The sequence below is a fragment of the Engraulis encrasicolus genome, unplaced genomic scaffold (genome assembly GCF_034702125.1).
Source record: "Engraulis encrasicolus isolate BLACKSEA-1 unplaced genomic scaffold, IST_EnEncr_1.0 scaffold_32_np1212, whole genome shotgun sequence".
Taxonomy (NCBI): Eukaryota; Metazoa; Chordata; class Actinopteri; order Clupeiformes; family Engraulidae; genus Engraulis; species Engraulis encrasicolus.
Window position 1 is genome coordinate 87,830 of NW_026945621.1, and position 72,089 is coordinate 159,918.

The window sequence follows — 72,089 nt, forward strand, 5'->3', positions numbered from 1 at the left end:
GAAATTAGCCAAATAACAGAGGAAACTGTAGTATACACGGTTGTAAAATTATTTTCTACTAACTAGTAAAGTTACAATACCATCTGACCTGTTGAACACTGTCATGAATTTACTATGTAATGAAATTCTTAAAATATGATGTCCTTGACTGTTTTGGGAATTGCGTAGACCACTTTGCATATGATGACTTACACAATGAAATAATGCTGACGTGTTTTGGAGAGGGCAACCATTAGACTGAGAATTGTCTAATTCGTTTAGATAAGCAAGGTCAATTTATTTGGAAAATGTGCTAAATGCTGAATGTGTCAACTGAAGGGTATTTGTACATATCCATCTGCAGAGATGTACTAAACATTTGAGACATGTACAAAGCATTTGATATCTGATGAAAGCAATGAAAAATGCCATTCTGTTTTGGGAAATTGCAAGTTGGTTTGGGGATTTGTCCGTGTTGTTTTGAGAAATTAGCCAAACCAATCGAGAAAAACTGTAACGTGTGAATCTCCCATGCCATGTGATCATAACGACTCATGTGAATGCAACCTGGCAATTGTTAGATGGATATATCAATATAAATACCAGTGCATGTGGACTACTGCTTCACTTCCCTCAAGAATTTTGTGGTGAAAGAAGCTCCTCTCCAAGGAACGAAGATGCAGAGATACAGCACTCAACAGGCATTGGAAATGATCCACACACGCACACACACACACACACACACACACACACACACACACACACACACTCTGTTTCTCAAGTGACAGCTGTGAGCTGCTAACAGCCACATTTCCACAACAAAAGGAGTGTCCGCAGGGGGTCCAAAGGGTCAAATGACCCTCTTGTGGGGCTTTTAGGTAAAAAGGTCAATTGACCCCTCCGTGGTAGTTCTAGTGTTAAGATCTAGACACCAGGCATGCCTTTTATCATCTGAGGACTCTAATGATTTTGCAATGATATTGTGATAGAATCTAGAAATGAGTCCAGCTCTGCCACAAAAGTTCACAGCTATCATTTCAATAGTGTTCAGGGAGGGCATGTTTAAGGAGTTTTGAGTTTGTTTTATAAAATGTCTAATCTGCAAGTATTTGAAAAAATGCTTGCCATCAATGTTAAATCTTTGCTTGACATCAGTGAAACTTAAAAGGACGTTGTTGATAGAAAGATCTGATATTTTATTGATACCCTTATTAGCCCATATCTTAAAGCCAAGATCATTTGTACCTGGTGTGAAGTTTTTATTTCCCCAAATGGGAGAAAATTGAGATAAAGCAGCATTTTCTTTTAAGTATTTCAAAACCTCATACCAGACAATCACCGTGTTCTTAACAAAAGGATTTAAGGTATGTTTTTTCAAAAAAGAAAGTTTAGCTGAATGGAGATATAATTTAAGAGGAATTTTGGAGGTTGTCTTCTCCTCAATCCTCACCCAGTCAGGTAATGATGTAGTGTCAAACCAGTATGAGGCCGCTCTCAATTGTGCTGCCCAATAGTATCCTTGGAGAAAAGGGACCTTTAACCCACCCCTATCATATGGTAAATATAACAGAGTCATGCGTAACCTGGGGCGTCTATCATTCCAAATAAAATGACAAAAGATCTGCTTCATTTTGGCAAAAAAGTTAGTAGGAGGAGGAAGTGGTATGGTTTGAAAGAGGTAAAGGAGCTTAGGAAGAATATTCATTTTCAGAACGTTAATACGTCCAATCATGGACAGCGGCAGGGATTTCCATCTATTTATAGAGCCTGTTACAGATTCAACAATGGGGTCATAATTAGTGGGTACCAATGATTCCATTGTTGGTGTAATTTTAACACCTAGATATGTGAAACTATCCTGGACATTTTTAAAGGGAGTATGTAGCGGTGGGGTTTCTCTTTCTGAGCTTTTCAGGAACATAACTGTAGATTTTGTTGTATTAACTCTATAGCCAGAAAAGCTCCCAAATATTTCTATAGACTTCAGTAGGGCAGGTACAGATTTCTTCATGTTGGTCAGGAAAACAACAACATCATCAGCAAAGAGTGCTATTTTATTTTCAATACCTTCTATGTTGATACCGGTTATCTCAGGGTTGTTTCTGATTGTAATAGCCAGGGGCTCTATAGCTAGCACAAAGAGAAGTGGTGACAAGGGACATCCTTGTCTTGTGCCTCTGGAGAGCGGAAAATGAGCAGAACTGACGCCCTGGAGTCATAGTACAGAATTTTAACCCAGTTCAGGAAATAACTGCCTATACCAAAACGTTGAAGAACTTCAAATAAGTATGTGTGTTCCACCATATCAAAGGCCTTTAATGCATCCAAACCTATCATGGCCATGTCAGGTGTTTCTTTTTTAGAGTGTATAATATTTAACACCCTGCGGATATTGTGGAAACCTTGTCTGCCCACAATAAAACCATTTTGGTCCGGCTCAATAATAGATGGCAAATGCTTCTCCAGTCGGCGTGCAAGAACCTTGGCAATAATCTTTGCATCATTATTGATCAAAGATATTGGGCGGTATGACTCACATTTTGTAGAAAGTTTGCCGGGTTTTAATATCAAAGTTATAAGAGCAGTCCTCAGCGTTGAGGGTAATTCACCTTTCTCTAGTGATTCCTCACACATCTCTAATAAGGGAGCAAGCAGCATACCTTTAAACGTTTTATATATGTCAATAGGAATGCCATCAGGCCCTGGTGTTTTCCCTCCTTTCATACTGTCAATGGCTTCTGATAGCTCAGACATAGATATTGGGAGGTTAAGTTCTTTTTGAGCATTATCATCCAACTTAGGTATGTCTATTTGGTTTAAAAACTCGTCAAGTGAGTGAGGAGTTGCTTTAGTTTCCGATGTATATAGTTTTGAATAGAATGTCTGAAAGTTTTTATTAATGTCTTGTAAATTAGTAATTGGTTTCCCTGCTTCAGACTCAAGTTCAAAGACTGCTCTCTCATTCTGTAATGATTTTATACGCCACGCCAGGAGTTTCCCTGCTTTTTCCCCTTGGTCATAGAATGTTTGTTTTAGTTTCATTAGACTAGACGCTGCCTTATTTGCTGATAACTCGTTATACTGAGCTCTGAGAATATCCAGTTTTTGTTTGGTCTCATTCGTATTGAGAATAGTGATTTCTTCTTCTAATTCTTTAATGTCTCTTTCCAACTCTATCAATTTTAAATGTTGTTTATTTGAGATACTGCTTGTATAGCTGATCATTTGTCCCCTGATAAAGGTCTTGAACGCCTCCCATCTAATTGACGCTGAAGTCTGGTTGGTGTTTATTTTAAAGTAGACATCAATATTTGCCTTAAGAAATGTCAAAAACTTACTATCAAGGATCCATCGTGGGCTCAATCGCCACACTGAAGGTCCTTTGCAAGCTCCAGTGACAGTATAGGAGAGCAACAATGGCGCGTGATCTGAAATGACAATACTTTTGTACCCACAGTCATTAATATTTTCTATAAGGGATTTAGAAACAAGAAAATAATCAATACGAGAGTATGAGTTATGAGTAGCTGAGTAGCAAGAGTATTCACGTTTAGAAATGTTCTTATGTCTCCAAATGTCACATAGACCACATTTATTCATATGGTATTGAATTGCTTTCCTACTTTGAGTGTGTGTGACATCTATACCTGAGGATTTGTCAAGTGCTGGAACCAACGTGCAATTGAAGTCACCTGCTACGCAGAAGGCACCATATAGTGATGATAAGGTCAAAAATAAATTGTCATAGAAAGAGGCATCATCATTATTCGGCCCATATACACAAACCAAATTAATATCTTGACCCAATAATGAGCCTTGTACAACACAATATCTGCCCGCTGAGTCTAATATGGTATTGTGAATTTTTAATGGAACAGAGGAGTGAACTAGTATCGCTACCCCTTTTGCATGAGAAGAATGTGAGGCTGCTATGATCTGCCCTGGCCATCTCCTTTTTAAGGGTGTAAGTTCAGATGAGAGTAAATGAGTTTCCTGAAGGAAAGCAATTTGTGTTTTTAGTTGTTTCAATCTGGAAGTTACTTGTTTCAGCTTCACCAACTTCCTAAGACCCCTTACATTCCATGAAATCATATTTACCCTTACCTCTCTGCTCATGATACCATAAATTGTAAATTAACCATTATTACTGTCATCTATAATCATAACATGTAATATTACCAACAATGTGCCTTCAAAATTAACATAAAACACACCAAACACAGGCCTATCCCAAACATGGCCAAACACCACCCCCATGCGTACAAAAACGCATATTCCCCCTCCCCCCCCTTGACCAGCGTCCCGGTCAGGCTCCAACCTGATCCTATAAAGGGAGCAGTGAGCAACCAATCGTCACAATGGAGAAAATTAAGCAGTAAACAACAAAATAATACCTTGGGTGTAAACTCCGCCCAGATATTTTTTTCTTTTTTTTTTTAAAAAGTGAAAAATAATATTCTTTGTGACCAAAAAAATGTTTCACAGTCCACAGTAGGTTTAGTTTGGATCAATGTCTCTTACAAATGTTATAGTGCCACTGTAGTTACACACAAGTAGGTTACTGTTGACAATCTAGACCGTCAATCAGATCTATGGTATTATTGTAGTTTATTTTTACCCTTGTTCCTTGGAAGAGCCACCTCGGGCATCTCGTGTAGGTCTGTTGGAGCGTTCCAGCTTATCGACAAATTTCTCAGCCTTGGCAGGAGAGTTAAAGAAGTGCCAGGCGTCTTCGTGCCAAACTCGCAGTCGCGCAGGAAATATGAATCCATAGTCCATGTTCAAGTCTCTCAGCCGTGATTTGACGCCATCAAAAGGTTTCCGTTGCTTCTGGACTTTTGGTGACAGGTCCGGGTGGTGACCCGGCTGTTATCGCATGTAACCTCCTTCAGACGTGCCGCATCCATCACTTTGTCCCTGTCACGAGCAGACAAGAATTTCACAAGCACAACGCGCGGTTTTGGCTCACTTTGTTGTTGTTGGGTTTGTGCTGTCGGCGTCGTAGGTAGGCTACCCAGCCGAAATGCTTGCTCGATGTTCAGATGATCCTCTATACCCAGTACTTGTGGAAGCCATGCCATCAGAAACGCACGGCAGTCTCGCTTTTCAGAGCCCTCGGGAATTCCGACCAGTTTAATATTGCAACGTCGGCGTTGATTCTCGATGTCTTCCATCTGCATAGCAAGCTTTTGAACTTTATCCCGTGTGGTGTCAGCCACTGCTGTGAGAGAGGTTATCTGGTCCTCCGCCGCACTAATGCGGTTCTCGGCTTCATTGAGTCTTTCGGAGACGGTCCCTATTGCATCTTTTATCTCGCGGTTAGAGGAGACCACTTCTTGTAGTTGTGTGGAAAAGTCGCTCCTAACTTCATGTAGTTGCGTGTTAAAGTCATCTCTGAGCGATTGAATAGCTGACAGGATTTGACTCACATCGCTAGGTTCTTGATTTAGCATAGTGCTCTCCTCCTCAGCTTCGGACTCGTCCTCGCGTGGCACTTCAACGTCTTGTTTTTTAACTTTACTTGTCTGTTTTCTCCCTCTACCTCGTCCTTTCCCTCCCATAATACGACATTCAGACCTTAAGATTGATTTTGGTCACAATTCGCTCGATATTAACTGTTAAAACTTAAATGTTATTTGAATTCGGGCGGAGCCCTCAATCCAAGCGACCTTTCAGTTACGCGCCATAACCGGAAACCCAGTTCTAGATAGGTTGAATTATGTTTGTAGTTCAGGTCCCAGATTCATTCAAACCCAATATTTTTTTTCCCCAAGTATATGAAGAGGAGATAAAAAGTCTTTGGAACTTATTTCATCGAGCGCGTCGAGCATATAAACTCCCCTCAGTCAGCTGCTCCGGCGGCTGAAACTTTGGTTTGACAGTCGCCCAAACAGTGTGTGTGTGTGTGTGTGTGTGTTTGTGTGTGTGTGTGTGTGTGTGTGTGTGTGTGTGTGTGTGTGTGTGTGTGTGTGTGTGTGTGTGTGTGTGTGTGTGTGTGTGTGTGTGAGAATGTGTGAGTGAGTATGTGTTTGTGTGTGTGTGTGGAAAGGAAAGCAGCACTGGGCTTGAGTGTTTTAATGCTCCTCTCATCTGGTCAGCAGTAACTGTAAGCAAATGTGGGAGTGTCCGCAAGTTGGAGTGAAGAGTATAGGCAGCATTTGAAAATCTATCTCATTACAGATGGCAAAATACATGCCCCAAAATGCAACATAACACAATTAATTAATTTAGTTATTTAATATGAGTAATGTAATCTGATTACTTTGTTTAACTGATATGTTGTCATACCTAGTTTACACAATGCAATGCAATGAACTGTGAGAACTCATCAGTCTGTTCTCAAACATGCGTAAACGCACACAACAGAAAAACACACATTTCCAAGACGCACAGGTACACAGCCACTGCCCCAGCAACACGCATGCACCATCAGGCATAATGCCTTCCACTGGTCTAATCCAGAACTACGTAGCAATGACATTTCTTTTTTTTACCACTTAAATGTTTGGGTAGTTAATTCATCAAAACTAATTGTGTTCAATTGTGCCCAAGCCCTTGAAAATGTATTACCACCCACTGAAGTGTCAGATAATACAGTTGAGCTCTTCATAAAATGTTGTATTCTGCATAATACAATCCGGAAACATGTAATCTGTGACTCCCCAACTATAAAGGTATTAAAATTTGAACCCTATAAATCCAATAGGCCTACGCCTACATGTCTAGAGGCATATTTGAGGTGGAGCATATTGGCAAGCCTAATCACAAGCACTGTTATAAATTACATTATATTGCTTTCATACTGAATCTGACTCTAAATGATTTGTTCAGGTATTGAGGTGAGGTGGTGTCGCATGAGGAGGAAAGGGTCAGGATGAGTTTCCCTGTCAACCAGGAGTCCCAGCTGGGACATGAATCACAAACAGAGGAATCGCACAGGTAACTTACATTACTGTTTAAACTTCAACTTAGCAGCAAGGATACTTCCTTCACGTGATGGCGACTTTGTGCAAAGAACTTCTTCATAGGTCATAAAACGTAATGTATGCTAATTTTGTTAAGAAAGACTACAATAACATATATAAAATGCTTTAACATTCTAGCAGGTACTCCAGAAAGAAAGAAGTTATTATTGGGAAATGCCCTCTTGTTTCCAGTCTGTATCAAATACCTTTAACTAGAAATTCACTGTCCTCTATTTATTTTAGCAGGGTGTCCAGGAAGGAACCAGGGTCTGGTGTGTCCAGAGCTCCATCCATGATGAGTGACTGGTCTAAAGAAGAGGGCCCTTTCATGGCAAAAGAGAAAAGGTAGGCACAGCAGATATTTAGGCAGTATGACCCTCATGGTTGGGAGGATGTGAACTGATATCCTCCCTGGTGGGGTCGGCCATAGGCACGAAGCCGAAGGGCAAGGCTGTTTATTAGTTACCTTCATCATTAGTTGTTTACCTGCTCCGCTAAGCAAAGTAGTTCCCCATTGACAGATTGTATGGTTGCTATGCAGTGACAAGCTGACAGTGCCAGAGAACATCAGGACTGAGGCCTTCGGTGTTCATTTTAACTGGATGGGAGTTTATTCCATACTATGAATGTGATTGAGCCTAGCCACATACACACAATTCTCTATGCAGTCACAACATTGTTCAGAGAATAATGTCAATCATGCTTTATTATGTATTTACCAATGATTGTCTTTTATTCATTATGACCAGGGAACAAGAGATAGGACATGAACCAGACACCATCAGCAGTCAGGATAAGCAACCAGATCTATCTCGTATCTTTGAGGTAAGTTCATGGATTCCATCTGACTTTTATAACAGAGTCTCTGTTCAGTAAATGCATATGTAAAGGCTAAATGTCTGTTCTTAAATGATTGACCATTTTTTAAATTTAAGATTCATGCAAATAACCACTCAGTCAGACAGACAGAACAAGTCTACTCGTGTAAAAGTTTGAACGATGGTAGAAAACAGTGTTTTCTATACTGAAGATCTCACACATGACACAGCAGGTTTTACATTCAATTGATGTGTGAGCTCCAGGATTAAATGTCATTACTCGGCAACAGTTCCTATTGGCTATTCATAGAAAATTAATAATCTTAGCGTCAATTTGAATGCATATTAAACTAAATTCAAATTATAATAGTAAGGCATTTGGTCCGTGTACTTTTTTGTTCATTCATTATTCTATTTTGGAAGTCACACATGAAATGAAAAATGACTCATTTGTGAAACACTGAATCGTGGAAAATGATTGCCAAGTAAACAGCAGATCCCATGGTTCGCAACTCCCATGTCAATTTGTATTGATGTAAAAATGTAAATTGTTAAATTCATGTAAAATGTATAATGTTCAAAATCACATGGCGTGTAAACAAGCATGACAAAATCAGATGAAAAGAAAATATCCACTTACTGGTAAATAAGATCATAGTGGAAATTGAAAGATTTGAAGTAAAAAAAAGATTCGAACTGACTTTTTATATAAATTGGAAATTGTACAAATTGCTGCATGGGCATTCATATCTGAACTAGATTGCATTCTCACAGAAAATGCTGGAAGCGGGCTTGCCTTTTGGGGCAGAGATGAAACAAAGTACTATTGAGAAAACAAAGCTAAAAGAAATGTTGGGAAAAATCCATCCACCCAGTCAGAAGTTATGGGCCAAACAATTCAGCCATCTTGGATTCAGCCATCTTGAAAGTGTTGTAGCTCTGCGTTTTAGGGATATACTAAATGACATACATGGTATTTTAAGTTGGCTAAGGAACACTGCATATGATATAATTTTGAAAATCAACATGGCTTCGAGCGGGATTCGAACTCACAACCTCCATATCTGTAATCCAGCCCCTTTGCCATTGATATTAACTGACATACAATACATGACATTTGCAGTTGGCAAAGGAACACCGCATATGATATCATTTTGAAAATCAACATGGTTTTGACTGGGGTTCAAACCCCCAACCTCCATATCTGTAATTCAGCACATTTGCCATTGATGCTAAATGACATACATGGCATTTTAAGTTGGCTAAGGAACACTGCATGTGATATAATTTTGAAAATCAACATGGCTTCGACTGGGGTTCGAACCCCCAACCTCCATATCTGTAATTCAGCACATTTGCCATTCATACTAAATGACATACATGGCATTTTAAGTTGGCCAAGGAACACTGCATATGATATAATTTTGAAAATCAACATGGCTTCGACTGGGGTTCGAACCCTCAACCTCCATATCTGTAATTCAGCACATTTGCCATTGATGCTAAATGACATATAGCATTTTAAGTTGTCCAAGGAACACTGCATATGATATAATTTTGAAAATCAACATGGCTTCGACTGGGGTTCGAACCCCCAACCTCCATATCTGTAATTCAGCACATTTGCCATTGATGCTAAATGACATACATGGTATTTTAACTTGGCTAAGGCACACTGCATATGATATAATTTTGAAAATCAGCATCGCTTCAAGTGGGATTCGAACTCTCAACCTCCATATCTCTAATCCAGCACATTTGCCATTGATAATAAATGACATACATAGCATTTTAAGTTGGCCAAGGAACACTGCATATGATATAATTTTGAAAATCAACATGGCTTCGGGTGGGGTTCGAACCCTCAACCTCCATATCTCTAATCCAGCAGCATGCATTCCCATTAAGCCAAGCAGCTGGCTGTCATGCACAGTCCAGCAAGACTATATCACATTGCATTGAAGAGCTGAACAATAGACTTCTAGAATGGTTGCACACCTGCTCGTTAACAATAGAATGTTAAGAGACAGTGACAGTTGAGATGGAACCCTTCATTGACTGCACCTGTTCTGATTGACTGAATGACAGTTAGTATTGTGCTGTAAACAGGGGACAGAATCAGACCCAGTATTTTGTCTTTACAAGATCGTTGTAAAAAAACTAAAAGCACGTGTCCTTTTCACAGATCGGAGTCATGCATGTGATCTCTCTAACAGTCAAGTTTATAGGTTAAACGGTTCAGGCACAAATGGACCTCTTGTGGGACATGCGCTGATCTCTTGAAAAAGGCACTTTTGGGAAGACTGAAAACCTCCATAGACCCAGGCCTGTTTTTTTTACAAACCTGCCATTTAAAAAGTTTTGGGAGTTGGGAGATGAAACTTTGACAATTTGGAGACATCCCATAGAGCTCGCTAACAACGCGTCAACTAAACTTCTAGGTGAAAGTGTTGATGTTTTATGACCGAAAAAGCCTCCTACACTCTAATCTCTAGAGTGGCGGAACCTTGGTTCATGAAGGTTCCACCATTGTTTTCAATGGGGACCCAAGCTTTCACAAAATCGCCAAAAACGGGAAAACGACAAGAGACACGGACAAGCCTATTAGTATACATGATCTCCAAGCCGAGGCGGTCGTTTTAGTGTTTGAACGGTGTCTCTATCTCGAAAGGCCTAGGAGTAGATCCATTTTCGATTTTTACTGCCCTACACAAGACAAATAATTAAACAGGACTAGAATCGGGCCTTGCTCTGCAAGCCCGCTTAATAACAGTCTTATACAACCAAAATCAATCCTCAGTCGATGGGTGTGATGTGTACTTTACAGTAAGGGCATGTGTGATGTATTCTTTAGGTGCTCGAGGACAAGATGATCACCTTTGTAAAAAATGAGCTGAACAGATTTAAGAACATTCTTAGTCCTTACTACAAGGGAACCTTTGAAGTGAAAGCAGACGAGGAGAGAGATGCCAGAGAAGGAGCTCTCAAGATGGTACTGCACTTCCTCTGTATGATGGAGCATCGGGATCTTGCTGACAAACTGAACCAAAGTAATAATTATTTATTTTCTTTCATATATGTAGTTGTATACTGTAGTGATACTATTTTTGTCTCGCATAGTCTGCCTGGTTACTTAGCCTATGTTGTGTTTGTTTTTATCTAGATGAGCTCAATGTGATATGTCAGAATGACTTAAGAAGAAATCTTAATGACAAGTACCAGAATGTGTTTGAAGGAATAGCCAAACATGGAAGCTCTGTCCTTCTCCAAAAGATCTACACAGACCTCTACATCACAGAGGGAGGAAGTGGGAAAGTAAATGAGGAACATGAAGTCAGGAGGATTGAGTCCAGATCCAGGAAACCAGCTGGGCTGGGGAAACCAATCAAATGTTCTGATATCTTTAAGCCCTTGCTGGATCAGGAAAAAACAATCAGAAGTGTTCTCACAAAGGGGGTGGCTGGCATCGGCAAAACTATCTCTGTGCAGAAGTACATCTTGGACTGGGCCGAAGGAAACAGCAACCAAGGGATCAATTTCATCTTCCCACTGTGCTTTAGAGAGCTCAACGTCATAAGAGACAAGGAGTGTTCTTTCATGGATCTTCTTCATCACTTCTTTCCAGAGACAAAGCAGTTAATCATTGACCGTCAGATGAAATATAATGTGCTTTTTGTCCTTGATGGTTTGGATGAGTGCCGAATCCAACTTAACTTTCAGACCAATGAAACGTTGACTGATGTGAAAGCCGTCACCTCATTGGATGTACTCTTGACAAATATCATCAAGGGTAATTTGCTCCCCTCTGCTCTAATCTGGATAACATCTCGACCAGCAGCAGCCAGTCAAATTCCTCCTGAGTATGTTGACCTGGTGACAGAGGTGCAAGGATTCAATGACCTACAGAAAGAAGAGTACTTCAGAAAGAGGATCAACAGTGACAGTCTTGCAAGTGAAATCATTTCACACATGAAATCATCCAGAAGCCTCCACATCATGTGCCACATACCCGTGTTCTGCTGGATTGCTGCTATGGTTCTTGAGATGATTTATTCCTCAGGAAAAACAGAGATTCCAAAGACTTTGACAGAGATGTACACATATTTCCTCTTGTACCAAACCAAACAGAGGAACATCAAATTTGACAATGTGCATGACCTCAACACACAATGGAACCAAGAGCTGATCCTCCATCTTGGAAAGCTGGCCTATGAACAGTTAGAGAAGGGCAATCTGATATTTTATGATGAAGATCTCATGGACAGTGGCATTGATGTCAAAGAAGCTGCAGTGTACTCTGGGATGTGCACCCAGATTTTCCGAGAAGAATCAGGTGTCTTTCTTGGGACGGTGTTCTGCTTTGTGCATCTCAGTGTCCAAGAGTATCTTGCTGCTCTGTACGCACTGTTGATGATGGAAGTTGAAAAGAAAAACATAATATCCACACAGCATCCGCCTCCAACGATGACCTCGATGAACACCTTGCAGAGGAGTGCTGTGGACAAAGCTTTGGCTCATAAAGATGGACTCTTTGATCTCTTCCTCCGCTTCCTTCTTGGTCTCTCTCAGGAGTCAAATCAGGCTCCCCTGCATGGTCTGATCAGAAGAGGACAGATTGGTGTAATGGACAAGATCAGGACATTTATACCGATGAGACGAATTCAGATGGGCAATGATGAAACAATCTGTTACATTAAGGAGAAGATCAGGGAGGCCTCCTCCTCAGAAAGGATGATCAACCTCTTCCACTGTCTGAGTGAACTGAATGACCACTCCTTAGTGGAGGAGATCCAGAGCTTCCTGAATGCAGGGACACTTTCTAAAGCCCGGCTCTCACGTGACCAGTGGTCGGCTCTGGTGTTTGTGCTGCTCACATCAGACCAGAATTTGGATGTGTTTGACTTGAAAAAGTATGTCAGATCTGATGAAGCTCTCCTGAGGCTGAAGCCAGTAGTGGAGGAATCCCACACAACCCTGTAAGTAAAATGTAATCAAATGATCATCTCTTTTATGTGAAACATTTTAATTGTTGTTTTCTTTTTAATTGCTTAGCAATAGTATTACGCCATTAGCAAGGCCCTTAATAGGTTAATAAAGGTCCCTCAGGACCGATAGCTCTTTCCTCTGGAAGGAATCACCAAAGATCAGACACATGCAAAATTTAATTAGTTAGTTCATGTATTTATGGATTCTTAGTGCTCAAGATTGTTTGTCATTTATCCCTTCAGGGTCGATAGCTGTGGGCTCACTGCTCAGAGCTGTTCAATACTAGCATTTGTCCTCTGCAAAGGATCATCAAATCTCAGACACCTGGATCTCAGTGACAACCACATTGGAGATACTGGAGTCTATCTGCTGTGTAGTGGACTGGAGAGCCCCAACTGTGCACTGGAGACACTGAAGTAATGTATTCCACAATACTATATACGTATTTATATACAGTATATTTTAATTGACAGATTGTTAATTGTTTCTCAATGGTGGAATGAGCTACCAGTTGCTACAAGAGCAGGGTCATCCTTCTCAACCTTCAAGAAGCTAGTGAACACTCACCTCTTCCGAGAAAGCTTCCCTGCTTAACACTCTAACATAACTAATTCTACTCACCTTGTAGCCTTTCGTTTTTAGTCTCTTTCCTTAGTCTTAGTCTCTGAAGTGTTTCCTTAAGCCACTGCTATTAACATCTCTTATGTACGTAACATCTTTATGTACCTAATTTGCTTTTAACATCCTTTACTTATTTTTTCTTTATCACTGTGTTGGACATTGTTGCCAGTGTTGCAACTGTACACTGCGCCTAGATGTCTTGCTTATTATCCAATTTGCCTTGTTACCTTCCTATTATTTAATGTTGCTTCTATTACCTTACACTGCATCTTGAGGTATTGTGTTTACCTTTTTGCTACTTTTTAATGCATTGTCCTCTTCTTTACTCTTTGAAGGACAATGCTATCAGTGTTGCAACTGTACACAGTGCCTTACCCTGTTCTTGTTTAAATTGCTCCTTGTAAGTCGCTTTGAACAAAGGCGTGTGCTAAATACTAATGTAATGTAATATCAAAAGCTGTTCAGACAGTGTTAATTGAGTTTCTAGTCACAGGTTGCCATTTACCTCTTCAGGGTCAGTTGCTGTGGGCTCACTGAACAAAGCTGTACAACTCTAGCGTCTGTCATCTGCAAAGAATCATCAAAGCTCAGACACCTGGATCTCAGTGGCAACCACATTGAAGATGTTGGAGTCCAACTGCTGTGCAGTGGATTGAAGAGTGCAAACTGTGCACTGGAAACACTGAGGTCAAATATGTCCATAATAATATGAATCCCATTGATTTTAATACTATTGAGTTTTGACAATTTCTGTAAAGTCTCCTACAGTTGCCTTTTCTTAAAATATAAACCTCTGCATCGCCTGACGCCTCCATGTCTGCAGGATTTAATATATATCAGATAATATATATGTCAGACACAGGTTACTCGAGCAGTGGCAAGTAAAGATGTGTAGGTTCATTTTAGGAAAACTTTTTCAGCCAGAATGCAATATTTATTAAAGGTAAAATCCTGAAATCCTGCACACTGTCCATTTCACCAACAAACTTTAATACACATAACAATAACATTTCGGCCATCCGATCTTCTTTGGATAAAGTTTAAAGGGACACTCCACCCATTTGCATTAGGCTTTCCATTGCTAGACACCCAGCCATACTTTTGAATGGTCGTGCAACACTCTCTCAATTCCCCCTGAGACAGGAGAAATCCGTATTCACCTCTTAACACTTCCTCCTACAATGATGTAAAAATCGTCATTTTGCATCATTGTAGGAGGAAGTGTAAGAGAGGTGGATTTCTGTTGAGACTACAAGCCTTTTTCCCACCCTTTCAACCCTGCCCATAGGGGGTTGGACCTAATGCGCTAACAGACCTATCACAGATCAGTGTGCCAGTGCTTTTGAAATCACTGGCACTAGCCCCATACGACTTCTGTTGTTGTCGATCAACATTGACGAAGCACGTGAGCGAGAACTTGTCACAATGTGGGTGTTATTAAATGCAGCGCATTTAAAGTCGGCCACAAATATGAACAAGACTATGAGCTCGCACCAGTTTCCTCTACTAACACACCATGTGTGAGGAGTGGCTGAAGTGGGGACCTACGCAAAATTGTGTAGAGGTTTGAGACAGGACTCATATACACATGCGAGTGAGATGTTGACCAACCAGTTCATGGTCGCGTGACCTCGGAGGCAGTCTGCAGGAGAGTGTTGAAGGGGATAAGCAACTGCAGAGGTTGCAAGATCTGACTGCTGTCGCATTCATCCCGCGATAGGTTGACACCATGTGACATGTCACCTTGTCGACGCAACATCGCCGAAATTTTGAAGTTGACAGGAAATCTAACCGTCATGCAACTTTTTGAGCCAGAATGCAGTGCTGTCTAAATACGGATACAGCCGTTGCGATAACTCCATTTCTCCTATTGAGGCTCCAGTAACTCACTGGCAGAGCTGTCTGGGTGTGGCCTGTGGAACTTTAGCATTGCAATGCATTATGGGGATTGTTGTCACAAATCCACAAGCACTGAAAAGTCATGTTCTGCCTTTTCTTGGTCAAGAAGGCACCAAGTTAGATATTTATGCTACTATTCTACTACATACATGACCTGCTTTCAATACATATACATGTCTCCACTGGTGGAATGCCCCTTTAACCTGAAGAAGGTCGGATGAACAAAACGTTGTATTAAAGTTTGTTGGTGAAATGGACAGTGTGCGGGATTTCCTTACACTTGAACACTAGCTATGTTGACATGGACATATAATTTTATTACAAATAAACAATCCAAATCAATATATATTTTTAATTAAATTCTAATTAGATTGGAAGGCTTTGTGTATTCTGATCAAGTTGTCATATACACACTTTTTCCAAATCTGTTCGGGAAAGATCTATTCCGGACAAGGAAAATGTGTCCATGTGTCCACATCTGACTATAGACCTTTCTCTCCAGCTTTGTCTCCATGAGCAACATCAGATTATAAACCTTTCTCTAAAGTTTGTCAGATTGTGGTGTAACAGGAGAAGGATATGGTGCTAAATAATGTGTTGGTGATGTTGATGATCAGTGATATTATATCTCCTCTGTGTCTCCAGCTTGTCAAGCTGTGGTATAACAGGAGAAGGATATGCTGATCTGGCCTCAGCTGTCAAATCAAACCCCTCACACCTGGAGGAGCTGGACCTGAGAGGAAACGACCCTGGAGACTTTGGGGTGAAGCTCCTAACTGATTTACAGCAGGATCCTGACTGTAAACTAAAGAGACTGAGGCAAGAGCCGTTATTAAATGTATGAAACTGTAGTGCGGAGGTGTCTTGTTTCCCCACATGATTCCCTTTCTCTGTGTCTGTATGTGTGTAGATGTGCGTTTTTGTCTGTGTGAGTGAATGTTGTTTCCCACTCCTTTATGTGTTTTCTAGAAGTGCCAATCACTTTGGGATGGGTATTTTTCTTGCGGGGAGGTGTCTGGTGGGAATAATTAAGGGATTAGATAGAACAGGTATTGATAAGAGGTGGTGTTATTGATAAGAGTTCGAAGGCATTTAGTAGATTATAATCAGATCTGAGGAGATTTTAATAGAGGGCAGCCAATGAGATAGTGTGGTGTCTAAGTGTATTGATTTTAGCCATTAGTTTAGTCTTTGTTGTTTTCTCGGTGGATACCTCCTTCTGCCCGTAGGAGACTAAAGGAGATACTTAGTTGTATTCGCTGCCTCTGTTGTCCTTTGACATGGCTACAGCTCGGTGCTACATTATTAATAAGTTGTTATAGTGATTGGAAATGTTAGTTGTACTGTACTGATTTCAGCTTCTAATGCGAGATGAATTGACTGCTCGGTATAAAGTGAAGACAAAAACATCACTGTTGAAATGCATATCAGGGGAAAATGTGGATGCTTCATGGTGTACCATTCTAAAATTCTGCTCTACTTTTTTACTCAAGCATCTATGTTACTATTCTACCTGAACTGAGAGGTGTACATGTTGATAAACAAAGAATGAAATATAAAAGACAGTCATTTACATTGTGTCTCTTGAGTATTTTGCAGACTATTGAAAAGTGATGCAGCAGATCAAGGCTGTGAGTATCTGACTTCAGTTCTGGGTGGAAACCCCTTACTCCTGAGTGAGCTGGACCTGAGAGGGAAGATACCTGGAGACTCAGGAGTGAAGCAGCTCTGTGCTCTGCTGGAGGATTCACACTGCACCCTGAAGACACTCAGGTTAATGATTTCAAATTGTCTGGCACCTGGGTCATTCCATGTCAATTCACATGATTCCCTAGAATCTCCCCAGGTGACCCTCTCCGATTTACCCGATATCTCACATACAGGTACCTTTTGATGTCAATTGAAAGCATACCAAGTATTAGCACCCTACGTCCAACTGTTGCGGAGATGAAGCCCTCCAAAGTACTGCAATACAGTATGAATGTACAATGTATGAAGTACAATATCTACACACTATTTGACTGTAAAGGAACCCTGTATTTGGATCAGACAATCAGATTAGATCTATTCTCATCATCAAGGAAGAAAGTGTATGTAAACAATGAGCTACATCAGACTATACATTTCTCTCCAGCTTGTCAGACTAAACTCTTCTCTATCCAGACTGTCAGATTGCGGTGTAACAGGAGAAGGATATGCTGCTCTGGCCGCAGCTCTCAAATCAAACCCTTCACACCTTGAGGAGCTGGACCTGAGAGGAAACGACCCTGGAGACTCTGGAGTGAAGCTCCTCACTGATCTATTACAGGACCCTCAATGTAAACTACAGAGATTGAGGCAAGATTTTTAAATGTATGTAATTACTCAGTGTTTGCAGTGATAGAAAATGTTAGTATTTCTGTGCTCGGTTCAGCTTCTAATATTAGATGAACGGCAGTGCATACATCGAAGACAAAACAAAACTGCTGCATATCAGTGGAAAATCCAGATGCTTCATAGTATACCATGTCATTTGTTCTACTCAAACATCCATGTTATTATTTTGCCAGAATTAACACATTTACGGTGGCCCATTAGTGACACGGAGGACTTTTTTTTGGAGGGGGAATGTATGCACTGGAGACTAACACCTTTGCGAGATAACGCAAATCTTTTGCGAGATAACGCAAACCATTTGCGAGATAACGCAAATCTTTTGCGAGATAACGCAAATCTTTTGCGAGATAACGCAAATTAAAACTTACATCTGCGGGTTCACCACTTTGATTTGCAGCACACTTTTGGTCACCGGGGGGCAGTCTGAACCAACACGTGTACGGCTTTGACACGCCACAGTTGTAGGGGTAGGCTATTCAATTCAACCACCACTGTTGTTGGATAACAGCGAGAGGGATGCTGACAGTCAAAAACATTAGACTACTACCGCTGGAAGGACGTGCAAGGATACCGTTATTTTATCCATTGTTTTATGTTAAATAAATAACAGATTTTGAGAGACACCTTAGCACCTTGCTTTGCGAACGGACAGAAGGGGAAATATAGGATTTGTTGGACGACACGTGTCTGCAATGCAGAAGCTCTGTATGTCAAAATTAAGGAAGGCAGACGGGACAACTGTTTACTCTACGGTTTTCAAAGATGATGAGAAGTTAATGAAAATCATTTTGTCATATCAAGACCCACATGTGAATGATGTAGGCCTAATTTCAACATAGGCCTCGACGTTGCGGCAGCACGCTGTATTCTTTATTTTTCTTGAAACTTGTTGTTGTTTCAATTTGTTGTTTGTTGCGGTTCTCCCCTTTTAATTTATAATTGGCTAAATCAAGTAGGCTATCACTGCTTAGCCATGCAGAGAGCTTAGACTTGTAACAACCCTGACATTTGGAACTATCCAAAGTGGGCATTGGTTAATAGTTTTCTCGGTCAGACTTGGATTAATGTTTCTTAATGCATGACATGATGGCAGATCACGGAACTTCACGCAGTATAGCTCAATGGATAGAAAGCGACATATGTCCTTCCTGTGGTAGAAAATTCCTCCTGTTATACATGACATCGGGTCTTAGGTAAATGGAGGAAATCAAATAGTTATTTGCTTTTAATTGTTGACCAGTTTTACAGTGATGGCTTTTAGCGAACACAAATTACTTTTGGATGTAACTCGTACCGCCACGTGCCCCATGGTGCCATGGTTTCCGACCATGTAGCACTGAGAGATATCGCTGAAATCTAATGCAGAGCTCACAGAGATGACTAACAACTTTCAAAAATTCACGAAGAAGTGAAGAAGTGTCAAGTTTGGCAAAAGGACGATAGCGCACTGGCATTGATGATCTGGCTTTGTTGTAAGCAGTCCAAAATCATAGCGTAACGGGCGTAAAGGGCCGTAACGCAACCTTGCGCAAACTAAAACACTGACAGGACAGTTTTTCTGAGTTGTGGCGGGACACAGCACACACACACACACACACACACACACACACACACACACACACACACACACACACACACACACACACACACACACACACACACACACACACTGGCCATAGCCCTCCCATTCCCCCTCTTCATTGATCACCTTATATCCCCCTATGCCCACCCCGTTCAGAATCCTTTGCACCCCACACACGCTCCCTAATATTTCTCAACGTTAGCGCTACAACCTCTTTGGACAGCCAGTTGAGAAGGATAGCTGATAGGGTTGGTGCTTATTGCGATCGGGGGTAATTAGTCCATTATATAGGCTATATTTTTAAAACCAAGGGGCATGGGAGGGATCAAGGGGGGATTGGGATGCTTATGATGAGGTTCAGGGGGCTTTTGTTCAAAAAATGGTTGAGAACTACTGCTCTACCAGTATGACCCATACTGGCGCTCCCCCCAGCACACACGCGCGCGCACACACACATGCACCTCATCCACCATTCTACACCAATGCACATCCATACGTGAGAATTTCCATCCGTTGTTTACCACTGGTTTTCAATCTTTTTTGAAATGGCACACCTTTTATCGAGGGAAAATGCCAAGGCACACCACCAATGAAAATGTTAACTGAAAATACAACCATATTGCCTATAAAAGGTAGGCCTACAGCCATTTCATTTTCCATGGCACATCAGAAAACCGTAATTAAACTTCGAAGCGTTTTTATTTTTCTCAAAACAAAATGTGCTCGTGGGCAACATAGACATAAACCCAAGTTGGACTGGCAACTCAAAAAATACTCAATACAAAATCAAAGTCAAATCCAAACTTCTGACACTTAATACTTGCGCTCAACAGCAGCTACTTTTTACAAACGTTTCTGAAGACAGCTCACTCCGGTAAACAGCTGCTTCGCCTATCTCGCCCACTCTCAACAATGAGCTGGGTTTTACATACCCTTCACTACGCAGGCAATTATTCAATTAACCAATGCAGACACACAATCACAATTGACCCGTACCATTTCTCCAGGACCTTTCCAAAACAAAACCCCAGTTACAAATCATATCGATAAACATTGCCCATCGTTGCCCACAGACTCAACACATGTCCATTTTCAGTGCTTGACATCACGCGATGAAAATACTGCCACAACGATGCGCGCTCCCGTGTAGCAGTGTCGTGCGCACTTGGAGAGGAGAATGTGATACTGAGCGGAGTGTGTGTGCGTGTGTCCAACTGTCCAGCTCTGCCCGCTCCTCGCGGTGCACAGTAAATACACAAGTTCACAAATAAAGTTCACCAAAATAAAGAGTGGTTTAAAATCAGTGAAGAGTGGCGAGATCACCTTTTCACAGTGGACATGATGGGATGTGTACCTTTAAGCCTTATCATTAAGTCTGTCGTGCGTTGGTGCGCCATGTGATCAGTAGGCACCAATTGGCAAAACTTGGCACGCTTTTAAAAGGTTGACACAATCTGCTCGGAGTCGGAGGGAACCGTCAGATTGTTTGTGTGCTTGTGGCAATTATGCCTTTGGTTTATGTGTGTGGTGCCGCTGGGGAGTCGAGCCCGTGTAGAGCCTCGCTTCACGAGAGAGGGACAATTTCGTGGAGTTTGGTCTATGACGGGGGTGCGACTGTAAGCGCGGCCACATTGGTTCACTAGGCCAACTTCGTACTTGGCGTTATAGGAACCAGGGGCCTCATTTATCAAGCGTTCTTAGGCACAGATCTATGCGTAAAGCGTGCGTGCGATCATTCCTGAGCAAAGTGTGGGATTTATGAACATGTACTTGAACGTAGAAATGTGCCTAAATCTACGCACACCTCAGACCATGCGTGCGAGTGGAAGAAACACGAAATTGCAAATAATATTGACCGTGCAAGCTATAGTTTGCTTTGAATGACAATGTATGACAGTGTGCTATTTTACAGTGTTTTCGTTCATGTGTGTCTCCTTCTTTTACTTATTTTGAAACACGGACATTCTACGAACTGATGATAAATGAGGCCCCAGGCTTTTTGCGCTGCGCCCCTTGCCCGGCGACTTCGAGACGGTCGCTGTCCGTGGTACCTGTGAATCCACCTGTTGGTCTGTCTGCGGGCTGCTGTTTATATTGGAGAGTGACTGTGTGTGTGTGTGTGTGCGCGCGCGCAAGTGTGTGACGTTTCCCCCTTTGCTTTCAGTTCTTATTTTGTGTGATTTAGGAGAAAGTGAGAGTTCTCCGTTTGTTGTTTTGTTTATTTGTATCTTTCTTTTGTTTATTTTTGGTTCACCTCACACCACTCGGGCCGCCCAGCGTGCGGGTTACCCCTAAATAGATCTCGTTGGCTGTGCGTAAAAGTAAAACACAAGTGTGCAGTGGTATCGGTGTGGGTTTGCCGTGCTTTGTATTTTCATTTACTTAATTTTGGTTTGCTGTGCTGTGTACTACTAGTGGGGAAAACCTTGGCCTCCTTGGTTCATGTGGGGGGTGCGGGTGTCCAATAGCCGTTAGGCCAAATGTATTTCAACTGTTTGTAAATTTTAAAAAGAAAGTGTAAGACAATAACAGAAAAGTCATTTGAACCCTGTCTGTGTGGTCCGACCTCAACGAACATGTGCTGCTGGGTTTAACAGTTGAAGTCTAAATACATTCTGGGGGCGAAATTCCCTCAGTGGCCTAGTCGTGCAATCATCTGTTTGAAATTGGTAATTATTATTTTAATTAGCCTATTTGCCGACGGCCCAGAGTCACGGACTGTCTATAACTAGCCAAATATTATTTAATTAATTTAAATTTTAGATCGTCTCTGGTGTAGCCTTCCTATCATAGCTTTTTTGCCATTGTTTACCTGGCATTGTTGACATCGTGAGAATGAATGACAGCAGCGGTTGCTCTGAAGTGTGCCAAAGCCGTAGGCCCTACTACGTGTGTTGGTTCAGACTTAACTGCTGTTAAGAAACATTAATCCAAGTCTGACATCCAATCCAATCCAATCCAAGTCTGTCTGAGAAAACTATTAACCATGAATGCCCACTTTGGATAGTTCCAAATGTCGGAGTTGTTACAGGTCTAAGCTCTCTGCATGGCTGTGATAGCCTTGATTTAGCCTATAGCCTACATTAAAAGGGGAGAACCACAACAAACGACTTCAACATCGAGGCCAATGTTAAAATTAGCCTACATAATTCACATGTGGGTCTTGATATGACAAAATGATCTTCATATGCTTCATAATCTTTGAAAATAACCGTTCAGTAACAGTCGTCCCGACTGTCCTCCTTAATTCTGTCATGCTTCTGCAGTGCAGACACGTGTCGTCCAAAAAATCCTATTCCCCCTTGTGTCCGTGCGCAAAGCAAAGTGCTACGGTGTCTCTCAAAATCTGTTGTTTATTTAACATAAAACAATGGATAAAATAACGGTATCCTTGCACGTCCTTCCAGCGGTAGTAATGTTTTTGACTGTCAGCATCCCTCTCGCTGTTATCCAACAACAGTAGGCTAGTGGTGAATTGAATAGCCTACAGCTGGTGTGTCAAAGCCGTACTCGTGTTGGTTCAGACTGCCCCCCGGTGACCAAAAAGTGTGCTGCAAATCAAAGTGGTGAACCCGCAGATGTAAGTTTTAATTTGCGTTATCTCGCAAAAAGATTTGCGCTATCACACAAAATATTTGCGTTATCTCTCAAATTATTTGCGTTATCTCGCAAAAGATTTGCGTTATCTCGCAAAGGTGTTAGTCTCCAGTGCATACATTCCCCCCTCCAAAAAAAAGTCCTCCGTGTCACTAATGGGCCACCGTACACATTGAATACCAGGAGTTTTTTTTNTCAATTTTAGCTGTAGTCTCCCAGCCAATTCCATCATTTTTTTTTCTTTTTGAACAGCCACCGAATATATTGTCTTAAACCTACAGACACATGTCAGGCCTTCTTTGAAAGCCCTTGTTTTACGCTTTGTTCCTAGCCTATTCCATTCCGAGGTTATTCAACTCTAAGCAAGCGTTAGTTTAGGTAGAAATACTGTTTTCCCCCATTCGAACTGAGAAAAAGGCTTTTTTTTCGTCACCGGTGCACTCTTTGTCTCTCCGAGTTTAAATTGAGTTACTCAATGTATTTTCACGCCTGAAGACCAACTCCAGTAGCTTCCAAGTAAACTATTTCGATGCAAAAATCACCTGGTCAGGCTATTGTTCAGAGCCACATCATCTGAAGTGCTAGCTAGCTAATGTCACTTGACTGGCAGTTTTTGTTCTGTAGATAAAAGTAGACGTGCAAAAGTACTCACCCAAAATTAGGTTACTTCCTACTGTGCTGCATGCTGATTTTCATTACAACCTTCCATTTTACACCCATCCTGATGACAGCAAAACTCCTTATCCTCCCAGGCATATCTTTAGGAATAGGCTAGCTAGCAAGCCACTGATAGGACATGTTTTGATTCTCTATGAAGTAACTTTGAGATGTGACATGACGTGATCAGGAAGTCGCTATAACTAAACTCAAATACTGTGTGTAATAAAATTCACAAATTATGAAATATCCAGATTCTGACTTTGTTGGAGTTTTGACTTTGTACGTGTTTTCATGATCTATGTCAGTTCTGTTTATCACATAATTACGGAAATCACACAGAATGTGCATTGGAATGTGTAGATTCAGAATACATAAGAAAAAAAAACAAACCCGTAAACACATGATTTTACGTTTTGGGAGCCAACGAACAGGCCATAAAAACGTGTTTTTACGTGACTTGGGAGTCAATGTGTTAAGAGGCATCATATTATATTCATAGAATGTGTATACATAAACAATACATTTTTTAAAAACAGTGATAGTTTTTATTTTTTTTAACTTTGCAGGGTCTTGAACAGTGACACAGCAGAGGAAGCCTGTGAGTATCTGACTTCAGTTGTGGGTGGAAACCCCTTACTACTGACAGAGCTGGACCTGAGAGGGAAGATACCAGGAGACTCAGGAGTGAAGCAGTTATGCATTCTACTGGAGGATTCACACTGCAGAATCAACACACTCAGGTTAGTGATATCAAAATATGCAGGGTGATGAGAGGTTTTCAACATCACTGCATAACGCAGTTGAGCCCACTAATGACAGAGTGAACATACTAGTTGAGCCCACTAGTGAACATACACCCTGGATCGCGCCCTCTCTCTCTACAGCTCCCTCTAGCATCACAGCACGCCCTTTCTGCTATTCACTGCCTGACCGCAGTTGAAGTTTGCTCCACTCAGAGTCCTCCCCACACACACACACATGCACAGCATATGCACACCCGCACACATACACACATGCACGCACATACCTCATTCTCCTTACACACGTGTGTGACGACCCTCTGTGCCCCCTCCCGGCCGGAGTTTGGAGTATCATGTGCAGACAGGTGGAGGCTATAACAGCCGTCCTCTGCCTTCCTTTGGTAGACATTCTGATCTCAACTTGACAAGACAACACTCCCAAAGCACCACTTACTGTCTACTATCTCTGGATTGGATGTTTTATAAGCTTGCAATATACAGTATTGTATTCCGGTGTGCAGTTTTAAAGTTGTTTTTGTTTTGCACTTACAGAACTTACCATGGTTTACCGTGTGTGTGTGTGTGTGTGTGTGTGTGTGTGCGTGCGTGCGTGCGTGCGTGCATGCGTGCGTGCGTGCGTGTCACAAAAGCTTGTCTCTCAGCGGGACATTTTGACGCATACAAAGTTCGGTTTGACTGAAAGTTGTGATGCAATAGAGTCCTGTCACGTGACATCAGACACTTAAGGACCTGGCCGACCTGGATTTTAATACAACTTAGTGTGCCTTTTTAGTGCCAAGGAAGTACCACAAAAATGAATTTGCATGAATCTGGCACTAATATTACAGGAGAAATGGACTAAGAAAGATTTAATTAAAAGGGTAGGACACTATCCATTCATCCGTGATTAGGTCGATCAATTTATGTCACAAGGAGATGGTTTTGATTTTGTTTGAAAGGCCTTTTGTTGCTCTACTAATTGTACACACAATGTGGAACATTATAGTTGCCCAAGCATGAATTATGAGGTAGTAGTAGTAGTAGCCTTTATTTTCCAAGGGGAAATTCGTTCTGACCACGCAGGGTGCAGTCGCCACAAGAGCAGCGCCCATAAGAACACCTGTCTACCCACCTGTACATTACATACACAATACGAGCATCTTCATTATGTTGTTCTTCCAGGGAGACTGTTTTCCATGCCTGCTCAAACTTAAATGATCCGATTCTCATTGCAACTCTGTTGGCTTCTCTCCAAGGTGGTTCCCATTTTGCAGTTGCGAGCCACAAGTCCAAAAAGTGATCAGTCCCTTCACAGTTCACAACCACAAGTCTGAGCACCTACTGCAATTGCACCACCTTATCAATCATTCCGAAGCAGCCTGGGGCTGCGGTTTAAAACAATTTTGATAAATCAGGCTCAAGAATAGAAAAAGAGAGAGATCAGAAAGTGCCTCCGCCTCCACCGAGAGCCAGAAGAGAGAGAGATAGAGAGAGAAAAAAAAGGTATTCAAATATTAAAAGTTGAACATCCAAAAAAGCTTTGTTTTAAAATAGCCAATACATTTTTTAAATCTAGCAGACAATATGTTTAACAACACCTTCAATTATGGGATTTGGTTCTTGAGTTATTTCAGAGATAATTTGAATTAAAGGTTGAAATGAGTTGTAATTAATTAGTAATAGAGTAGTATTAGGGAAGGGCACCCAAACTGACAGGAGCACCCTGCTTGACACTCCATTAAAAATGCAAATTTGGGCACAACTGGTGTAATCTATTCTAACACTACTTATTTCTGAACTGGCTCAAGAACCAAACACCACAGATGTGATTCATCATGAGATTATTGACCAGGTTTGGAGAAGATATTGGCCCTTATACAATAGTCAGATTGAATCAATATATTGTGCAGCATCTTATTGGACAAGACACGTTCCAAGGGCATTCTATGTGTTGGCTGACTTTTCATGGGAAGAAATCCGCGTATGGAGAAGGCCGAAGTAGTACAGAGAGCGAAGATGCACTCCAGAAGAATGTGAGATCAAAGACATACATTGCACGACCACTGGACACTAGGGTTGGGCGATGTCTTCTCACTTGGCACAAGACGATGTGTGCAGTGAAACATCGTGATGGACGATGACATCGTGGTTGGGGGGGGGGGGGGGGGACATCCTTCCATTGCCTTTGAATAGACATCAATGACGGAATGAAAATAATCATTAAAGAAATAATGTATTAATTAATAAAATAAATAAATAAATAAATAGCCTAAAGACATAAATAGGCTATATAGGCCTAAACAAATAAATCAATAATTAAATACATGAATAAATATTAATCTAAGCCCAGCATTATATATATAATATTAATCTATTAACAACAGCAATCTAATGGTAATGTGTTTAAAACTAAAGGCTATATTTTGATGTTTTGTTTTACTAATGCTCTTGCGCTTTGGCGCACTGCGCGTTCTAAAAAAACTGCTGTTCCATTTCGTTTGAATTTTAACGGTTATAAGTGTCCGTTTTATTCCGTTAGATTTGAACTATTCAACAGCGGGTAACCTACCATGGCGCATTTGGTAGCAAAGAAGGGCACCACTTCGCCTATTTGGAACTTTTTTGGATTTGAACCTGATGAGCGTGGGCTGCCAAAAGATTTAAAAGACTGTATCTGCAAGATTTGCGCCCGTGTTGTCCAATGCAAAGATGGGCAGACTACAAATCTCCACGATCACATGCGTGTTCATCATCCCGAACAATATGCTACTATCAACGTGTCCGTGCGTGCAGGGCTTGGCAAAAAGACGCAACCCACCATTTCTGGGATGTTTGCGAAAAGCACCAAATACAAAAGTGACAGCGACCGGTGGAGTTAACAGGTGTCGTGACGCGCTACCTAGCAAAAGAAATGGTGTCGTTCAACACTGTGGAGAAGTCCAGTTTCAAGGCTACACACCTTTGACAGGCAATATGAGCTACCAGGCCACAAGTATTTCTCGAATACGGCTGTGCCCAAAATGTTCAACGAGGTGAGGAGTGGCATCGCAACCGAGCTGGGTCAGATAAAGTATGTGGCCTTGACAACTGACATGTGGTCCAGCTGCAACATGATGCCATACATGTCCGTGACAGCGCATTACATTAACCAAGACTGGATAATGCAGTCCAAATGTTTGCAGACCACCTTCATGCCTGAGACCCATTCGGCGGACAATTTGGAAAATGCTCTGCGCAGCACCATGGTGGAGTGGGAGATAGAGGAGACCAAGATCGCCTGCATCACTACAGACAACGGGGCGAACATTGTCGCTGCCATCCGGCAGTTAAGATGGTCATGGCTAAGCTGCTTTGGCCACAATTTGAACCTTGCCATTAACAACTCCCTGACGCAACAGAGGGCGCACACAGACCGCGCCTTTGGGGTTTGCCGAGCTGTCAACGCTGACTTTTCCCACAGCTGGCTACGGCGCAGTGAACTTCGAAAAGCGCAGATGGAGATGAACCTCCCCGAGCATTCATTGATCACGGTAATAGTTATGGCAATTGCTACAACTTAAAACTAGCATTTAATGTGTTAGCCTTTATAGCTTTTAACATAATTAATAAATTCATGGTCAAATATAGCACAGGTTGTCAGTTTAGACCAATTTTATAGGTTTATTAAAGTACAACACAAGGATGCCCGACACATGGCGAAGAAGAGGGAGCGGAAGAAAGTGCCGCGGCAGCACCCAAAAAAAAGAAGTCGTCTTTGGGGAGTCTTTTAGGGAAAAGGGGGGCCAGAGAGATCACGCTCACTGACGAGCTAAGGCAGAAATCGCCATTTACCTGCAGGAAAACGCTATCGACGGGGAAGAGGATCCGCTGAAATGGTGGGCAAATAACCAGAACAGGTTTCCTTTGATGGCAAAAATCGCCAAGAAGTATCTATGCATATGCGCTACCAACATGCCTTCCGAAAGAGTGTTCAGCACCGCGGGTAGTGTGGTCACACCAATCCGCAGCCTATTGAAGCCTGATAAGGTGAATATGTTGGTTTTTTTGGCCAGAAACATTGATATTTAGGCGGCCTAAATCATTTGGAAATAATTAGGCTGCACTCTGTCGGCCATGTAAACGTTTTAAGTTATTACAGTTTTCTATACCCTAGGCTAAGTCATGCTTTATGTTTGTTTCATTATTTTCTTGATCTTATATTATTTCGTTATTCTTTCCTTTGTTGTTCTGCTGTGGTATCAGTGAAGTGCATGACAAATTATGTGAACGCTTTTGCAGTTTAAAAAAAGTAGGCCTAAATGCCATTGTGTTTCTGTTTGTTCTTCAACTTTTAATAAACCTGTTCATAATACCTTCGTGTCTATTATATTTTGTAGCCTTTGCACGGAAGCATGCTAATGCTTCCCCTGGAGTTGAACGTAATCAGCCTACTGCATTTTCTGTTGACAATGAGCAAGTTTCCCGACGCAGGTGCAGGCTTATAACGTGAATAACATGAAATGTTTGGCGTGGGAAAAATCAAGATAAGCTGCAACCTAGACTCAATACCCTGAATAATAATAATAATAATAATAATAATAATAATAATAATAATAATAATAATAATATTTAGGCTAGCTTATAATAACAATAATAATAATAATAATAATAATAATAATGATAATAATAATAATAACAATAATAATAGTAATAACAATGAATTGTAGCCTTTAAGAATAAGCCAATTTTGTAGCAGTAGGCTGGGGGGGGGGGGGTTGGCATCACGATGGTTACCATCCATCGTGATGGTTGGTCAAAAATGACGATGGACGATGACATCGTCCATCGGCACAACCCTACTGGACACATTGTATCTCTTTGATCTCACCAACATTCTATTCAGGCACATCCATACTCTCCATGTTATCCTATGCAGTGTAGTATGGTCTGGAATAGAACGTTGGTGAGTTCAGACAGACACATTGCTACTGTCCAACTGGTGAAACACAGACTGCGAGAGATTAAAGGGACACTGTGTGAGATTTTTAGTTGTTTGTTTCCAGAATTCCTGCTGCCCATTCACTAATGTTACCTTTTTCATGAATACTTACCACCAGCAAGTGGTAAGTATTTTTCATACATGAAAAGGGGGATATTCTCCATGGTCCACCATTATAAATTTCCAAAAATAGCAATTTTTAGCTTCAAAAATGACAGTACTTGAGCCATACTAGAATATATTAGTTTATTACTTAGTAAACTTTCATGAAAAGATCAAATTTGGCAATAGGCAGCCCGGTTTCAATGAACAGCGTAGTTGCAGTACCTTTTTTTTACCATTTCCTGCACAGTGTCCCTTTCACAAACGAAGGCAAAAATGTCAGATTAACATCAATTTCGATTTAATATATGAAGACTCTGAGTCAGAGGGAGAACAGGAGGCGTGATCCAGCAAGGCCTGTCCAGATGCGCTCCGCTGAATAAGGACGAGCTGAAAATGATCGAGGGGTGTAAATTGTTTCAACGCTTGGTTGAAGGAGCGTGGTATAGACATAAATTTAAGGACTGTGACAAAGGAGGCATTCAACAACGTACTTCGTGAGTTTTTTGGAACAATTCACACATCAAAGGGTGATATGTATGGTGCGAGCAACTATGCTGGACTGCGCACAGGGCTCAGCTGTCACCTATGGTAAATGAGCCCCCCCCCCCTCAGCAGATGCTGGAACCTAATGCAGGACACGCCATTCACAGCAACATGTTTAAGGGGGCCCTGAAACAAATACGTAAGGCAGGGAAAGACAGAACGACGCACCTGCAGCGCTACAGCCCAACAACCCATGAGGCTTGCTCGCAAAAAATTGTGGTTCGACATCCAGCTACACTTTGGTCGCGGTGGCTGCGAGGGCGTGTTGAAAAGTGATGAAAATGGGAACCAATTCTACACAATGTCGTTCAAGGAGGAAACAAAAAATCACAAAGGCCCACTGGAGCACAACAAATCATCACATGGAACCCCCTCTGCCCAGTGGCATCGCTGAAAACCTACCTGACGACAAAATACCTCAACGTACCAAAGCGCTGTACCTCCAGCCAAAGTGCTTATTTTCACAAGACAATATTTGGTACACAAATGTTCCTCTTTCCAAAAAGCAGCTTGGGGGCATACTACCCAGGCTGTGTGAGGAGGCATCAGGTACACCAACTCGATCATACAGACAAGGAAAACCAAGTATGTGTCAACGGGGAGCCATTTCCCCAAATTGAAGTTACTGATTAGTTACCGGAGTTTCAGACAATGAAACAATGGCTACTTAACGAGTAGCGAAATGACAGTCATATACCTAACAGAGTACCATTGTGGTACAAAATGTCTGAAAGTCCTGCAACTACTAGAGAGAGAGAGAGAGAGAGAGAGAGAGGGAGAGAGAGAGAGAGAGAGGGAGAGAGAGAGAGAGAGAGGTAACCTGTAGTTACGGATGGTTCAGAGTAGCCAAATAGAATGGCTTTTGGCAAGTGGGCCAAATGGCTTGATATGACAAGAGCTAAATTAGCATGGCCCACTTTTGCAAACAAGGTGGTCGAGTTACAAGCGACACAGTACTAATCCACTCAGAATGAGAGGGACAGAAAATGGATGAGGAGATGTGTGGAAACAAATTGAGCTAAATCAGCCGTCCGGCTGGGGTGTGTGTCTAAAGATGTGAAAATTTTAAATGATCACATAATTACCTGCTTCTGCTTTACTTTAACAACTGATATGTTGTCTGTACACAATGCTCTACCTTATTAACATTTTGACTGTTATTGACAAAATACCAAGTGCCCCAACTTTTTTGGAATGCGCTTTTGTACATCAGTGGCTGCACAGTCTAGCCTGGCAAGCCAGACACGTACAAAAAAAGCTGTACAAGGGTCTGGGCGAGCTCGGAGAGAGTTTGGGCAGGATAAACGAAATTAATTAAATTAATTAAATCATCTTTGGCTAGTTAGACTATCCGTGACTCTGGGCCGTCAGCAATTAATTAAAATAATAATTGCACGACTACGCCACTGAGGGAATTTCGCCCCCAGAATTTATTTAGACTTCAACTGTTGAACCCAGCAGCACATGTTCGTTGAGGTCGGACCACATAGACAGGGTTCAAATGACTTCCGTTATTGTCTTAAAATATACAAAAAGTTAAAATAGATTAACGGCTATTGGACACCCGCACCCCCACACGGGCCAAGGAGGCCAAAGTTTTCCCCACTAGTAGTACACAGCAGAGCAAACCAAAATTAAATAATGAAATGAAAATACAAAGCACGGCAAACCCACACCGATACCACTGCACACTTGTGATTTCCTTTTACGCACAGCAAACAAGATCTATTTAGGGGTAACCCGCACGCTGGGCGGCCCAAGTGGTGTGGGGTGAACCAAAAATAAAAAAGATACGAATAAACAAAACAACAGAACTCTCACTTTCTCCTAAATCACAAGAGAACTGAAAGCAAAGGGGGGAACGTCACACATTCGTGCACGCACACACACACACAGTCACTCTCCAATATAAACAGCAGCCCGCAGACAGACCAACAGGTGGATCCACAGGTACCACGGACAGCGACTGACTGTCTAAAAGTCGCCGGGCAAAGGGCACAAAACGCCCGTTTCCTATAACGCCAAGTACAAAGTTGGCCTAGTGGACCAAAAGTGGCCGTGCTTACAGTCGCACCCCCGTCATAGACCAAACTCCATGAAATTGTCAGTGTCTGTGTGTGTGTGTGTGTGCTGTGTCCCGCCACACCTCGGAAAAACTGTCCTGTCAATGTTTTAGTTTGCGCAAGGTTGTGTTAGGCAACGGCCCTTTACGCCCGTTACGCTATGATTTTGGCTTACAACAAAGCCAGATCATCAATGCCAGTCCGCTATCGCCCTTCTGCCAAACTTGACACTTCTCCATGATTTTTTGACAGTAGTTAGTCATCTCTGTGAGCTCTGCGTTAGATTTCAGCGATATCTCTCAGTGCTACAGGGTCGGAAACCATGGCACCATGGGTGGCACGCGGCGGCACGAGTTACATCCAAAAGTACTTTGTGTTCGCTAAAAGCCACTGTAAAACTGGTTCACAATTAAAAGCAAATAACTATTTGATTTCCTCCATTTACCTAAGACTCGATGTCATGTATAACAGGAGGAATTTTCTACCACAGGAAGGAAATATCTATTCATTAAGCTACTGCGTGAAGTTCCGTGATCTGCCATCATGTCATGCGTTAAGAAACATTAATCCAAGTCTGACAGAGAAAACTATTAACCATAAATGCCCACTTTGGATAGTTCCAAATGTCGGAGTTGTTACAAGTCAAAGTTCTCTGCATGTCTAAGCAGTGATGGCCTACTTGATTTAGCCTATTATGAATTGGGCCTAAAAGAGGAAAACCGTAACAAACGACACATTGCGTTCAAAGTTTAAAGAAAAAGAAAGAAAGAATACAACGTGCTGCCTCAACATCGAGGCCTATGTTAAAATCAGGCCTACATAATTCACATGTGGGTCTTGATATGACAAACTGATTTTCATGTTTCATCATCTTTGAAAATAACCGTTNAGTAAACAGTTNTCCCGTCTGCCTTCCTTAATTCTGTCATACAGAGCTACATTACAGACACGTGTCGTCCAACAAATCCTATATTTCCCCTTGTGTCCGTTCGCTAAGCAAGGTGCTACGGTGTCTCTCAAAATCTGCTGTTTATTTAACATAAAACAATGTATAAAATAACGGTATCCTTACACGTCCTTCCAGCGGTAGTAATGTTTTATTATGTTATGTTTATTTTGTTTTGTGTTGTGTTATGTTTGTTTGATGTTGTGTTATGTTATGTTTGTTTTATGTTTTATTTAATGTTTGTTTAGCAGAAGTAGCCTAATGTTTTTGACTGTCAGCATCCCTCTCGCTGTTCAAAATCCTATACCCCTTGTGTCCGTGCGCAAAGTAAAGTGCTACTGGGTCTCTCAAAATCTGTTGTTTATTAAACATAAAACAATGGATAAAATAACGGTATCCTTGCACGTCCTTCCAGCGGTAGTAATGTTTTTGACTGTCAGCATCCCTCTCGTGGTGAATTGAATAGCCTACCCCTACAGCTGTGGTGTGTCAAAGCCGTACTCGTGTTGGTTCAGACTGCCCCCCGGTGACCAAAAAGTGTGCTGCAAATCAAAGTGGTGAACCCGCAGATGTAAGTTTTAATTTGCGTTATCTCGCAAAAATATTTGCGTTATCACGCAAAATATTTGCGTTATCTCGCAAATGGTTTGCGTTATCTCGCAAAAGATTTGCGTTATCTCGCAAAAGTGTTAGTGTCCAGTGCATACATTCCCCCTTCCAAAAAAAATCCTTCCATGTCACCAATGGGCCACCGTAGTAAATAACTTGGGTTGTAATAGGTTAAAAACAATTTCCAAATCAGTTTCAGTAGGCCTAACCTACGCTACGAGATTACATTAACAGCAAGACAAAATATAGGCTACACATTTGGACCAAAGGTCCATTTGTTTTTTTCCCAAACTGCCGAAATCAAATTGTTATGTGTTCGCCAATCAAACGAGTAGGCTAGAACATGGTCTATCTGAAGTGCACTCTGCACTGATCGTCACATTTGGTGACAACTGTAAGCGCAATGCGCTTCTAAAAGCAAGTTCACAAAAATCAATGCGAGATTACAATTAGGCTCCTTGGCCGTCAATAGCCTAATGATAAAATAACAATAATTCTATCTGCATTGGCTTAACATAGTCTAACAAAAAATCTAGTCCTGGACCATCCATGTAGACCCGTTCGCAATTTTGAGTTGGGGGCGTTTCTCACTGGAATTGAGTTACTGGGTTCCTAGACATTAAAAATCACGGAGGTGCTCGTCCACCATAGTGCCAGATTTTTCACAATATGGCCGCCAAATATGGCCGCCATCGCCTATGACAAAAACCTGTGTTTTTTACTTTTAAACTGTTTATACACATGCCATACATCAATTCTGACCAATTTTTGGAGAGGAAATCATTTCTGACAATTTCATGAGGAGAATGTGTGATTGTGACCTTAAAAGGTCATTGCCAAGGTCAAATTTGCTATTCTGAAGAATGTCAATAGACTTTCATTGTAAAAATGAGAAACAAATTCTCAATTATGGTATGAGGAGTTATTTGCTGATATTGCCATGATTATATTGTGTCAGTATAGTGTCAGTATAGTCCTTAAAAGGTCAAGGTCAAGGTCATGTTCCAGGTCTTTTCCCTATTCTGAATAACTCGGCCATGTGCTTGCCTATTAGGTCATTGTTAAGAATAAGGAACAGTCACTATAAATGTAAACCTAACATTTCCACACAGTCAGAGGACAGGACAGCACATGCACTGCAACAGTCAACACAGAGAGGAGCCCCCACTAGAAGAGGAGAAGTGTGTCAGAGATCACAAGAGTACACAACTTCACTGCCTCTTTCAAATGCTTGTGCATAAGATTCAACGCGGAATAAGGCGAACACCATTGCATATGATGCTTCCCACACAGCAAAAGCCTTCACATCAAGAACCTTCTCGCAACTTTTCACAGGAGTGGTTCATGTTCAAGCTACCAGACAATCAGATCTGACCAGTCTTCTTGCTAGCTATGTTGTGGAATGCTCGAAAAACCGACAGAAAACCATACCTAGCACTTACAAGGGAGGATTATACATCCATTATACATGGGGCATCTGTGGCCTAGTGGTTAGAGAGTTGGTCTTTCAATCTAGGGGCTGCAGGTTCGAATCCCCCCTGACCTCTCCCTACATCTCCATCCATGGCTGAAGTGCCCTTAAGCAAGGCACCTAACCCCACATTGCTCCAGGGACTGTAACCAATACCCTGAAAAATAATAACTGTAAGTCGCTTTGAATAAATGAAAGCGTCAGCTAAGTGTAATGTAATATACATTGGCAGGCATCCAGCTCTGATTATGCTGACAAATCATCACTTTCTGGTACCAAGGGTTCACACTATGCAGCCTTATTACTGTTTCCAGATGCCTCAGTGAACAGACACCTTCAAAAGTCTCCAGTGTCGGGCACAGAATTAGGCCAAGCTGATGATATACTGCAGAGGAATTTACCATGCCAAGAGGTACCTGATCATGCAAAGCCAGTGGTTCGACCTGCCCTACCACCAGACATGCTGCTGCATCCTGAAAACAAACAAGCAACATTACTGCATGTTGCCACTGCAAAAGGTTTATCATGAATTCTTGATCAGCCTGATTCGCTCTGGTGTGTCAGGAGGAGACCTTTTGATGCAGGCTGCTGTACACACACTTGTCTCATCTGCTGTTGTGCCAATGATGCGTGCTGGCTTCCTTCCTATAATACCAAGACCCATTACTGAGTGTGCCACTGTCAGACACTGCCTATCCAACTGCCAGTGTTCGCAGGCAGATGATCCAGGCATCAATGGCAATTTGGTGTGATGAAACCTGCATGAGACGGAGCACTTCAAGGATCTCTTCCACTGTATTGGCCCTTTCCATTGGACGCATGTTATTCTCAGATATCAGGGAAAATTGCCTCGAGGTTCTGGCCTAGATAATGCATTGATGCATGTCTCTCCAGTGGGAGGTATTCTGGACTCACAAGGACAAGGCAGACTGTCCAGTGCTTGCACAGGTACAGGCATTGCACACTTCACTGGCTTCAAATTAACGTTGCCCAGAATTTGAGTTTGAGGCCTTGACTGAGCAAGTGGAGAGCTTGAATCAAGACAAGTCAGAGCTCTGCCAATTCTTTGAAGTTTGGCGGCCATCATTAAAAATGCTGTTGTCTCTGAAAGAGAAGGAAAATAAATCAATATGAGGCTACCATAACGTCCTATGCCAATCTTTGCAGAACGTAACTGCAGTAGCCTCTTACTGCTGTGCGAGGTGACATAAAGGTTGAGCAGCATTCAGAGAGTATGCAAGGGTCATGGAGGACAGTTTGTAGTAGGAGCCACACGCAATGTTAATGTTGCAGCAAAATTTGAGTTCTTTCCATCAGATTAGAATGATCACTGATGTCCTCAACTTTCTCACCAACAACACCACTTTGAAGCGGACAGAATACCACCTCCAACATGCACTGAGCACCGCTCCGTGCCTTACATTCAACCGAAATGTGTAATTGTTGCTAGACTTTGTGGTGGATCCGCAGAATCCATACTCATTGACCGTTAATGCGCCCGTTCCACTGCACAATCTGCACAGCAACCAGGTTGTTAACAGGAGTGTTGCACCTCGCCTGCGCAACCATCTCCAAAGCTTGTTTTCAGCTTATACTGGCAGGACAGGTTAGTTCTCAAGAACATAAGATAAGTGGAACTGTTTCAAAAAGGAATCTTCTGCAGTACAAAGATCAGCCATAGAAGACACTAGCAATCATTGTAAAGGAGCAGAAGTTGGTCTCATCTAAAGACATAGCTGAGGATGGACATTGCTGAGGAACGGGGCATGAGTATTCAGCAGATCTCATGATGTCCTTTCAGCATCACCCCTGTTAGATGGTGACCTTCTGTTGGTTGTTAACAAGTCAAAGCTTGTCAGTGAAATTGAGCCTCACCTTAATCTCACCCAATGAAGCTCTGAGTCTACTTATTGCCCTCATGTTCGGGTAGACTTCATGTCAAAGATCCGTCATATGCCTCTGGCAGAATTTAGGTGCTGTCATCATTGCCTTCATCAACTCAGCAGTATCCCTCTGCTGACATCCAGAGCTCATCCATCTTGTGACTCCTACATTGAGATGTCATTGAAGGAAGGTGAACGCATGCTGTGTACCAACTCAACAACAGCCGTTGACATCATTGGCGTGAACGGACTAACACCCATTCCTCACCAACTTGATAAGTTCCGGGCCTCTGTGGAGAACAAGTGAAATCTCCAATTGTTAGTTCCAGACATGATTTATCATCAAACCAGAGGCAATACTACAGCCCTGTTGTTCTTGATGATGAGGTGCTACCAGCAAAGTCAGCTGATGGTGAAGAGATTCCAGAACTCTTGAACTGTGTTGATGAGGCTTAGGCCAGGTTGCTGGTGCATGTTTAGTGGGCTGTTCGTGTGAAGCGGTGCAGAAAAGTTGTTATAGACTCAAATGATACAGACACATTTGCATTGCTTCTCCACTACAGCCCATATTTCCAGGAACTTGGTATGCAGGAGATTTGCCAGCAGTATGGCACTGGCTAGATGCGGAGAATGCTTCCCCTCCATCAATTAGTCTCTCATCTTGGACCATCACTGACAAAAACTGTGATCAAAGAACATATCCTGTAAGGAGATGATTGCATGAGTAGGGGGGTTGCATGAGGTCGGGACTAAACATGCAGCCATGGTTTCTGATCCAGTCCAGTACTTGCTATCTTTGGAGAGGCCAAAATATTGACCGAGCAAGATGCAACATTGGCTGGGAAGTACTTGGTGCGTGTCTGGGCTGGGGCCAGATCAACCACAACAGCTGTAATATTTGATGATCACAGAGTATAAATGTACAGCATTGGTGATGGAATCAATGCACTTCCTCCCATCAATAGTGCTATAAGAGGGCACATTCACAGAGGGGCATTTCTAGTTCATAGAGTCTGCAACATACTTACTTCTCCTCTAGTGGGGGCTCCTCTCTGTGTTGACTGTTGCAGTGCATGTGCTGTCCTGTCCTCTGACTGTGTGGAAATGTTAGGTTTACATTTATAGTGGCTGTTCCTTATTCTTAATAATGACCTAATAGGCAAGCACATGGCCGAGTTATTCAGAATAGGGAAAAGACCTGGAACATGACCTTGACCTTGACCTTTTAAGGACTATACTGACACTATACTGACACAAAATAATCATGGCAATATCAGCAAATAACTCATCATACCATAATTGAGAATTTGTTTCTCATTTTTACAATGAAAGTCTATTGACATTCTTCAGAATAGCAAATTTGACCTTGACAATGACCTTTTAAGGTCACAATCACACATTCTCCTCATGAAATTGTCAGAAATGATTTCCTCTCCAAAAATTGGTCAGAATTGATGTATGGCATGTGTATAAACAGTTTAAAAGTAAAAAACACAGGTTTTTGTCATAGGCGATGGCAGCCATATTCGGCGGCCATATTGTGAAAAATCTGGCACTATGGTGGACGAGCACCTCCGTGATTTTTAATGTCTAGGAACCCAGTAACTCAATTCCAGTGAGAAACGCCCCCAACTCAAAATTGCGAACGGGTCTACATGGATGGTCCAGGACTAATAAGCAGATAGCCTTAATTAAGGCAAAGATTAGACACCGTCACATTTGTTTTCAAAATAGGCAACGTGTTACAGCAAAGAGCCACATCGGCACACAAACATCACATGGGCATTAGAGATGATAAAAAACCCGGAGGATCTGGTTGGAGATCCGGGTCAAGACCTCATCCGAACAGACCGGGTGGCTGTCGTGCATTGATCCGCCAAAGGCGGGTCAGACGGCATTTCATTAATATGTCAACAAAATGGCAGTTACAGCGCGAGAAATTGTGAAACCGGAATATATCCTCTTTAGTTGACTACCCATTCTCTAATCTCCCTAGTATGCTGTTCAGTCACGAACACTCACTGAGTAAAACTGAACCAACTCCCGCCTCGTCATTCATCGAGCCTGTTTGATCCGTCCAGCCTACGTTGTGGCCAATTGAGTGTTTGAGTCGCGGATCCCCGCTCCCTATGCGTGTGCTTCTGACTCTGTTGAGGTCTACATTTTAATGTTAATAGTGCTCTGCCAACGCTTTAACATCTCAGTCTGTAGCCTATACTCTCAGGGAAATTATAGTCTACAGACATGACTCTACTATCACTCACTGCGTTACAGCGTAGGCTATAGTCTTTAAAGCCACTGCTGCTGTCACTCCCCTCGTCCGAGTCACTCAGCAGCGGCGCCCTCGGCGACTCGGTGAGACGAATCCTGACTGAGTTGTTGGTAGCAGCGAATCCCCTACGGATCGGATCAACGCTTAAGTTTCGTTTTTGCCACGAGTGTGTGAGTCGCAAGGCAACTCGGCAGCCGAAGCGAGTGGTCATCTGCTGCTCGCCTCCTGACTGTCCCAGCTCAACTAGACTTCTGCTCCCAAATGTTTGACGTTTAGTCTTTTTAAATACAAACACACACATTAGCCTATTTATTGCAAAATCAGGAACATGCCGTTTCACTGCTGCCAAAGGCTGTTCGAGTTGTGGTTGCATGTTTAGTGAGGAGACCCAGGTGGGTCGGATCGCAGCATGAGTTTAGGAACTGTTACATTCATAAAGTGAGTTTTGTTGATCAAACTGTCTTACTCTTTGATTTATCAACGTGAATTGATAATTGGAACAACAAAGGCGAGGCGCATAGCTACTTAACGGCAGAAACGTTTTAAAAAATACATTATTTTTATTTATTTATATTTATTTTAAATAAGTGATCCGTGTGATCCGTCTAATCCGGGTACCCTCCTTGGAATGATCCAATCAATCCGGACGCCTCAAAGATTCGAGTTAAGCACCTCTAATGGGCATAGGCTATATAAACATGGGCACCCTTGCTTTCTTTCTTTCTCTCTCTCTCTCTCTCTCTCTCTCTCTCTCTCTCTCTCTCTCTCTCTCTCTCTCTCACACACACACACACACACGGATGAGAACTTGGTAGGCTAAAAAGATTATAAGCATCTCTTTGCTCATTCGGGGGCTAGGTGACCACAGGTGCTTTCTTGCGTACACAGATGATCTTGGATGATGACGACACCATCCAAAACTTGCAGGGTGGCTTGTCGAATCGCTTGTTTAAACGAGCTGTGGCCAGGTAAAACAACCAAAGTTTTCCTTTTGATACTTTCAAAACTTAATACGGATAAGAGACAAGTCACAATCGTAGGCTATGTTGTTTTCCCCGCTGTCTGCCTGCACCGCTTTGACAACAGCTGATAACCGATGTTATATGTGCTGTCCCAATGCTTGGGCCAGCAGTGCCAGACCAGCCCTGTGCCCTGAGACCAGCTTTTTTCTCACCGGCTTTTCCCCCTCACAATTAAATGCCCTAAAGACAGCATCAAACGTACAGGTGGTGAGCCAAATCGCCGTTCATGTTCCATGCTGCATTTTAACTGTTTCCATCAGATAGCCGTGGGAAGCTTTCCTTTTGACACAGTTTAGAAATTACTGACATAACTTCACACGGATAAAAGTAAGGAGACGAGTAGCAACTCACGAATGAAAGTCCCCCACGTTGAAACACCAAGTTGACTTCGACAGTTGATAGTAATTTATAGAGCCTAATAGGCTAGAATCTACAAATAGCCAATGGACAAAATAGTTGCTTGACCACTGAGAGTTGTGGCATCCCCTTGAGGAGTGATGGCAAATCTTTCATGTTAAAAAAGCCCAATTATTTTTGCCGCTATTTTGTCAAGTCAGCGAAAGATGAGCTCCCTTTTAAAGCTCTATTTTTATAACATAAATCACGTCTTATATTTGAGCCAATACAGTGACAAATGTCACACACCAACGTGATCATTTACTACAGTACCAAGACCATAGGGCATTTATTTCCCATAATCAACTGTAGCCTATACACCTCCACTGCATGTTCCCTATGGATAAACACAAACTTGGACATGAACGTAAGACCCGCGTGACACCAGGCAAAGAGCTGCGGATTGGCCACTTATGGGCTACGAAAATAAAAGGCCTAACCAGTGACACTCTGCGGGCAACCTGCGCTTCTTTTGGAAAAAAACAATAACAAACAAGGATAGGACTATGCTTTTGTGAAAGGTTTATAAAATATATAGACAGAACGAAAAAAAACAAACATTATTAACTGGTTTGATGATTTCAGAATAACGTTTCTATTCCGGAACAGTTGAAGACCATTTTGTTTTCGTTTCTGTTTCCGTAAAATTGTGTAAAATTCCGTTCGTTTTCGGTTTTCGTTCCTTGAACCGGTTCGGAGCACTGATCAAAATGCCTTGGCACTCAACGCCACACAATAGGATGGTGCAACAACCAATCACACTGAATCCACACACAGTTCTATGTAACATCACAGCTGTCTTTCAGAATGTGCACGCGACATGCCCCTTTGTAGGTCGAGCGGCAACTTTGTGCCTTCATGGAAATGAATGTGTGTGATCACCACAGCCACCAAAAAGTTTCCTTATAAATCGTGTTTTCACTTACACAGTTCAGAAAATTCCTTGTTTTCAACCACATGGCCCTGCTTGATCAACCAGCGAAATATTGAGAGCAATTTGGGGATTGTTAAATGGTTATATTTATGATTGTTGTCAATATGGCATGTTCGGTGTTAGCTAGCTGGCTAGATACCCATAGAACTAATACAAGGCTGGATACCTAGCTGCTCTGTGTTATTGACGACAGGTTGGCTAGCCGCTAGCTCGGTAGACTAGGTGTTATTCCCATCTATTTAGTAAGCTACTTAAAGACTTTCAAAGCTCCCAAATGTCTCGTTTTTAATGACATGTGTCTTATTAGAAATTGGGGCAGCAATTTCATTCTACACCTACTGTGGTAGTACTAGTATGGTCTGATAATAGTGTGTGACTATCTGGTTCTGTAACATGCTCAAATTAGCTTACCGAGCTATCTTAAAACATTGTGTGATGAAATGGTAATGTGTAGTGATCTATTTGTGTCAGATAAGTTCATGGTGTATTTTTACATCAATCCATGGCAGCCAGGAAATGTATTATCATTCAGGCTTTTTAAATTAAGATAAAACGTGTTGTAAGTAGCACGGACGTCCGTCATGTTTCTTCTTAGAAAGTTTTCTGTGTTTACTAGGTAGCCAGGCCCCCCATCTCGCTTCTCAGGATTTGATTGGCTCTGTCATCTTTGGATTTTCAGTCTCGCAAAGCGACCAGGAGTTACTAGACTGCCCCCGGGAGTGAATTCAATTTGTGGTCACTAGGGAGTGTCTAGATTTCTAGCCTATGCACAGTCCACACGAACGTCCAAATAAACGTGTACAAGGGAATGAAAGTTGCACAGCAACTTGACAGACATAAGAAATACTTTCTTGAGCGGATAGGCATCTGCCTAACACATAATGTGTTTGTGAAAAATTTACTTTGACCCTTATTATAATTATTTGGTAACACTTTATTTTAGGGATACATCTATTAGCACTAATACATACAATATTAATGCCTTAGTAAGTAACTTGTAAGGCATGTACTAAGCAAAATCAGACAGTTGTTAGACATTTATTAGCAAATGTCTTGTTCATGCACAATAAGGGATTTATTACCAATATAGCCTTAGTAAGGACCTAGTAGACCTAGATTTCTATTTATGAGTAAGCAGTAAGGGCCAGAATACAATGTGCATAAGTTCCTGGTACACTGTGTGAACAAACCCTGTCTGAACAGTGTGAAAACAGATGTGGAATAAGGGTCCCTATTCTAAAGTGATTCATTGCTCCCCCCCCCCCCCCCCCACTCTCAGCTAACTACTCATTTTCACACACCAGTCGGCTAAAGAAAAGAGGAGGCGGAACAGGGATCCTTATCAACAAGCATTGGAGCTATGCCCCCCTGCTGCCTGCCAATAACTACAGCTGCTTTGAATACCATGCCATGAAAGTCACAGCTCCAATCAAGGTGTCTGCACTTGTGGTCTACCATCCCCCAGGACCACTAGGCGACTTTGTCGACGAACTGGACGTTGATCTCCTCCATCACGGACCTAGGCGGCCCCCTACTTGTCCTCGGCGACTTCAACATACATCTAGAGAAGCCGTACGCCACAGACTTCAAGGCCCTGATGAAGTCATTTGACATTCAACTAGCCAGCTGCCCTCCGACACACAAGAGTGGTAACCAGCTCGACCTGATCATGACTAAGGACTGCCAAGCGGAAAACATCAAGGTAACACCAATGCATGTTTCAGACCACTTTTTCCTCCATTTCACCACCTCCCTACCCGACCCTACACCCACCCCCCCTCCCTCAGCAAGCGTGCTCTCCTCACTCGATGTTGACACTGCTACAGATTCACTCAGCTCCACACTGACCTCCTGCCTCGACAACCTGTGCCCACTAGTCACTAAACCTGCAAGACCTTCACAACCGCGACCATGGCTGACAGAGACCATCCGAGCTCTACGTACCACCCTCAGAGCGGCAGAAAGGAAATGGCGCAAAACCCGCAACCCATCTGATCTCGAAAAACTTAGATCTCTACTAGCCTCCTTCTCCGCCTCTGTAACAGCTGCCAAGACGACCTACTACAACGACAAGATCAGCAACACTACAGACCCACGTAAGTTGTTTTCTACATTCAAGTCACTGCTCAACCCTCCCCCCCCTCCTCCGCCCACAGACCTGAACCCACACAACTTTGCCACCTTCTTCACGGAAAAGACGGCAAATATTAGCAAGCAATTCTGTGAGCCGCCCTCCCGTCCAGAAGACACCCCCCTGGAAAACACGGCGACTCCTGCAACACTTCATGAATTCACTCTGCTCTCTGAAGAAGACGTTTCCAAACTCATCACAAGAAGCCGTCCCACCACCTGCCTACTAGACCCAGTGCCCACAAACCTTCTTCAAGACATTGCCCAAACAGTGGTCCCAGCAATCACATCCATCATGAACTCCTCACTCTCCTCCGGCACTGTCCCCTCCGCCTTCAAACAAGCAAGGGTGACACCACTACTGAAGAAGCCTACACTGAACCCTGCTCATGTCGAAAACTACAGACCTGTCTCACTGCTTCCCTTCCTATCCAAGACGCTAGAAAGGGCAGTTGCAAAACAGGTCACCAACTTCGGATTACTGGACCCAAAACAATCTGGTTTCAGAAGTGGACATTCAACTGAAACTGCGTTACTCTCAGTGACTGAAGCTCTAAGGACTGCAAGAACGGAAGGACTATCCTCGGTCCTCATACTACTAGACCTGTCTGCAGCCTTTGACAAGACACAAGATCCTCCTGAGGATACTCAGAGCCATGGGAATCACAGGCGTTGTCCACTCATGGTTCAACTCCTACCTCTCTGGACGCACCTTCAGTGTGTCATGGCAAGGGAAGCTGTCTACGACTCACACCCTCTCCACAGGCGTACCCCAAGGATCAGTGCTGGGACCCCTTCTGTTTGCAATATACACCTCCTCCCTGGGACGTGTCATTCAAACACATGGGTTCTCTTACCACTGCTATGCTAATGACACCCAGATGTACCTGTCGTTCCGTCCAGAGGACACCACGGTTTCGGAACGCATCTCTGCCTGCCTCACCGACTTGTCAGCATGGATGAAGGACCACCACCTACAGCTGAACCTGGCCAAGACAGAGCTCCTGGTGATCCCAGCTAAAGAGTCGCTCAGTCACAACATCAACCTCAAGATAGGCTCCACCATCATGACCCCAAACAAAGTCGCCAAAAACCTCGGCGTCATGATTGATGATGAGCTGTCATGCTCCAACTACAGTGCCCTCCATAATTATTGGCACCCCTGGTTGAGATGTGTTTTTTAGCTTCCAATTATTTTATTTTTTTTCTAAACAATATGGGACTTTAATGGAAAAAAGAGAAAAATCCAACCTTCAATACAAGTGCATTTATTCAGTGGGGAAAAAAACCCACATAAAGAAATGTTTTGCACTATGAGCGAGGTGAAATAACAGTGAAAGGGTGTGTTTAGGTGTGTAGGTGTGTTCATGGTGTGTAGCCTAGGTGTGTGAGGCTACATTTGGGGTTCGGTATGGTGGGTGTGTGTGCTTGCGTGAGTGTCTTCTTTCGTGGCATCTTTCGTGGCACGCCAGACCCACTTAGAGTGTTTGTTGCCAAAAAGCTCAATCTTAGTCTCATCTGACTAAAGCACACAGTCCCAGTTGAAGCCCCAATACCCCTTGGCTTTGGAGATCTTTTGATTTCTCTTACCATCCTCCTCACTGTGCGTGGTGGCAAAATAAATTCGGGTCCTCGTCCAGACTTGTTTACCACTGTTCCAGTTGTTTTGAACTTCTTAATTATTCCTCTCACAGTGGATATGGGCAACTGCAGTTGAGTGGCAATCTTCTTGTAGCCTCTGCCTGACCTGTGAAGGTCGACGCACATCTGCCTCACTTGTATGCTGTGTTCCTTTGTCTTTCCCATGTTTAAGAGTGGATAAGAGAAATGGCCTCGTGTCACGTCATATTTATACCCCAGGGAAGCAGGAAGTGATGAATTACTAATTAAATGTTCCTACATACTCTGGTAAACTTTTTAAACTACTGTAGAAATGACAGAAATGCTTCAATTATATTTATTTCCTGGGAATTGTTAAGGGTGCCAATAATTGTGGAACAGGTGATTTAATGAAAAATAATTATTTTTTAGTCAGGGATTTTTTTTCTTTTCTTACAATTCATTTGAGTTGAAGGCTACATTTTCCTACAATTTTCAGTGTGACAGTATTCTTCTGCAATAAACACTGAATTTATTTTAAGGCTTTTAACACATCTCAACCAGGGGTGCCAATAATTATGGAGGGCACTGTACATCAACTCGGTCACCCGGACCTGTCGAATCCAGATGTCCAACGTACGGAATATCAGACCTGTGCTGACACAATATTCTACACAACGACTGGTCCAGGCCACTGTCCTGTCCCGCGTTGACTACTGCAACTCACTCATGACAGGTCTACCTGCTTGTGCGCTAAAGCATCTGCAGATGATCCAGAATGCGGCGGCACGGTTGATTTTCAATCAACCCAAAAGGACCCATGTTACTCCTCTATTTATTGAGTTGCACTGGTTACCGATCGCCGCCCGGATCAAGCACAAGGCACTGACCCTTGCCTACAAAACCATCACAGGAACGGCCCCAGCTTATCTGAAGGACCTACTAACGCCTTATGTTACTGGAAGATAACTGCGCTCATCCAGCACAAGCCGTCTGGCTCTGCCATCCAGTCGCTCTAGGTACTCCCAGTCAAGATTGTTCTCCGTTGTGGTACCCAAGTGGTGGAACAGTCTCCCAGAGGCAGCAAGACTGAGCACATCTCTTGCAGCTTTCAAGAAACAACTAAAGACATTCCTCTTTCGAGAGAATCTACTAGACTAATGCTTGAACTGGCCTTGCCCCAGGGCAGACTCCTGACATGATGTTTAGTTTAGTTTAGTTTGTGAGTGTGTGTTTGTGTGTGTGTGTACTCGTTATTTACTCTTTATATTTAAACAAAACAAAAAAAAACAAAAAAAAAACACAACAACTAACCCCTCTTTGCAACTGCACTTGTTGTTCTGTATATCTCCTGTGCACTTTGTATTTGCTTGTGATGTTGGCTTGATTATGTCCTCTTTTGAAAGTCGCTTTGGTTATAAAGCGTCTGCCAAATGCAATGTAATGTAATGTAATGTAATGTAATGTAATGTAATTTCGATAGCTGGTTCACCCATTATAGGCTAGGCCTATTATTTTTATTCAGACAACTTTACCGCGCATCCCAGAGCCAACATATAAGCCGATGGGGCTGCGTATAGAGAGGCTCCCTTTACCGCCGCTGATATTTTTCAACAAAGTTTTGCGAAATCTGGTCGTCTTCCTATTGTAGGGTTCAGTGCCTTTGTCGACTGCCTGGGCTAAACCTTTCTGCTTCAAGGCGGCTTTCCTTTCCATCGTGCATTTGAAGCCCAACGCGAATATTATTTAACACTGCGCCTTTGTATTACAATCGGTGCATCAGAGCCAAACGAGTGACTGACAGCTGTTGCAGCTGTTGGATAAAGCCCTGCACGCGTCTTTTAAAAAAGTACTTGTGGTGACCGCTGGACACTGAATCAGACGCGCGTCTTGAGAGATATCTGCAGCTTTTTAAACAGTGCAATGAGGGGGGCAGAGAGAGAAAGTGGAAAGCAAAATTGACTCCATCCTCAAAGTTGGAGAATGAATGTCGAGTGAAAGGGGGTGTATTCACAGCGGTTTACTCTCAATTGGCCGCAATTGCGCATGTGTTGTTCCCGGTGCGGGGTCGCGACCCCCCACTTTGAGAAAGGAGATGGAGAATTTAAAAAATAGGCGATGACGGATTTTTTTCGACCCTGTCCGTCAAAATGACGGACTGTGAAAAAGTCTAGCGCAACCTCTGGTAAAAACCCTACAATAAATGCAGAATATAACGATGAGTAATACTTTGGAAGCGAAACTAAGTTTTTCCTTTGTGATAAAAAAGTTGCATGTATGATGGGTACGCCCTTAGTCAGAAATGCAATGCATGGCCAATGCAGCAATGATAATATTTCTGTTGTTACGTACATGGCAAATTGTTTGGATAGCAACTCAATTTCACGAGTGAAGGGAGGAGCTAAGGTCGTAGGTAGGTTGTGTGTTGGCATAGATTGCGTACCAATCATGCACTGCACTTCTTGAAGCTAATGTTCTCAAACATTAACTTAATTATCACAAAAGAATAGTTTAGTTTTGCTTCAAAACTATTATTCTAATGTTCTGCATTTATTTTGGGGTTTTTTACAATTAAAACTCAGTGGTACATGAAAAAAAATACATCTCACCAACCCACCGCCATTGACAAGTGTACGTTCAATCCTTGCTATATAAAGGCTCCTGTTCCCAACATTGTTATGAAAAAGAGACAACTAGATGACTCAGCTGGGTAAGAATTAACTATTTAATATACCCTTACACTTTGTAGGTCAGAGAGGCTAGTGCGGGCCTGGGTGGTGTGGGGGCCCTAGGTAACGAGGGGGACTTTGGTAGTGCGGAGGCCCTGAGCCATCACTTTAGAATAGGGACCCTTATTCCTCATCTGTTTTCACACTGTTCAGGGTTTGTTCACACAGTGTGTCGGGAGCTTATACACATTGTATTCTGCCACTTACTACTTACTAATAAATAGAAATATAGGCTTACTGGTCCTTACTAAGGTTATATTAGTAACAAATCCCTAATTGGGCATGAACAAAACATTTGTGAATACATGCTTAACAACTGTTTGATTTTTGCTTAGTACATGCCTTACAAGTTACTTACACAGACATTAATATTGTACGTATTAGTACTAATAGATGTATCCCTAAAATAAAGTGTTACCAATTATTTTTATCATTATTTTATATTGTTTTTATCATATGTTGACAAAGGAACCTATTGTATAAAAGCAATATAACCCTCATGTTTGGGATGATGTATGGATATCCTTACACGTGTGATTTCTGATCGGCTTTCTTTATATATATATATATATATATATATATATATATATATATATATTTGGTCTTTTTGATTATTTTTGATTTATTTATGATAGTATAGTGAAGATGGTGACAGGAAACGAGCGGGGAGAGACAGACGGGGAAGGGCTGGCAAAGGACCCGGGGCAGGAATCGAACCCGGGTCAGCCACATGGTACACGAGTGCCCTACCGCTAGGCCGCGGCAGGGCCATAAATAATAATATTTTTAATATTTTAATCATCATAATTTTATACTCTGATAACTGTTGTGTTCCAGTTTGTTTGTGTAATTCATAGAGACAGAAAAGAGCTTTCAAACAACGTCAACGGCATGTCCGTTTCTCTAGTTTTAGTGCCAGATTGATGCAAATGCAGTTCTGGGGTTCTAACTTGCTACTAAAAAGGTACACCAAGTTGTATTCAAATCTGAGCCGGTCGTAGGGATGCAAATTATCGATTAATTCATTAATCATTAGTTGATAGCCTTATCGATCGACTTACGATTAATTGATAAGCGGCATTTTCCCCCCAAAATCTCAATGTTTCTCGAAAAAAACCTACTATATCTAAAAAATGTATGAAAATTGAGATAAAATACCATATTTAAATTATTTCTATTTCAATTCTTTAATCCAAAGGTGATTTAAATATTCCCACTATTCACACCACTCTTCACACACACTCTTCACATGCCCATTTCACCTGGGTCTCTTGTCAGTTGAATTGTCGATTAATTGTGATTAATATTTTTTAATCGATTAATGCATTGATCGATTAAAGTCGATTAATCGATTAATCGTTTGCATCCCTAGTCGGTCGGGTTCCAAAGTGTCTGATTTCACATGAAAGAACCCAATACTTGGGGTTAAAGTTTGCGTCAAATGCAAAAGGTTAAACAATGATTGATTTGTAATGTTTGAATTTCAAAACAATTTTCTTTGGCTCATCAACAATGAAATATTAATGAAATTGAATTGATTTTTGTCAATAGAGTTTCTAGTCACTGGTTGTAATTAACCCCTTCAGGGTCGACAGCTGCGGGCTCACTGATCAGAGCTGTGCAACACTCGCATATGTCCTCTGCAAAGAACCATCGAGGTTCAGACGCCTGTATCTGAGTGACAACCACATTGGAGATGTAGGCGTCCAACTGCTGTGTAGTGGACTGGAGAACCCAGAATGTGCACTGGAGACACTGAGGTAAAACATTCATTCTAAATATTACAAACTCTAGTGACACGAGATCTTGCGAGATGAAACTCAGCGAGATTTCTCATCACCTTAGAAATCTGTCTCGCGAGATTTTTGTGTGAACCAGCAAGCAGCTTTTAACACTAGAACTACCACGGAGGGGTCAATTGACCTTTTTACCTAAAAGCCCCACAAGAGGGTCATTTGACCCTTTGGACCCCCTGCGGACACTCCTTTTGTTGTGGAAATGTGGCTGTTAGCAGCTCACAGCTGTCACTTGAGAAACAGAGTGTGTGTGTGTGTGTGTGTGTGTGTGTGTGTGCGTGTGTGGATCATTTCCAATGCCTGTTGAGTGCTGTATCTCTGCATCTTCGTTCCTTGGAGAGGAGCTTCTTTCACCACAAAATTCTTGAGGGAAGTGAAGCAGTAGTCCACATGCACTGGTATTTATATTTATATATCCATCTAACAATTGCCAGGTTGCATTCACATGAGTCGTTATGGTCACATGGCATGGGAGATTCACACGTTACAGTTTTTCTCGATTGGTTTGGCTAATTTCTCGAAACAGCACGGACAAATCCCCAAACCAACTTGCAATTTCTCAAAACAGAATGGCATTTTTCATTGCTTTCATCAGATATCAAATGCTTTGTACATGTCTCAAATGTTTAGTACATCTCTGCAGATGGATATGTACAAATACCCTTCAGTTGACACATTCAGCATTTAGCACATTTTCCAAATAAATTGACCTTGCTTATCTAAACGAATTAGACAATTCTCAGTCTAATGGTTGCCCTCTCCAAAACACGTCAGCATTATTTCATTGTGTAAGTCATCATATGCAAAGTGGTCTACGCAATTCCCAAAACAGTCAAGGACATCATATTTTAAGAATTTCATTACATAGTAAATTCATGACAGTGTTCAACAGGTCAGATGGTATTGTAACTTTACTAGTTAGTAGAAAATAATTTTACAACCGTGTATACTACAGTTTCCTCTGTTATTTGGCTAATTTCATGACATTTTTTCAAACGACATTCTGTTTTGAACAATTGCTGCTTTGGCATTTGTCCATGTTATTTTGAGAATTTTATCTCTGTTTTGAGAAATGAGCCAAACCCATGAGAAACCTGTGATATATGGGCATTACTTTCTGTATATGAATTTACAGTAAAGAAAGTTACTGATAAATGTCCTTGGTAAATTATCTGTGTTGCCAAACTTCAATGGTTTCACTCACTTTTTCATTTTTATACTATACATAGTCGAAATCTGTTAGCTGAACGTAGATAAAACACCTAACCATTTTGACTGGCAGTGCTTACACAATGGCAAAGGGACAATGTATTTTGGGGGTACTGATGATATATGTGGGGAAGAAATTTAGTTTTGACACATGGGTAAACTGTTTTTGGGGTGATATGAGCGAGTGAAGAGGATCCAAGTTATGCTGAACCATCCAGTTTATTTTGACAGAAGGACTAAATGAATGCAAAGCCAAAGCAACTGAGAAGGATCTATGCCATTTTGATGGTACTGACTATTTATATGTGAGACGGTTTAGTGCTGATGCAAGAATGAGGTGTTTTGGGAGGTATATGACATTTTGCTAGTTATCTGAACTGTTGTGCAGAAGTGTAAGAATGTTTGGCCAAATGACCCAATGGTTATAGGAATGTCATCTCAGTTTCAAGAAATGAGCCAAATCAATCGAGAAAAACTGTAATTCAACCATTATCTGGTTGCAGTCATATGATTCGTCATGATCACATGGGACATTCACACGTTCATTGATGACTTACATGAAGAAAATGTGCTGACATGTTTTCAGGACAACCATTACACTGAGAATCAACCAATTGGGATAGATCAGCAAGGTACATTCATTTGAAAATTCTACTAAATGTAAGCTGATTGTGTTAATTGTAGGATACTTGTACATAGCCATTTGCAAGGATGTACTAAATGATTGAGACATGTACAAAAGCATTTGAAATTTGATGAAAGCAATGATAAATGCCATTCTGTTGTGAGGAACTGCAAATTAGTTTTGGGATTTGTCCATGTTTTGAGAATGACATCTCAGTTTCAAGAAATGAGCCAAACCAATGGAGAAAAACTGTAACACACTGTCCGCCAAACTGTGCTATCTGTCTTTGCTGCTGATATCTTCATGCAAGTTGCTATTTACCTGTGGTGATTTTGGAGGCTGACAGCCCTTGGGAAGAAGCTGTCTGTCCCTGTTTGTCTTGGCTGTTAGCACTGTAAGGTGTGACCCCCTCACCCCTCACCCCACACACGGCCCCTAACAGCCTCATTACCATAACAAAATGAGTGATTAGTATATTAGGTAAAAGCCGCCGGGTCAAATGACCCCTCTCTGGTACTTCTAGGTAGGCAGAAAAATCCTGGTAGTTCTAGTGTTAAGAAGTTTGCAAAAATCACTCATAATGAGTTTTAAATCCTGATAGTACTTTGTAGGTCATTTACTCCAACATACAACCTCCAATGCGCATATGCTGGGCAATTTTCGGTTTCAATAAAGTAATTACATTACCATCCCGTGCACCAGTAAACGTGCACAGGGAGAGGTGAGAACGTTTGTTTAGGGGACACTGCAGCTGCAGGCACGTGCAGGGAGATGGTGTGACGGCAAGCAATGTGCTCTGTAGGCCTATTCCACCAATAAACCATTAAAAGCGGAATTATGTAATAAATGGTGATGGGGATTTGTAATCATGGACCACAAACTGCAAAAACAAGAAAGCTGTCAGTTCTTCAGTGGGAGCTCATGGCAATTGCAAAGTCTATTCAGCAAACGGTAATCAGCTAACTAGCGATCTAATTAGCATAATTCTGTCAGAACCATTTCAGTCAAGAAACACAAGAGAAGAATATAAATGCAATTTCTTTTATTGAAATTATGAATTACATTTGGCGGTATAGCTCTGTTCGGAGGAACCCCCCTATTTCCATGAGCAGCATGGAAAAGCATTTAGTCAGGGGGCAGCAGCAGTTTAGGGAATTCTCACCCCAGCAGGACAGGGCGAGAGATAACCCCCATGAACAGAGCCAAGCGACGTGACAAGAGAACATGTCACATCATACACGACAAGGTGGAGCAGGGGAGGTGGTGGGTAGCAAAAACCGAGCAGCATACAGTTGAGAGGAAGTGGATAGAATTTAAAAGGTGTGCCGAAGCCGTGTGGCCAATCGCTAGGGAAATAAGATTATCAGCTGAGAGAATGCACCTGGATCAATTAGGAATTAATTAGATGAAGGGGAGGGCAGCAAGCTTCTTGACTACCATGGCCTGGCCAGAACTGACGTTAGTACTTTAATTTAGGCAAACTATTAGGGCATTAATCTTGCACAATGACACCCACCTGGATCCACCACTGCACTGACATAAGAATACATAGACAGTGCTAAATGTTGAGGTTACAGTTGTGTGGTATGGTCCTTGTTGACTTAGCTGCATGAATGCTGCCAGAGTGAGAAATAGACTGCAGAATACAACAACATCTCTTTCAATGAAACAGCAATGTGTTCATGGCCGAAAAGTTTGTAGTTTTTCCAAGTTACTGGATGTTAACTTTGTGTTTGCACTGTCTGTTCCAACTTCCAATAATCGTTAGTGGCTGCCCTGATCCTTTTTCCACTTTTCTCTCTCATGTCAAGTATCCCATATGGGGATGATAAAAATGATATTAAATTAGATTAATTTATTACAAAGTATGTAATGAATTACATTATTTTTTTTAATAAATTTACAACCCTAGTTTAATTTTTTAAAATGTCTTTCAACCTTTATAAAAATGTATTTTAATTAAAATTTGTAGAGGAAGAAGTTTATTAAAAGTTCACATCATGCATGAGTCATAATAAAACATTTAAAAAGTCGGTTAAATAGGTCTGTTGTTCAGTCATATGATTTGTCATTTAGTTTTCTTTGAATCTCATCTCGTCTCGCCCACACACCCACACGCCCCCACCCAAATAAAATATAAATATAAATATATATATATATATATATATATATATATATATATACAGTGCCCTCCATAATTATTGGCACCCCTGGTTGAGATGTGTTTTTTTAGCTTCCAATTATTTTATTTTTTTTCTAAATAATATGGGACCTTAATGGAAAAAAAGAGAAAAATCCAACCTTCAATACAAGTGCATTTATTCAGTGGGGAAAAAATCCCACATAAAGAAATAATTATTTGACATCAAATAATGTGTGTCACAATTATTAGCACCCCTGGTGTTAATATTTTGTACAACCCCCTTTTGCCAACAAAACAGCACCTAATCTTCTCCTATAATGTTTCACAAGATGGGAAAAGACAGAAAGAGGGATCTTCAGCCATTCCTCTTTGCAGAATCTCTCTAAATCATCCAGAGACCTGGGTCCTCTCCTCTGTACTCTCCTCTTCAGCTCACCCCACAGGTTCTCAATGGGGTTGAGGTCAGGGGACTGAGATGGCCATGGGAGGAGCTTGATTTTGTGTCTGGTGAACCATTTCTGTGTAGATTTGGCCATATGTTTAGGGTCATTGTCTTGCTGAAAGACCCAGTGACGACCCAGCTTCAGCTTTTTGGCAGAGGGCAACAGATTTTGATTTAAAATGTCCTGGTATTTCAAAGCATTCATGATGCCATGCACCCTAACAAGGTTCCCAGGGCCTTTGGAAGCGAAACAGCCCCACAGCATCACTGACCCACCCCCATACTTCACAGTGGGTATGAGGTGCTTTTCAGCATGCGCATCTTTCGTGGTACGCCAGACCCACTTAGAGTGTTTGTTGCCAAAAAGCTCAATCTTGGTCTCATCTGACCAAAGCACACGGTCCCAGTTGAAGCCCCAATACCGCTTGGCGAACTCCAGACGCTTGCGTTTATGATTGTGAGTGAGGAAAGGTTTTCTCCGTGCATGCCTCCCAAACAGCTTGTTGGCGTGTAGACAGCGCCTGATGGTTGATTTGGAGACTTTGTGACCCCAGGATGCTACCATTTGTTGTAATTCTGTAACAGTGAGCTTTGGAGATCTTTTGATTTCTCTTACCATCCTCCTCACTGTGCGTGGTGGCAAAATAAACTTGGGTCCTCGTCCAGGCTTGTTTACCACTGTTCCAGTTGTTTTGAACTTCTTAATTATTCCTCTCACAGTGGATATGGGCAGCTGCAGTTGAGTGGCAATCTTCTTGTAGCCTCTGCCTGACCTGTGATGGTCGACGCACATCTGCCTCACTTGTATGCTGTGTTCCTTTGTCTTTCCCATGTTTAAGAGTGGATAAGAGAAATGGCCTCGGTGTCACGTCATATTTATACCCCAGGGAAACAGGAAGTGATGAATTACTAATTAAATGTTCCTACATACTCTGGTAAACTTTGTAAACTACTGTAGAAATGACAGAAATGCTTCAATTATATTTATTTCCTGGGAATTGTTAAGGGTGCCAATAATTGTGGAACAGGTGATTTAATGAAAAATAATTATTTTTTAGTCAGGGATTTTTTTATTTTCTTACAATTCATTTGAGTTGAAGGCTACATTTTCCTACAATTTTCAGTGTGACAGTATTCTTCTGCAATAAACACTGAATTTATTTTAAGGCTTTTAACACATCTCAACCAGGGGTGCCAATAATTATGGAGGGCACTGTATATATATATATTATAACCTCTTAAAGGGACACTGTGCAGGAAATGGTCAAAAAAGGTACTGCAACTATGCTGCTTATTGAAACTGGGTTGGCTATCCCAAATTTGATATTTACATGAAAGTTTACTAAGTACCGTAATAAACAAATGTTTTCTAGTATGGTCCAAGTAGAGTCATTTTTGCAGCTAAAAATGGCTATTTTTGGAAATTCAAAATGGCGGACCATGGAGAAGATCCCCCTTTTCATGTATGAAAATAGTGAATACTTAGAATTTGATGGTGGTGGTAAGTATTCATGAAAAAGGTAACATTAGTGAATGGACAGCAAGAATTCTGGAAATAAACAACTGAAAATCTCACACAGTGTCCCTTTAAGCTTCGGAGGGCACTGTACCGGGTCCAATGACTTAACTTCAACTTGATCTTCATTCGGCAATTGTTTGTAATCCAGGTGGTGTAATAAACCCAGGAACATTATATATCATTGGACAGGTAAGACCCTCAGGAATACGGTTATCACTACTTTACAGAGGTTTGAACATGTTGTATGTATTATCAATTTATTACACAATGTCACCTTTCAAATTTGACCCCCTCAAACACCCCGGCCTGATGTCTCCCTACCTTCCTAGGATGAGTGGACATCCAAACATGAACTTATCTCAAAATGTCTGTTACAATCCAAGGTTTATGTGTAGTGTGTAGTGTAGTCTTTTTTTTTAACTTTATTTCAACCATAAGTTGTACAACTCCACTCAAACTAAACCACTTTATTGTGAAAAAAAAACCCAATCATGTTTTTTCCCCTCAGGAATTGTGCTTGTTTTTGCCTACATTTACGTATTTTTCATATGACCAATGGTATTCCACATGATCCCCAGACTCTGCTGATGACATGGGCACCACTGGGGTGGCTCTGTGACATTCCTACCCTGAAAGACAAGCCTTATGAGTAGGCAGGTCCTGTTTTATGCTGCTTCGTGTTGGCACATGTGCTTTGAATGACTGCAGCTACTACAAAACAAGAGCTAGAAACTCAATTCAAAGACTGTATGATAGTCCAGAGTCCAGCTTTCTAATGCTTCATATAGCTCTTTTGTATTACACCCAGGGACAGAGGAATCTCAAATCTGCTCAACAACACCCCTTTCTTCTCATGTTTTTACTGTACATAGTGTACAGTATTGTACAGTACTGTACAGCAGCATCTCTGTAATACTGTCCAAAAGGCATATCCAACCATGGCAGATGACTGTATAACACCTCAAGGGGTAAGCATATATGTGACCATGATCAAGCTTCTAGCTCAAAAGGTTCTTGTACAGTAAGACCTTATTCGGGGGGTGCATTTTGACTGACTAAAAATGTTTACGAAAAGACACTTGGCAAAACGCATGTTGGCAGATGACTGTATAACACCTCAAGGGGTATGCTTCCATATGTGAGCTGACCATTATAAGGCTTCTAGCTCAAAAGGCTCTTGTACAGCAAGACCTTATATGGGGGGTGCATTTTGACTAATAATTTTTTTTTACAAAAAGACACTTGGCAAAACGCATGTGTATATCCACACATAATTGTCTTGGGAAAGGTCATATATAGTTGTATCAAGTTCCCCTTTGACAGACAACTTCAGTAGACTTGTGAATAAGTCTTAAATGTGTTTCCAAGGCCAAATGTATCAGCTAAACTGCTGAAATGTAGTAATTTCCAGGGGGTCTTCATGACCGCATTTCAGAAAAAAAAGATGTTCTAACCCCTGTAAGTCCTTGGTAGTACATCACAAAATCTCCCTGTCACTTCCTGATGATTCTACAGAGTCTCTACTTTCAAATGGTACCAGCCACTTCATGATAGGTCAAAGTATGCAGACACAGGAACCGTTTAAGTAGACGTTGTGCAAAACCTTAAAAAAAAACAAATAGCCCCGAAGCTTTACAGCAGTCGTTCTCAAACTTTTTGTGTGTGAAGTACCACCTGAGAAAATATTGAGCCCTCCAAGTACCACCTTGACAACCAACATATCGCAGTAAAGGCCTTTCTTATTCACTTTTTTCAGTCAATACATGAGGTTCATAATGGCATCATCATGCATTATGTTTTCAGATTCATACAATTCAATATTACAAAATGTGAGACCAAAGAGACATTTTCAACTGCAGCAACTTCATCAGCCTTCAAATCAATGCACAAAAATGTATTATTACAAGTACCACCAGAGATGTCTCAAGTACCACTAGTGGTACGCGTACCACAGTTTGAGCACCACTGCTTTAAAGGATAAGAAATAAAACATTAACCATAAGACATAGTTATCACTATATGTTAGAGGTTACAAGTTTGATTCGTTTTAAGAGTATATTTAAGCTGTGACTTAAAGCTTTTGAAGGAGCCACAGCTCCTCAGGTCACCTGGGAGAGCATTCCATTGTGATGTGGCTTTGTAGAAGTATTTCAATGATTTTCAATGAGACGTGATTAAAATGTGATTTATCTCCAGTTAACTATGGCATTTATGTGATTAATCATCATTAAATATGTTTAATGGATTGATGGCACTACAATAAAAATGTTCAAATACAACATAACAATGGCTTGAACAACCTCTTTATTCATTGATTGATTCTTGTCAATAGATATTGTATGGTTGTATTTCTCTTCAGGATCAATAGCTGTGAAGTCTCTGAACAGAGCTGTTCAACACTAGCATCTGTCCTCTGCAAAGAATCATCAAAGCTTAGACACCTGGATCTCAGTGACAACCACATTGGAGATGTTGGAGTCCAACTACTGTGTAGTGGACTGAAGAACCTAAACTGTGCACTGAAGACACTGAGGTCAGATTTTTCATTGAAAAAATATAAATCTAACTGTCGTTGATGCTCCACAGCTGCATGCTAATCTACATTTTACAGTACAACAGACTTTTTATGTTGCAGAATTAGTAATCACATGAATAAATGTCAATATTGCTGATGACAATTCCTAAGTGATTTGGAAGGTTTATTTGTCATGGTTAAGTTGTTAATATGATCCAGTTACATTAACACTAGATATTTTGTCATGGACATATAATTTTACACATGAACAATCTAAATGAATATGACTGATGGAATTAAAATTCTAATAGGATTGGAAGGTGTATGTAGTCTGATCTAGTTGTCATATATAAATCATTTCCGATTCTGTTTTGGGAAAGGTTCCATGACGTGAGGTCTACTGTACTGCCCGATACCTACACGCTATTCGACTAGAAACACTGTATTTGGATCAGACGGTTAGATTAGATCTATTCAGATCAAGGACAAATCTGATTATTGACCTTTCTCTCCAGATTGTCAGACTAAATTCTTCTCCCTCTAGCTTGTCAGACTGTGGACTAACAGGAGAGGGATATGCTGCACTGGCCTCAGCTCTCAAATCAAACCCTTCATACCTGGAGGAGCTGGACCTGAGAGGAAATGACCCTGGAGACTCTGGAGTGAAGCTCCTCACTGATATTTTACAGGACCCTGACTGTAAACTAACGAGACTGAGGCAAGAGTATTTTTGATATTTGTGTCATTAATAAGTCTTGCGGAATTGAGAGGCCTCATATGGTACATGCTTATATTTATGTATTTTGAATTGAGTTATTAATACGTGGTTTTAGTGATTGGAATTAATTGGATTGGATTTTTCTATGCTCAGCTCAGCTTCTAATGCTAGATGGTTGGACAGCAGTGCACATATTGAAAACAAAACATCATTGTTGATATGCATATCAGTGTACAATCCAGATGCATCAAAGTATACCAATCTAAAATTCCTCTTTTTTATCTCAAGCATCCATTACATGTAGTTATTCTGCCTGAAATGAGTGACATCAAATTAAGCATGTTCATAAATGAATAATTAAAATGTAAATGACAGTAAGAAAAATGTCATCCCTTTTAGACTGTTGAGTGGTGCAGCAGAGGAAGCCTGTGACTATCTGACTTCAGTTCTGGGTGGAAACCCTTTACTGCTGAGTGAGCTGTACCTGAGTAAGAAGATACCAGGAGATGCAGGAGTGAAGCAGTTTTGTGCTCTACTGGAGGACCCACATTGTAGATGGAAGGCACTCTGGTTAGTGATTTCAAACTGTATGGTGCATGAGAGGTTTTCATTTGTTTTTTGATGGTGTTTTCAACAAGATTCTGGTCCTTGGTTGATAATGTGCACTACATCACATTACAGTTACAGGCTTTGTTTTTTAATCCAAAGCAACTTAGCCACTCAGTCTATATTTGGTCAGGATCGTTTTTTAATTTGCTCTCTCCCCCTGCAGGCTTAGTGGTTGCGGTATAACAGAAGAGGGCTGTGCTGTTCTGACTTCAGCTCTGACATCTAACCCCTCATCACAGCTGATACGTCTGGATCTAGACTATAATGAACTAGGAGACACAGGAGTGAAGCAGATCTCCAATCTACTCAAGAATTCAGACTTTAGACTACAGATGCTGTGGTAAGTAAAGGTCAATTCGTTCCGTCCGCAGGGAGCAGTCATACTGTCCAGGCTACGCCTTCCAGCAGAAACCTCATATCACCACTATTTGTTGTATTATGGTATATTCGTTATTATAAAATATAAATATTACATATAAATAAGCACTACTGGTCAGTCTCCGAGGTATACGTATCTATGATCAATTATTTGTTATTCGGTAATTTTAGAATGTTAATTTATTTATAAAATGTTCATTTGCAATCACTGTACTCTGCTAATGTGTGATTCATAAACTCTGCAAATGAAATCTCTCTCTTTCTCTCTCTCTCTCTCTCTCTCTCTCTCTCTCTCTCTGTCTTTCTCCAGGCTTAGTGGCGGCCACTCTGTGTATACTGTATTTGGTCAGGATATTTTTGAATCTCTCTCTCTCTCTCTCTCTCTCTCTCTCTCTCTCTCTCTCTCTCTCTCTCTCTCTCTCTCTCTCTCTCTCTCTCTCCCCCCTACAGGCTTAGTGACTGCAATATAACAGAAAAGAGCTGTTGTGTTCTTACTTCAGCTCTGGCATCAAAGCCCTCATCACACCTGATACAGTTGTATCTGGGTAATAATAACCTAGGATACGCGGGAGTGAAGCAGATCTCTGATCTACTCAGGAATCCAGGGTGTAAATTAAAGATACAATATGACTCTGAGTAAACTGTAATGAAGCTGTTGAACACTGACACTCTCTCTCAGACACACACACACACACACACACACACACACACACACACACACACACACACACACACACACCACACACACACAAACACACACACACACACACACACACACACACACACACACACACACACACACACACACACACACACACACACACACACACACACACACACACACACACACGATTACCTTGTGGTGGCACACTACTATAGCCTCCCTATATCACATTCAAACTCTCCCCTCTTGTACTTGTAGATGTTTTCCACATTGAAACTCTTTCTTCTTGTAGATGTTTTCCAATTTGTGCAGACAGTTGACTATGTTTTTATATTTTATTTAATTTTTTTGTGCAGATTTACATTTGAACTAAATGCATCAGATATATTTTGATTAAACCTGGATCTGTACAGATGAATGTGGTTCCTCCTTTCTCCACACACATTCACCTGGTCATATGGCTATGCCATGGTTGTACACATTCACTTGTACTATGTTGTGATATGGCTGCACACATTTGCATGGGACTATGCTATGATATGGTAATACATATGAGTGCTGCTTGGCCCAACAAACGTGGGGGTGGTATAGCCATGATTTTCAAGTCAATCTTTCAGTGTAAACAGACAGTGCTTGGTAACTTTACATGCTTTGAATATTTAAGCACAGTTCTAAAATGTTCTTCCGACATACTGCTGTTGACTATTTACAGACCACCAAGACTTTCTCCACCTCTTTTCCTGGAGGAGCTGTTGTCTAATATTTGCTTGCAGTTTGATATTCTTATAATAACAGGTGATTTCAATTTTCAGGTGGATAATTCAGAAAATGTATATGCTAAGGAATTTCTGTTTCTCATTGATACCTTCAACCTAACTCGGAATGTTCAAGAATCCACAAACTCTGGACCATTGTATTACAAAAGGTGTTGAAGTTAAAATGACTGTGAAAGATTTTACTTTCAGTGTGTGCAGCCCCGCCGACAGGGGGGGACTAAAGGGCTTTTTGTCCCGGGCCCTGGGAATTCTGGAATAGAGGGGGGCCCATGACGTTGGGCTCAATTATGATACGTTCACTTCAAAATGTGTTGTTTTTTAGGGTAGAAAAGTGCTTTATTTGCATTCAAACAATTACTTATACAGTGCCCTCCATAATTATTGGCACCCCTCGTTGAGATGTGTTAAAAGCCTTAAAATAAATTCAGTGTTTATTGCAGAAGAATACTGTCACACTGAAAATTTTAGGAAAATGTAGCCTTCAACTCAAATGAATTGTAGGAAAATAAAAAAATCCCTGACTAAAAAATAATTATTTTTCATTAAATCACCTGTTCCACAATTATTGGCACCCTTAACAATTCCCAGGAAATAAATGTAATTGAAGCATTTCTGTCATTTCTACAGTAGTTTACAAAGTTTACCAGAGTATGTAGGAACATTTAATAAGTAATTCATCACTTCCTGTTTCCCTGGGGTATAAATATGACGTGACACCGAGGCCATTTCTCTTATCCACTCTTAAACATGGGAAAGACAAAGGAACACAGCATACAAGTGAGGCAGATGTGCGCCGACCTTCACAGGTCAGGGAGAGGCTACAAGAAGATTGCCACTCAACTGCAGCTGCCCATATCCACTGTGAGAGGAATAATTAAGAAGTTCAAAACAACTGGAACAGTGGTAAACAAGCCTGGACGAGGACCCAAGTTTATTTTGCCACCACGCACAGTGAGGAGGATGGTAAGAGAAATCAAAAGATCTCCAAGGCTCACTGTTACAGAATTACAACAAATGGTAGCATCCTGGGGTCACAAAGTCTCCAAATCAACCATCAGGCGCTGTCTACACGCCAACAAGCTGTTTGGGAGGCATGCACGGAGAAAACCTTTCCTCACCCACAATCATAAACGCAAACGTCTGGAGTTCGCCAAGCGGTATTGGGGCTTCAACTGGGACCGTGTGCTTTGGTCAGATGAGACCAAGATTGAGCTTTTTGGCAACAAACACTCTAAGTGGGTCTGGCGTGCCACGAAAGATGTGCATGCTGAAAAGCACCTCATACCCACTGTGAAGTATGGGGGTGGGTCAGTGATGCTGTGGGGCTGTTTCGCTTCCAAAGGCCCTGGGAAGCTTGTTAGGGTGCATGGCATCATGAATGCTTTGAAATACCAGGACATTTTAAATCAAAATCTGTTGCCCTCTACCCGAAAGCTGAAGGTGGGCCGTCACTGGGTCTTTCAGCAAGACAATGACCCTAAACATATGGCCAAATCTACACAGAAATGGTTCTCCAGACACAAAATCAAGCTCCTCCCATGGCCATCTCAGTCCCCAGACCTCAACCCCATTGAGAACCTGTGGGGCGAGCTGAAGAGGAGAGGACCCAGGTCTCTGGATGATTTAGAGAGATTCTGCAAAGAGGAATGGCTGAAGATCCCTCTTTCTGTCTTTTCCCATCTTGTGAAACATTATAGGAGAAGATTAGGTGCTGTTTTGTTGGCAAAAGGGGGTTGTACAAAATATTAACAACAGGGGTGCTAATAATTGTGACACACATTATTTGATGTCAAATAATTATTATTTTATGTAGGATTTTTTCCCCACTGAATAAATGCACTTGTATTGAAGGTTGGATTTTTCTCTTTTTTTCCATTAAGGTCCCATATTATTTAGAAAAAAATAATAATAATTGGAAGCTAAAAAACACATCTCAACCAGGGGTGCCAATAATAATGGAGGGCACTGTAGATGTTTGTATTCATTGCCCTTGAAAAAACGGCCAATAACCCCCTATCACCCCTATTCCAAAATGGTTTGGTTTTTCTAGAAAAAAAGACGACAGAATTCGATAAGTGGTCAGTGTGCGCGAGCCAGTTAGTAAACATGCACAAGTCAGGAGCGCAGAAAAAGAAGGAAAATCAAAAAAGAGAGGAAGAAGCCAAAAGGCTGAGGGGTTCTCTGGCTAAATATTTCAGGAAAGACTGGAATGATGTAGCGGGCACCAGTAAAAGCAGCTGTGCAGCAGATCCAGGTAAGACACGGCAAACTTTTTCCAGCCCCGTCGTCAAGTAGCCTAACATTGGCACAGGAGGCCGTGAGCAAGTCACACGGGATTCAGTATCAGAGAGACAGGGGGTATCGAATAATTTGATTACCACAACGGCTTAATTACAATGTGTTTCATGCGCCTATGTAATTGAATCTATGAATTTGCGCTTTACTCTGCAATTATGTGTCCAAATCAAAAGTTTCAGGCAGGCACGCGCACGCCAATCAGGCTGAATTGATTTGAGAATCATCCCCGGTCAGCTGAATTACAGCCAGTGTAACTCGACTCTGGTTTAAACTTATTTGGTTTAAAATAAGCCAGTGGCATGTCAACGTGTGAAATTGACATTTAGATAGCCTAGAATTGAATGTAAGGAATGGGTTATAACGGTGTCGTTTTGGGGTAACCTGTAACTTTCGTTTCTGATTGCGGTGAACTTGACACTCGCAAGATGAATGTGCTCCGCCTTGTTCCCCTCTCTGGAAGTTCAGCGGACATACGCGTCCTTGACATGATTCCCCTTGGTCAAGTGAAAATGGTCGATGTGATGAAAAATGTGCTATTCATGAGCTAAAGTAATAGGCTACAATAGCGTGGATTTTATTGTGATAGGATTTTGAAAACCATAACTTCTCTCATTCCATATCCGTAAGGTTGTAAATAAGTTTTTGTTTATCCGTTATAAATGGGCTTGTCATCCCGACGTGGTGTGTTTTGGAGCTGCACAAGGGAATTACGTGGTTGTGGTTGGGCGTTTGACTATTTTGTGTAGGGACCGTCAGGGATGAGGGGGTGGGGGGCTTTTTTGGTGTTGGGAGGGGGGGCCCATTGAGAAAATTTTGTCCCGGGCCCAGCCAAACCTGTCAGCGGCCCTGAGTGTAGTGTATTTGCTGATGTTTGTATATTCCTGCTGCTTCAGAATAAGGTTGCAACTGTATGAAAGAGGTTAATTAATGACGGCACAGCAGCTCTCTTTGAACAAGTACTATCTGAAACTCAAAGTCAAACTTCGCAGTGTGCAGATGACCTAATAGCAAATGTCATCAGTAGGATGACACAAAAATCTTGGTGTCATTATCAATAGTGAACTCAACAGTTACGTGAAAGCCATTACTAAGTCTGCTTTTTATGATGTGAAAAACATTTCTAGACTTAAAGTGGTGGTTCGCTATTTTAGACATTAAGCCCTGTTTGTGTGACTTCTGGGGTGAAGTAGAGATGTTATCGCTGTCTACCACTGACCACACGGTGAGTTCCATGTCTTCTCGAACGAAAGTTTAATGCCATTTTATGATCGATTGTTTGAGTGTTCCATTTGAGTCAATGTGAAGGTGGGGGGGCTGCAGTCTTGGATACCCAAATGCTCCGTTCAGCACCAAATGTCAAAATTATGATGAGAACATTTCTAGAATAGCGAACCACCACTTTAAGGATCTTATGTCAAAACAAGATCTAGAAAAAATAGTGCATAGGCCTACATTCATTTCAAGTAAGATTGACTTCTGCAAACCCCTTTTCATAGGCCTTCCCAAGATTACTATCAAACAGCTTCAATGTATCCAAAATGCAGCTGCAAGGATCAAGAGGATTCGATAACATTACACCGATTTTAAGCTCTCCGCATGGGCTCCCAGGAAGCTATAGAATCAACTTAAAGGCTTTACTAGTTGTGTTCAAATCATTAAATGGGTTTGGGCCCAGCTNCAGTATATCACGATAGNGAATACACCCCTCACAGTTTTGCAGATTTTGGAGTATATCTTTTCATAGGAAAGCATTACAGAAATGTCACTTGGACACAATGATTAGTGTCCTTTTAACAACATATTTAACCGCTTAAATTTCTTGTTCACTCAGAAAAAAACTAAAACTAAAGTGAAATTTCTGTAATGCTTTCCTATGAAAAGATATACTCAATAATCTGCAAAACTGTGAGGGGTGTATTCACTTTCATGATATACTGTACATACTGGATATGTTTCAGCTGCACACACCTACTAAGGTCTATGAAGGGAAACTTGCTGGTTTTAACTACTGTCAAAACAAAGTGCGGGGAGGCAGCCATTAGCTATTATTCTTCAAAGTTTGGAATCAGCTTCCTTTGCAGGTTAAAAACGCCCCTACAGTTGATAGGTTTCAAGACCAGACTTAAGACAAAGCTTTTCTCTGATGCCTTCTCTTATACACTGTAGATCAAAATGTTTTTGGTGTTATTGTGATTTTTCCCCTTATTTCTCGCTTTTACTTTTTATTCTATTTTCACCTGCCATGCCTTATGCTTTTATTTTTATTTTATTTCGCATTATTTTATTTTACATCATTTTTATTGAATTGCATTCATGTATCTTATGTGCTATACAAATACAATTGCCTTGCCTTGATGTGTGAATGCTCTATATCTGATTATCTATCCCAATGTGACTACACTCCATATATTTGTTATACACTGAAAGAAAATATTCGTTGGATTTACATGATTTTAATGTGTACATCGGTCCCACACAATCCAATTGTGTAAGGTCAACATGATTTCTTCCCCTATTTTTATTGTGTAAGGTTTAAGTGATTTTATCACCATAAACGGAGGTGATTGGATCACCTCAACCTAACACAACTTATTCATGTTCCAGCATCATAAAAATGTATTGGAACTATGTGATTTTTTAAAATAGTCACAAAATGTTTTTTTCCATCTAAATCAGAGGTGATGAAATCACTTTAATCCTAAACAATTAATTGGTATTCCATTAACCAGAAAATATGTTGGAAAAACACAAAACTTTGACATAGTTTGAAAGTATTTTTCTCATGTTTATTAAAAGGTGATGGAATCACCTAAATCATGCATACAGCTACATTTCAGTAACATGATTCTTAAGTCTCAATCCCCCCCCCACACACACACACACACACACACACACACACAAAATAAAAATAAAACATAAATAAATAAAAAACATATGGTAAACATATTAGGTCTAGGCTATACAAATGCATTGCAGATCACAATTTGATGTACATGTGCAAACAAAAACAACAAAGAGTCAGAATTCTGTGATTAAATGTATTGACTTTCACTGAACGCATGTAAAATGCACACAGATATACAAAACATAAGCACAGTTACAAATAACTGCTACTCTTAGACCAATCAACAAGCAGGGTCTGTGAACAGAAAGAAAGTCCAATTCGCTTTAAAGGTGCACTGTGTATTACTTTCAGTAGTTTATTTTGAGATTTCATGCTGCCCATGCACAAATGTTGCATTTTTCATGAATATTTACCACCACCAAACTTTAAGTTGTCGTTATGACTGGGGAAATTGCTCTTTCCATACATGAAAGGGGGAAAGAGAGGAATCTTCTCCACTGACTGTCATTTTGAATTTCTAGAAATACAGAATTTTAGTAAACATTTATACATTTACGTTTATTACTGAGTAAATATTCATGAAAAGGACACAGTTTGTAATAGGCAGCACCGTTTCAATGAGCAGCATAGTTGCCTACTCTGGTCACCATCCTACACAGTGCACCTTTAAGAAAATAATTTGTTTGGTTGCTGTGAAAAAGTGCTCTCTGGCTGGATTAGCATTCATGTGAACACATCGGGCACAAATAAAATTCACTCTACATACAGTTATTTTAGCTCATTGACTAAGTGCATTAGTCCACACTTGTAGGTGTGCGTTCATGCGCGTATACTGAATGCATGTGCGCGTATACTGAATGCATGTGCGCATGCATCTGGCAGTCCCCCATTCATTTGGTTGTCCTCTTTGGTGACCACATTTGTGTCATTACCCAGTCTTATTTAAGTCTAGTTTTGGTATTTTGTTTGTCTTTAGTTTGGGTCAAAATCAACACAGTACGTACAAAACATATGCACACTCAAGTGCTATTCTTAAACCAGCAAGGAGTTGGAAGTGCATACAAGCAAATACATCTCTAGAAAAAAGGTACATTTCACTTAAAGAAACAAAAATAACTGCTGTTTTTTAGTTGCTGAAAAAAAGAGTCCTTTCCGATTGGGTGTCACGTGTGTGACAGACATACACTAAAACTGACAATGTCCAAAGGGTGGGATGCCCAATCTTCTGTCAGAGCAGATTCCAATTGTGATGTCTTCAACTGCTTCGTCTACGGCAACTTCATCCATGACCTATTCAACACAGAAAAAAGTAAATAAACACAAATTAACCAAGCCATTTGAATTAACAAATAAATCAACATTAAGATGGGCAGTAGGTTACTGCAAAGTCCAAAGCATGTCCTCTGTTCCACTGTCAAGATTTCCTCAGTTCTAATTCTGATGTGGGACCTGGATGATGATTTAACGCTGGTGTGAATTGGCCTGAAGTCGTCAAATACCAGAGCCAAAGCTTTGTAGTTGCCTTCATTCTGCAGGGATGTCAAACTCAAACCCAGGGCCAATTGTGACCCATGAAGTAATTTTATGTGGCCTGCAAGATCATTGCATAGCATGACAAGACTGACATGAAACTTGGTGTGTCACAGGAATACCAGTGGGCCCAGGCCAATGAAAAAGCTCACTCTCATATGGAACAACACCCCAGGTCTACTGTGTCTCCTTGGCTGGGACCTACAAGGAGCTTGTAGTAGACAACCAGTGATGCCAATCCTCTGTTTAAGATGTTTCAGAGCACAGAGATGTAAGGGTCAGCTCGTCTCAATTAAGAGAACAAGTTTCATTATGCATATACAGGTACGGTATATACTGTTCCTTGCGAGGAGACTTTGAAGGAAAAGTCTACTGCATTGCTCTTTGTGCATGCGTGCAGTAATATGGCATGCAGGGCTTGTCTGTCAAGGGGCTGAAATAAGAAGTTCTTACAGTTTTCCCCATCTCAATAAGTTTCATTGATAACTTATGATTAAAAATAAAACATGCAATATTCTAGGCAGACATACAACGCGTTCACAGCTGGTGCACTCTGTCGACTCTGATTCTGATTGCAGTGGGACTGGTGATTCTTTTCAATTCAGCACTGATCTGAAAAGACATAAAGAGCCCAAAGGATTTAACGATCAAATCATTAACATTAGGAGAAAGCCACACACACATTCAAGAAAGGAGATAAAACGCTGTAATTCACAAATAAAAACATTAAAGACAATCCGAATTGAATGTCTTACCTTGCAAACTTTGAACAGTGCAGGCCACTGTGCCAGAAGTCCTCAGAAATGGTGCATCTTGTACAACTTAAAGAAAGAAAGAAAGAAAGAAAGAAAGAAAGAAAGAAAGAAAGAAAGAAAGAAAGAAAGAAAGAAAGAAAGAAAGAAAGAAAGAAAGAAAGAAAGAAAGAAAGAAAGAAAGAAAAGGAGAACATTTGTAACCTGTGCAGCATGAGTTCTGGAAATAAACTACTTAAAAAAATCACTCTCTGCACCTTTAAAATCGCAGACTGTATCATGATCTGCTTCAATTGTCATGGTACATGTTGGTTAAATTCAGATTTCCAATATTGACGCCATGCATCCAGCCTAAAACCATGTCTGTCCCACTACCACTACTTGACCATGAGCATGGGACAGTTTACTTTGTATTACTCACTTGGTTAACACCACACATGCTTGACACCATCCGAAAAAATGTGTTCATGTTGGTGTCATCAGACCAGAGGACATGGTTCCAGCAATCCATATCTGAAGTCTGTTTGTCTCTGATGAAACCATGATGAACACATTTGCTTTAGATTGTTTCAAGCATGTGTGATAGTAGCCAAGGGAGAAGTATAAAGAAAACAGTCCCATGTTTACGGTCAAAAATGGTGGTGGTACTGATTTGTTTTGGGATTCTATGAATGGCATCAACATTGGGAAGCTGACTGCCACCAAAAGAAACATGCATATGAATGTACTGGTACCATGACTACTAAGGCAGATCATGATCCTCTCTATGGGGTTTTAACATGCAGGGGTGTAACTCAATAGTTAAAGGCTTTCTGCTCAGGAACCATCAAGTAGACAGGCGAAAAAGACAGAAACTTACATCAGCCAATTCAGCAACAGTTGCTTTGATTGCAGGGGAACTGTGGTGATTATTTTGAATTCAGCACTGATCTGAAAAGACATAAAGAGCCCAAAGGATTGACAAATCATAAACATTAGGGAAAGCCACACCCCCCCCCCCCCACACACACACACACACACACACACACACAATATAAAAACCTTAAAGACAATCAGCATTGAATGTCTTACCTTACAGACTTCGAACAGTGCAGGCCACTGTGCCAGAAGTTCTTAAAGAAAGAAAGAAAGAAAGAAGGAATTGGTGAGGTTAAACATTTATTAACAGCACAGGAGCATGCATTCTGTAAACTAGGCTACTTGTAAACAATGCTCCACTTAAAATAGGAAGATATATAGGCTAAGTAAAACGAGATAACAAGGCAGTGCATGCTTTGCAATGCACCATAAGTGGAAGTAAAAAAAAGTGCTATGCACTTCAATAAATAGGATACTATTCCCACATGTTTCATCCAATTCCCTGTGCAAAGTTTAAATTCAGGTTATATGCACTCTATCTAGGTCGGTTGTTCTTTGACTTTGTGTGCAGGAAAGCTTACATTTGATTAATCTTCGGTTAAGACCACAAGTGCATGTGTGCATTAAACACCTGGGTTGGGTCAAAAAACAAAAAACTTTAAAAATAGAATACTTGGCTTAAAATGAACACACCAAAACTACGCCAGCCCTCTGTTCTCGTGAGCATGCAACGTGTTCGATGAAGTTCTAGTTCGCTGTGCACCTCCACCACCCCTCCCCCATTAACGGATCAGACCCTCCCGCGCAAATATAGCTAACTGAAGATGACCAGCTAGATTGTTTGTAGCAGTTTTTACTACACCCTTTGAATATCCTAAATGTACATATTTTCCATTCTTTTCTAAATTAACATGATGCATAGCCAACTTCATGTGTTTGCAGTGCACCTGTTACTAAGCAAAGAGCACTGCATGGGTAAATGTAGTAGAGTCTAACTTCACCTTTGGCTCAGCTTCCACACACAAAAGACACAAGAGCAGTTCTACATCGCCCACAATAAATGAAAGTAATTCAGTTACTTACTCAATTTCGTGTAGATCTTCACACATGACAACACTATTCCAGCGAGATGAGACTGAAGAGTAGGACCGAGCTGACTGAGGCGAACGGCTATCTGGCTCTGAAACTTTCCGGCTTCTTCTTGTCTTAGAAAGTGGTGCACTAGCGCCACCTCAGGACTGGAGGCCACCCCAGACACAACTTAATCATGTTCATTCAAAGCATTAGAAACATGCAAATTCAGCAGTCTCCAAGAACACATTATCCTTATTTGATGAAATCATGTTTACTCAAGGAATGTTAATGAATCGTTTTGCATCTATTTACTTTATATAGGTTAATTCGAAGACCCGCCATTCCCTCTTTTTTCAGTGTAATTACATTTTTCCATGTACCCCCTGCAGTGTGCTTGCAAGTGGTACACATGGTTGGGAAACACTGATCTAGAGGATGAAGGTCAAAAGACTGTTTAACTCCCTCTTGCCAAATACTGAATGTGTTACAGGGCTGATAAATAAAGTAACGTTGTCTCTGGTGTCCCATACAAACACACATGGATGTGATGTTGAAAAGGGGGAAAGGAATGATCAAGGCACCTCAGGCACAACAGCGGTGAAGTGTTTATATGTATTGCAGTACACATACAGCCAACTAGTCAGACAAAAATGAGAAATAAATTCTGAAGATGCACCCTGGCCTGGTCTAAAGCTACAGTGTTTGATATGATGAATGAATTTGAACCTTTTCCAACTATGTGTAATCTGGGCCAAATTCCAGATTTAATGGCTTGTAGTTTGACCATTGGATTAATTCATGCTATTTAGACTTGTTCAACGTACACTTTGCCCGCTCAGCAGCAGCAGGTAGCATATAGGCATCTTTATTACTTTATTACTACTACTATAATTAATGCTGTATCTAAGCTTTAAGGTTTATATGCCTGTTACTTAAAGGACTGTACTGGAAAACCAGTTAGGCCTACCGACCCAAAGGTAAACATCTTAGCTCTGAATCAATTTATTTATCTCTATGCACCAATACTACTACAAACCCCAACTCCGGTGAAGTTGGGACGTTTGGTAAACAGTGAATAAGAATGCAGTGTTGCATTTATCAAATTAGAAATGAGTACATATGTCCCCCAAAACAATATTTTTTCTCGGTTTTAACACTTAATATGTTGTCTTTTCACTATTCTCCATCTAATGAATAGATTGAATGTTTTGAAAATTATAGCATTTTGATTTTATTCACTGTTTACCAAACGTCCCAACTTCACCGGAGTTGGGGTTTGTACTTTAGAGTGTCATACTAGGACATTGTAAATATTGCACATTACAAATTGGTTACTTTATATTTATTATTATTTCACAATGTTACTATCACTATGTCAGAATCGTCACAATAGGACATGACTGAAAATGCACAACAATACCTTGTCTCAATACAT

General features: G+C 41.3%; 1 protein-coding gene across 1 annotated transcript; it reads left to right on the forward strand.

The window, feature by feature from the left end:
• The first annotated feature begins 6,853 nt into the window (after positions 1–6,853).
• LOC134443455 (NACHT, LRR and PYD domains-containing protein 12-like) lies at positions 6,854–60,406 on the forward strand. Its single transcript, XM_063193234.1, has 11 exons — positions 6,854–6,918; positions 7,188–7,289; positions 7,694–7,769; positions 10,617–10,812; positions 10,926–12,738; positions 15,914–16,087; positions 17,432–17,605; positions 49,490–49,663; positions 58,697–58,870; positions 59,643–59,819; positions 60,358–60,406. The coding sequence occupies exons 1-11, from the start codon at positions 6,854–6,856 to the stop codon at positions 60,404–60,406; spliced, it is 3,174 nt and encodes a 1,057-aa protein (XP_063049304.1).
• Positions 60,407–72,089: the final 11,683 nt, after the last annotated feature.

Excerpts from the sequence above, each read along its gene's own strand:
- LOC134443455 (XM_063193234.1), top strand. The coding sequence starts at position 6,854 with ATGAGTTTCCCTGTCAACCAGGAGTCCCAGCTGGGACATGAATCACAA. Across the intron at positions 7,290-7,693 it reads TTCATGGCAAAAGAGAAAAG|GGAACAAGAGATAGGACATG; the intron begins GTAGGCACAGCA and ends CATTATGACCAG. Across the intron at positions 16,088-17,431 it reads TGTAAACTAAAGAGACTGAG|ACTGTCAGATTGCGGTGTAA; the intron begins GCAAGAGCCGTT and ends TTCTCTATCCAG.